Source organism: Chenopodium quinoa, unplaced genomic scaffold (assembly GCF_001683475.1).
Source record: "Chenopodium quinoa cultivar QQ74 unplaced genomic scaffold, ASM168347v1, whole genome shotgun sequence".
NCBI classification, from domain to species: Eukaryota; Viridiplantae; Streptophyta; class Magnoliopsida; order Caryophyllales; family Amaranthaceae; genus Chenopodium; species Chenopodium quinoa.
Window position 1 is genome coordinate 4,793,263 of NW_018744301.1, and position 72,089 is coordinate 4,865,351.

Here is a 72,089-nt window from a genome sequence, read left to right on the forward strand (position 1 = left end):
GTCAAACAAACGATTAAGGGAAACGCATATATAAAATATGCACAATAAATAATGCAAAAGTAGTCATATAGTCACAATATGATGCAATGAGTTTGCATTCTAACCATGGCTCTAGTTCTCTAAAGATTCAGGATTTGGGATAGTCAAAGAGGGTCCATGGTTATGAGTCCAAATGCACCGCGCGAAAGCCTTACCTTTGGAAGGGTTGGCGCAAGTGGATGGGACCCAGCTAGTTAAACTCGCTTCCATGGTTTGGTGAATTCAACAAACTCGGATGTACCCTTTGTTTCCAAGAGCGTTCGATTGGGTAGATGGAGCGTGAATTCCCAGAGGGTTATGGCAAAATGTAAAGCACATATGGGTTTCAAAAAAAGGGAAAAAACTCAATCAGGAATGTAGACACCCATTTCTGTCTCCCCAAAACCAAACCTAGTGATAAATACCTTTTTGCGTCGAATCATAATCGAATGAAGTGAAAGTGTGAAAATTCTAGTGTTGCGGTTAGTTTGTATAAATAAATCTTTCTTTCTGTTTTTGGAAACCTGCTCTATTTTATGAAAATAGCCCTTCCAGTTCAGTTTGGTCCAAGACATGGGTCCAATAATGGTGTAGTTGGATGGGGCTCTAAAAGAGCTTTCCAACGATATATTATAAGCCCAATTCCGAGGAATAATGAGGAAGTTATGACCAAAATACTAACCTCGGCCTAGTTTGGTTCTTATATGCGGCCCAATGATCTTGAGGAGGGCCTATTATTAATTATTATTCCTAAAGCTAACAGGATTGATTATAGTATTCTAGAATTGTCTAGAAGGTTCTTTTTTATCCTAATAGGATTAGGATTGATAATTATGTATCTGAGTTTTAGTTGGAATAAAATAAGTGTTTTATAAGAAAATACGATTTTAGCCTTCGTACGGATTTTACGACTCAATTTTATCGAGAAGTGGATTCCGTGTGGAAAACGCATTGAAAATCACTACACCGCCTGACAATAAGTTCGTCGCCTGGCGACGAGCTTTGTCATCGTCGCCAGGCGACAGGAACTTGTTTTATTCCTTTTCGAACTCTAACTCTTTTCTATCTATTCCACACTATTTTCTTAAAAATAGGGTCTTTGGACCTCCGTTTTTCAATAACCAGAATTCTCTAATTCTTCTCTCTCTAAAAGCTTAAGCTTATTCTATCTCCCTCTTTCTAACCTAATCTTTTACAAACACAATTCCACACTCATTAGCACTAGACACACCTATCCAAGTTCGAAGTTGCCTTCGCCCTAGACGTGAAAGGTTTCATATTTCTGTGGGTTTGGTCCCAAATCTCAATTTCAATTATTTAAATTAATTCTTTGATTTATTATATTATTGAAGTTTACTTACGTGTGTATTTTGTTATTAGAAAGAGGTACGAGGCATCGAAGTAAGTACTTTAATTGCTTTATTGATATAGAAATCATGCTTTGATTGTTTTATTGATTCCTAGTATGATGTTAGGATTTTTTATTTCTTCCTAGTATCATGTTTAGGGTAATAATTAAGTTTCTAATATCAATTATGATTTCTATGATGCTTCCTATTTCTTTCCTAATATCATGTTAGTATCATGTTAGAGTTAAAGCTCTGAATCTTTAATGTTTAATGACATGCTAGTTTTTGTTATTAATCTTGTTAGTATCATGCCTAGGATCTTGCTATTAATATTATGATTTAACATGATTATTTTAAATATGATTGTTATTTTTATAATTGTTATAATTATTGTTATAATTATGATTATTATATTGCTTGATGTTTATATATTATTGTTATTTCTTGATCACGCCTTTTATGCATGTTTAAAGGGAATTTGTAGTTGTAATCACGCTTAATAAGATAATTAATAATCTTGTTTAGGATATTTTGATTATAATTCAAGTACTCGCCAATAATATTTTTATTTGTGCATTAATATTCAACCAATATAGATTAAACAGGTTAAGGGTTAACCTAATGATTGCATGAGAGTCAGAAAGCGCACATAATACGAGAAGAATAAAGTAGAGGCCTGTTTTACAGGGCGAGTTCTTTCTATTTTAGACTGGATTTATACCCTCATCCCCAAACACCAGTCATAGTTCCGGACTTATTGGATTTGATGATCTCCTGGATCGTTAAGGGGTGTAACCTTCTTCCTGTGAACGGTTTACAAGTTCCTAAAACTTATTAGAAACTCTGTTGCTCTAGCTTCCTTCCCTTTGAACGCCACCATGCTTAAGTGTATGATCATAGTGGGGTTCAAGTTTGGGGTAATGCTTGAAATATTCCCTACAGCTTTTGGCGACTCAACTGGGGAGGATTTCTATTTTAATTCGTAAAATTTATTTTGGCAATGATTTAGAATAAGTGGATGAGACTCGAAAAGTTCTAAGTATTTCATGTACGTAATTTTGATTGACATTATCGGCAAAATCATAAAAAAGGTTCTCATTAGAAAGACCATCCGTAATAAGTAAAAAACATAGGATTTTTACACATAGGAAATTTGAGAAATATCTTTCACAACTAGAATTGAAAAAATGCTGCGAAAACTAGAAAATTCTAAGAACACAGAAAGCTGATGAGGCATGTAGGAACTAGCGCTGAGAATACATAGTTCGATGCCTGATAAATAGCCTCAAGGCCTGACGACAACCTTGTTGTCTGGCAACGGAGTTATTTTCAGGCGACATACTCTGTTGTCTCGCGTCGTGTTCTTCCAATACCGAGCCAAAACTCTGCCTTCTTGTTTTGACTGGTTCTAGAACTGTTGGCTCGATTCTACTTCCTAATTGAGTTTTTCTCTCTTTTTTGAAACCTATATGTGTTGTACATATGAACGTAACCCTCTAGTAATTCATGCTCCAGCTACCCAATCGAACGCTCCTGGCAACGAAGGGTACATCCGAGATTGTTGAATTCACCAAACCATTGAAGAAAGTTTAACTCGTGGGGTCTTATCCACACGCGCCAACCCTTCCAAAGGTAAGGCTTCCACGCGGTGCATCCGGACTCATAACCATAGACTGACAGGGTAAAGTCGTATCCCCTAATCAAAAGTAAATACCTAAGTCCTCTAAGTAAAGTAGATAGGGAAGTAGGGTCGAACTCCACAAGGAAACTGGTCTTTCTATTCCTAATTAATCAATTATAATCTAAATTATCTAAGTAACCAATATTTTTGGGAATAAATTCTATACTACGAAGAATAATTTTAGGGAGAAAAACAATAATAAGAAGGCCTAGGGTCACAGGTTCACCAATAATTAATATTCCGGGATAAAACATAATAATTAATAATTAACATTGCACAAATAACATGATTAACAGGCTCTCGCAATTTATTAATCAACATAGATCTAATAGGCTCTCGCAATTTACTAGATCTAATGATATGAAATAACCAAGGAAAGACAAGTAAAAGGGAGGAGAAAACAAGTAACAACAAGTTCAAACCAACAAACCAAGATAACCTATCTCAAATTCACAAAGATAGATGAAATAGGGGTCTTAATCAAAGCTAACACCAAGTAAAGCTAAGATTAAAGTGTAACCACAAAGATTACAAGAGATGCAATCACAAAGAAAGCAAGATAATCACAAAGATTATGGTAGAGAGTGAAAGTCTCTTGATTACAAAGTTCAACAAAAATTAATATGCAAAAACGTCTTAAAACAACTTAAATAGTTCGCACAAACTGGCAGAAAAACGGGAAAAGGTTCGGCCAAACTCTGGGTAAGTTCGGTCGAACTTGCGGGTAGGTTCGGTCGAACTTTTTGAGTTCGGCCACTCCTACAAAGATGCAAAAATCAGCTCTGAAACTGCCTGAGAGTTCGGGCGAACCACAGTGTAGGTTCGGTCGAACTCTCCTGCTCCTGGACAGCCCAACTTCAAACGTTCATAACTTCTTTGTTTCTCGTTCAAATTTGGCATGTCACCATTCGTTGGAAAGCTCTTGAAATCTACTTTCACCTCCAACTTGAATCACCTAAAAATTTCTTTTTAACGAAGGAGATATGGCTGAATGAAGTAGCTGCATCATATATTGATAAGCTTCTTTTCTTCAAGTGTGATGATGGTTAGCCCCGAAAGGTGACCTCCAAGGAGCTTGGCCCTACTTCGTGTCATGACACGTGGCATGTCTTCCACTTCTTCCACTAAGTTCCATGCACCCGCGCCAAACCCCTCCTCTTCAAAAGGAATTTCCCTCAATTCCGGATCATCATCACCAATATCATCGCCAAAGAGAAAAGGAGCAAGATCACCAACATTAAAGGTAGCATGAACACCAAAGTCTCCCGGTAGTTTGAGCTTATAAGCATTAGGTCCAACTCTTTCCACAACTTCAAAGGGGCCTTCGGATCTTGGCATGAGCTTATTCTTTCTCTTAGCCGGGAATCTTTCCTTCCGAAGATGGAGCCACACAAGATCACCTACATTGAATTCCCTTGGCTTTTTGAATTTGTTTGCCCTTGCCTTGTAACTCTCATTTGTCTTCTCAATTCTCTTCTTGACATCTTCATGAAGCCTTTTCACTGTTTCAACTCTATCTTTTTCCTTAAAGCTCAACTCCTCTTGAGGGATACTAGGCAACAAGTCAAGTGGTAGGCGGGGATTCAAACCATACACTACTTCAAATGGTGTTTTCCCGGTAGCTATGCAATGAGAGCGGTTGTAAGCAAATTCAACTTGAGGTAGATTAAGATCCCAATCTTTCATGTGTTTGCTAATGATAGCTCGGAGAACGATGGACATGGTACGATTAGTCACCTCGGTTTAGCCATCGGTTTGAGGGTGACTAGAGGTACTAAACAAGAGCTTGGTTCCCACTAACTTCCACAAAGTCTTCCAAAAGTAGCTCAAGAACTTAGGATCACGGTCCGACACAATACTTTTTGGAATGCCGTGAAGCTTCACCACTTCTCTAAAGAACAAGGTAGCCACATGAGAAGCGTCATCGGTCTTATGGAAAGGAATGAAGTGAGCCATCTTGCTAAAACGATCAACCACAACAAACACGGAATCATTTTGCCTTTGAGTGCGAGGGAGAGCAACCACAAAATCCATTCTAAGATCATCCCAAGGGTGACTAGGGACCGGAAGAGGAGAGTAGAGTCCTTCACGGAATTGACTCTTAGCCTTGTGACAAGCCCCACAACGAGCTATCACATCTTGCAAATCACCAAACATCTTGTGCCAATAAAAATGCTCTCGAAGAATGTCATATGTTTTCACAACCCCAAAGTGTCCGGCTAGCCCACCTTGATGAGCTTCTTTAACAAGAAACCGTCGATGAGAGCATTTCGGAACACAAAGCTTGTTTCCCTTGTAAAGGAAACCCTCTTGCACCACGAAAGAGCCATCGACCCCTTCGTCACACTTCTTCATCAACCCACCAAAATCCTCATCATCGTGATACAACTCTTTAAGCAACTCAAACCCTAAAAACTTCGCATCAAGAATAGTGATCATACAATGTCTCCTAGAAAGAGCATCGGCAACAACATTTCTCTTCCCTTCCTTGTACTTAGAAGAGAAATGGAATGATTGGAGGAATTCAACCCATTTGGCATGCCTTGCATTGAGTTTATGAGAACCATTGATGTACTTGAGAGATTCATGATCGGAGTGTAGTATAAATGGTCTAGGCCTCAAGTAATGTGACCAATGATCAAGAGCCCTTACAATAGCATAGAACTCCTTGTCATAGGTACTATATCTCATTCTTGATCCACCAAGCTTCTCACTAAAATAGGAAACCGGCCTCCCTCCTTGCACAAGAACCGCTCCAACTCCAACCCCACTAGCATCACATTCAACTTCAAAGGGTTGATCAAAATTCGGAAGATCTAAGATTGGAGCCTCACACAACTTCTTCTTGAGGTTCTCAAAAGCCCTTTGAGCCGATGGTGTCCACTCAAAAGTACCCTTCTTCATGCATTCGGTCACCGGGGCCAAAATAGTGCTAAAATTCTTCACAAACCTTCGATAGAAGGAAGCTAGACCATGGAAACTCCTAACTTGAGTGAGAGTAGTAGGAGTAGGCCAAGATTGAATGGCCTCCACTTTACTAGGGTCCATTGAGATCCCTACATTTGAAATCACATAACCAAGAAAAACAATACTATCCACCATAAAAGTACATTTTTCCAACTTGGCAAAAAGCCGCCTACTTCTCAATGTTTCAAATACTTGCCTCAAATGTTTAGCATGATCAAGTTCACATTTGTTATAAACAAGTATGTCATCAAAATAAACAACAACAAATTTACCAATGAATGGGCGAAGTACCTCATTCATGAGCCTCATGAAAGTGCTAGGAGCATTAAAGAGCCCAAATGGCATAACTAGCCACTCATACAAGCCTTGATTTGTCTTGAAAGCGGTCTTCCACTCATCTCCTTCACGCATACGAATTTGATGGTACCCCATCCTCAAGTCAATCTTCGAAAACACCTTGGAACCATGTAACTCATCAAGCATATCATCAAGTCGGGGAATAGGGAAGCGATACTTGATGGTGATGTTATTGATGGCCCTACTATCCACACACATCCTCCATGTACCATCCTTTTTCGGAACCAAAAGAGCCGGAACCGAACAAGGGCTAAGGGATTCCCTTACAAATCCTCTTTCAATCAACTCACCAACTTGTCTTTGAAGCTCTCTTGCTTCATCGGGGGTACACCTATAAGCCGGTCTATTAGGGAGTTGTGATCCGGGAATAAGACCTATTTGATGTTCAATTCCCCTAATAGGTGGCAAACTGGGTGGGAGATCATCGGGGAAAACGTCATGGTACTCAACCAATACTTCCTTGACAAGGGGGTGGATTGGGTTCTCTCGCTCACTCTCTTGTGTTTCCCTAAGAAGACAAATAAAGACAATGTGTCCTTGATTTATCTCCTTTCCCATCTCATTTTCCCCAATGAGAAGGTTCTCTTTGATTGTGTTTCCCGTACCCAAGGGTTCTTTGTGTTTGATGGTGGGGGACAAGGGGTTGAGTACAATCTTTTTCTTATCCATCATGAATGAATAAGTGTTCTTTCTTCCATCATGCATCACATCTCTATCAAATTTCCAAGGTCTACCAAGCAATACATGACAAGCTTCCATAGGCAATACATCACAAAGCACCTCATCCTTATATAACTTGCCAATTGAGAAAGAAAGAAGAGTTTGTTTCGTTACCTTCACCTCATTGTGATTGTTAAGCCATTGAAGCTTGTAGGGAGTAGGATGATCGGTAGTTTCAAGATTGAGCTTGCTCACCAATGTTGTTGAAGCCACATTAGTGCAAGAGCCACTATCGATGATAAGATTGCAAACCCGATCCTTGATGGTGCATCGAGTTTGGAAGATGTTTTCCCTTTGCTCTTCCGCTAAAGGGGTGGAAATGGAGTGAAGTGCTCTCCTCACTACAAGGATTTGACCCTCATCAGCGTCAACTACAATTTCATCCTCCTCATCATATATAGGGTCACCAAAATCCCTCTTCTCATCTTCGTACTCATCATCATCCATTTCACGAATCATCATAGCTCTACTATTTGGACACTCATTAGCAAAATGTCCATAGCCTCTACACTTGTAGCAAGTCTTTCTATTTCCCATCTTGTAGTGATCATCTTTGTTAGGAAAATGCATGGGAGCCTTGCCTTTGTCATCTTTGACAATGGGCTTGCTTGTCTCACCCTTTGGAGCAAAAGAATTCTTAAAGGTAGGCTTGGGATACCCACTAGCACTACTCACCTTGTCATACTTCTCAAACTTTAAAGCCACTTGCACCACTTGATCAAAACTTCCATGGGCATGCACATCAACCTTTTGCCCAAGCTTTCTTTCAAGACCACCAATATACCTAGAAATCTTATGCTCCGGTGCTTCCTCAACTCCACTCATGATAGAAAGTTTTTCAAACTCCCTAGTATACTTCTCTACCGACATAGTTCCTTGCTTAAGAGAGTTCAATTTAAGATAAGCATCTTGCAAATAATCTCTAGGCACAAAAGCCTTGTTCATATGTTTCTTCAATTTCTCCCAAGAAGTGATTTTTTATTTTTCATCTTTCTTCCTACGATTCTTAAGGTTCTCATACTACAAAGAAGCATGTTTTTTGAGTTTAAGGATGGCCAATTTGAAACGTTTTTCATCATTATAACCCTTATATTCAAACACATTCTCCATAATTCTAACCCAATCAAGAAATTCATTGGGATCAAGATTACCTTCAAAGTCCGGAAATTCCAACTTGATGTCTCGGTCACTGTTGTCCTCATGGTGTCGTTGGCGGTGTTCCCTTCTCCGGTGAGGAGAGTGAGAGTCATCTTCTTCACTAGGGCTCCTCCTCCTTCTAGGACTTCTTCTATTCTCCAAGACCTCAAGAAGTCTATCAAACTTCCTTTCTAGAGCATCCAATCTAGAGTTTTCATTGTAACCTTCATCATCTTCATAATAGTATCTATCACCCATGTTTGAAGATAGAAAGCTTGTATTTTGAGGGAAATTTCAAATTTTTGTGGGAAAATATGAGATCTTTTGAGAGGGGGAAAGAGAAAATAAAAAAGGTAGGATCTTTCTAGGCTAATAACCTAGACTCTTGATACCAAATGATATGAAATAAACAAGGAAAGACAAGTAAAAGGGAGGAGAAAACAAGTAACAACAAGTTCAAACTAACAAACCAAGATAACCTATCTCAAATTCACAAAGATAGATGAAATAGGGGTCTTAATCAAAGCCAACACCAAGTAAAGCTAAGATTAAGGTGTAACCACAAAGATTACAAGAGATGCAATCACAAAGAAATCAAGATAATCACAAAGATTATGGTAGAGAGTGAAAGTCTCTTGATTACAAAGTTCAACAAAAATTAATATGCAAAAACGTCTTAAAACAACTTAAATAGTTCGCACAAACTGGCAGAAAAACGGGAAAAGGTTTGGCCGAACACTGGGTAAGTTCGGTCGAACTTGTGGGTAGGTTCGGTCGTACTTTTTGAGTTAGGCCACTCCTGCAAAGGTGCAAAAATCAGCTCTGAAACTGCCTGAGAGTTCGGGCGAACCACAAGGTAGGTTCGGTCGAACTCCCCTACTCCTGGACAGCTCAACTTCAAACGTTCATAACTTCTTCGTTTCTCGCTCAAATTTGGCATGTGACCAGTCGTTGGAAAGCTCTTGAACTCTAATTTCACCTCCAACTTGAATCACCTAAACATTCCTTGTAACGAAGGAGATATGGCTGAATGAAGTAGCTGCATCATATATTGATAAGCTTCTTTTCTTCAAGTGTGATGATGGTTAGCCCCGAAAGGTGACCTCCAAGGAGCTTGGCCCTACTTTGTGTCATGACACGTGGCATGTCTTCCACTTCTTCCACTAAGTTCCATGCACCCGCGTCATCTAAGTTCCTATTAAAAAAAATAGCCGTTAATATTAAATTAACATCTGCTCGATTCATCAATTCAATATTGCTAAACGTTCACAATCAAATTACATCAGCTCGATTCATAATCTAATTACAAAGAATTAAAATAATTCAATAAGAAATTATCATGCAATACCAATAATCAATAATAACAAATTATCCCTTCATATTAATTATGGATCCCCATAAACCCTAGAATTAAACTACTCAGACATAATCATAACTAAACTAATCAAATAAATACAACAAAACATAATCAAAGAAGTAAATGAAATAGCTGAAATTAAAAGAGAAGAAATTGTTACCAAAAGAAATCTAGATTAATGAAAGTAATTAAGAACAAAAGTTGAGAGAGAATTTAAGAGAGAGAAATATCCTAAGTAGAGAGAGAAAATCTAAAAAAGAAGGTAATCCAAAATTTCGTACATAATTCGTACTTAAACATTTCTCAAAACAAAAATTAAAACTAATCTAATCAGCTCTGAGAAAAACACGCGCCCGATCGGGCGTGCCTTTTTCCTCGCGCCTCTTCTCAGCAGCAACGCCCGATCGAGATAAATGCTCGCACGATCGGGCACGCCTTAGGCCACGCACCAGCACTAAAGTTGCACGCCGCGCCCGGTCGAGCTAATGCTTGCCCGATCGGGCCCTTGCTTCTCTTCGGGGCTTGGACTTTGATTGGGCTTGATTCCTCGGCCCAATCCGGATTTCCTCTTCGGGTCTTGAATACTCAGTCCAAATACCTTGGTATCCCGATTACCGAGCCCTTAATCACTGGCTCGATGACTCTAACCGGCCTTGGGCTTCAAAGTTGGTCGTGCTCTTCTAATTTCCGTAGTCGCTCCATGAAAAACCCGAGAAAATGCTCCAAAGGTGCAATTTCCTACAAAACTCAACAAACATTATGAAAACATCAATTAGTAATAAAAGTGGCTCGAAAGAGCCAAAAACACTACTAATTATGACCAAGGGACGGGGGTAAATTACTATATAAAATGGACATATCAAAATTCCCCAAGCCAAACCTTTGCTTGTCCCTAAGCAAAGAGCTCATCAATGAACATATAAAACATGCCTCACCCCAATAATCAAATCAAGCACAAACGATTCAAGGAAAATCTAATGAACATGCTTCAACATCAATCAATCTTATTCATCCAATCACCCTTCCTCCCCAACAATTGTCAAATAGAGCAAACCACAAGAGCATATAGAATTCAAGACTAGTGCTCACACACTCAACTCTCATTCATGTGGCGAGTAAAAGAAGTACTCGATCGCTCTCCAACCCAACCCCTTTAATGTGAACAATGCCCTCCCAAACTCACACACTCGTGTGTTTAAAAAGACATACACTCAACCTAATAGTCAACTCGGAATATGTCAAGTCATAACATGCATTGATAAACAACACTTTCACATTTACACAACTCTATGCACAAAGGTCGGAAGGTCTTTAAAGCTTGTAATGTAAGGCTAGGGTAAAGAGTAAGATAAATTTGGGAACATGTGAGAGAAAAGCTATGCATTAAGGGAGCCAAATCCTAATAAACCCATGATCAAAATAAATGATGATCATACATCTCCATCAACATAACTAACTCCAACAAGAATCCACCAAATACAACTCCAAACAATATAAACAATCCCAACACTTACAAATTTCACTCTTAAAAATATGATAATGTAGAACTTGAGTGAAATACAAACTTTGAACTCATTCTTTTTTTTTTCTTTCTTTTCAAACTTGAATTTTTTTTCTTTTTCTTTTGAATTTTTTTTCTTTTTTTTTCTTCTTGAACAACCTTCAAATAGAACATTTGAACATTAAATTTTTTTCCTTTTGCTCTTTTTTTTTTCTTTTTAACTCATATTAGAAATTTCAACTTTGTAACACAACATATCAATATTTTCCAATCATAAAATCAAAGAACAATCACTCTTCTTTTATTCCCACGTTGTGCAAATAATGTGCACACCACAACTCCCTCACCACACCATCTAATAGCTCCCCCAAGCCAAGCTTGGGACTAGTAACCAATGGGGCTCATATAGGCTTGTAATGTGGCTAAATAAACAATAAAAGGGCACAAGCAACAACATGGGTAACAAGAAGGGAACAAATGTATCTAATATCGTCTGAAGGCTTCCTAAGAGAACAAATGCCTTCGTCCTCCTCAATGTGCATAATATTGAGCTATATAAACATTACTAATAGTTGCAAACCAATACTCAAATTCATTGACATACCAGGAACTATGGAACTATCACACATTCCTAACCAAATTAACTAGTCAAGCACTATATTCACAAATAATTGGCAAAATTAACGCATGTTTAGGAATCCAAACAATTAAACTTCTAATCATGACCAACAAATCCACAATGCTCATTATCAATAACCAAGAATCAAAACAAATAAAAATGAATAAAAAGGTTTGGGCCAAAATAAAAATTGAAAATTAAACTATGCTTTAACCAAACATTAAGATTGATCTGTTGACTATTTTATGAACTGAATTTAATTAAATATAAAATTTAAGCACTCTCGGGATTAAATACTGAATCGAACAATCATGACGGTGAAAGGTTGTTCGTCATCGGGTTTAGTTTTGTGGAGAAATTTTTAGGTGTCTACCGAAGCCCCCACTTTGCCTGAGTTTGTTGAAACGTCAGTTTTGAAAACGATAGTCAAAGTAGTCGATAAGGACGGAGAATGACTTAAGACGTTCTGCGATCCTAAATCACTCTTTATATGCCGATACCTACAGAAAAATGTTAGTGCCACAAATAAAAGAGTAAAGGAATACAATGTGTATATGACACCAGTGCATCGGTGACAAATAAGTTTGGTAGCTTCCAATGCTTGAAGGAATCCAACGAATGACGTTTCGCTGAGATACTTTCCATGCTTAAGGAAAGTCGACTGATGAGTTTGGTAGCTTTATAAGCCTGAAGAAATCTACCGGATGATACTTTCCATGCTTGAGGAAAGTCGAAATATGAATTTGGCGTTTTTCTATGCTTGAAGAAACCCACCGATAATACTTTTCATGCTTGAAGAAAGTAGACAGATGAACTTGGTAGCTTTCTATACTTGAAGAAACCCACCGGTAATACTTTCCATGCTTGAAGAAAGTCGACAGATGAATTTGGCGATTTTCTATACTTGAAGAAATCCACCGATAATACTTTCCATGCTTGAGGAAAGCCGACAGATGAACATGGCGGTTTTATATACTTGAAGAAATCCACCAATAATACTTTCCATGCTTGAAGAAAGCCGACAACTGATATAATCGCTGACTTCTTTTCTTCAAGAGGTGACAACGACCGACAATTTTCCATGCTTGAGGAAAAAACTTGTATAATGAGATTTGCAGGTATATGTGTATTGAGAACCTTGTGCCATGAAATGATGACGGTTCAATTATCCCCGAACGTGGGCCGTAGATGATTTACCCTCAAGTCGTCTATCCGACCATGTTAGGTGTCTAAGATGTCAAAAATGTGACTTTGACACTTGTTAGAGATAAAATGGTACTTTTGGTACCCTTTGAATACCAATTAGAATTTTCCGCGTAATTCCGGTGAGAAAATAATTGTCCAAAAGCTGCGCAAAATCGTTCAAACTTAGTCAAAGATGCCCGGAATATTTTCCAAGAGTTTTCAAGAGCGTGTAGGACACGCGGCTGTGCACCGCGTCAAGTGGCATTATGCCGCGACACGGTGTAAAGTCCCGTCAGACGGTAAAGAATCCCGTGACACGGGATTCATTCTTTAATGAACTGGTCGACGCACTTCGATATAAGCATCGTGCCACGTCAGTTACGTCGTTATACGGTAACGGTCATCTTGGCACGGGAAACAAGGGTTCTTTTTGCTTTAAATTCGAGCTCTGTCATGCCTGATTTTTATTTCATTTTGTTGTTGCTTTTCGCCATTTTTGCCTTCTTACAATTCTTCTTCTCTCTTCTATTTTTATTTTCACAAAATACCACGTCACGGCTGAATTTCTTCGTCGCACGTACGTCTTCATCGTGACGCGGCGTCAGACATCGTGAAACGCGCGATTTTGTTTTTCCGTTTTTGTTTTGGTTCCGTTGTTGTTGTTGTTCGAGTTCTCGGCGTTGTCATCGTTTTCCGTATGTGTTGCGTGGAGGTTCACCGTGACACGGCCTTAGGTACTGTGTTACAGCGTGAGGCGCCATGTCGTTGGTGCTGCTGCGTTCAACCTCCCTAATGCAATTATTTGAGCTTTTCTCGCTCAATTCTTCACCAAATTCACTCATATTTCTTGCTATCTTTCATGTAAGTTTCCTTTTCTTATGTCTCAAATCATGTTTTAAATGCCATATTTGATAGAAGCCCTAAAAAAAATCAAATATGGGGTTTTTGATTTTGGGTTTTTGATTTTGAGATTTTATGTCAAAATTCTTGCCATTAATTAGCTTGTATATGAATGTATGTTTGTTTGTGAGCAATTTGAGACCAAGTTTGTATGAATCGGTGAAGAAATGAGTAAATCACCATTTTTTGGTACTTCTTGTGTGAAATGGTGTTCTTGTTGTTCATGTTATTTCTTTGCACTTGAAATGATGATATATATGTTGTAGATATTGTAAAATATGCCATGATGTGCCGATCTATTGTTTTTGTGCAATTTCGAAACATGCTCTGTTTTGTGTATGTACTATATTGTCATGGAGAACGTAGTATCATGCAATTAGGAGAATTGTAGTATTAGTTCGTCATGGAGAAACTAAATACTAGAAATAATTCTATTATTTTGCTAATTTTTAGCCTTGAGGTAAAAATTTTGCGTATAACAGAAAATGCAACTTGAGGTAGTCGTTATGCTGTTTTAAATAAATAACTAAATAACTTAAGAAATGATGCTAAGTATTTAGATTTTTATTCTTGTTTAAAAATTAAAGCATGCCTAGACAATGGGATCGCGACATTTCTACTCATGGCCAGCGTTAGGCTTTTCGAGAAAACACTCCCATAGTTCTCAAGGGCATAGATGACGATGCCTTGGAGACTGAGCCTCGCCCTTCTACGGGTAGGGGTAGGTGGACTCCACCTCCGTGGACACCAGACGAGTTGGTTTTCTGTCGTGAGAATCATATTTCTCACCGTCCCCTTACCAGTGTAGTCGATGACGTGCTTCACCATCATGGATCCGAAGCTGGAGATTTGATTCCCCGGCTATACAGGATTATCACAGGGGATCATCTCAGTAACTCCTTTGTGGGATTCTGCCGGTTTAGGAGATTTCTATTCAGCGGTCGTAGGATTTCGCAGCCCCCGAGTTTATGGTTCGACAGTTGTTCAAGCATTATTGGAGTATTTTTTGGATACTACAAACACTTTCCACTTTGCTTGGGGGGAGATGATAGTGACCACTCTGGATTTCATCATAATCAGCGGATTACGCTTCACCGAGCGGGCTGTACGGCAGATTCCAAACCTCACTTGGGGTGCGGTTGAGGTAGCAGAGTTTTTAGGTCTTGTCGTTCAACATATCAAGACTTGACTGGTGCCTGGAGTTGTTCCTAGGAGTGGGAGATCAGAGTTGGCTTCTATTCTTGCCCATGGCTTTGACATAGCTGAGACAACACCTAAGCAGTGAGTACAGATCTTTATCTTGATTCTCATTTTTGAGACTCTTTCTCATGATATGATTTCACGTTTGCTCGTTTGCTACCTACCGACTCTGGTCAGGATCGGCGAGATAGTATCCTATAGTTGGGCTAGTATTGGATATGATGATCTACTCTCTTCGCTGAGTCATGGCTGCAGGCAGCTGAATGACAAAGCCCCTGTTGTTGTCTTTGGTTTATGGACAGTCGTAGAAGTGACGGTCTTTCTTCTTTTGTCTTGTTTTAACCGGTTTAACTCATGTGCTTGGAGATTACTCTTGTTCCAGTTGTGGTTGTATGAGTACTTTCCGGGATTGGCCCCTCGACGACGTTGCAGAGCGGTCCATGATTTCCCTGTTGGAGCCAACTAGCATGACCGAGGCGAGTTACGAGTGGAGTCCATCTCTAGGATGCGCAAGCTGCTACGTCGAGGCACCTCTTTTGTTGGTGTAAGGAACAATTTCACAGCATGTTATTCTCTACTTTGATGTTATTTTTCGACATTCATTGCAACGTTTTACAGTTTTCAAGTTGCTGTCGAGATCCAGTATTGGCCTTGGGATGGGATGACCGATGTTCCGGAGGCTCTAGAGCTTTCGGCGTGCTGTACTGTTTTCTTTGGTACAGCACGCTTTGTTTGGTATCTTGGAGAGCGCGTTATTTTTCAGCACAACGCTGACCGCTTTGTGGTGCCTTTGCCTCCACCGGAGTCGAAGTTGGACTCACGTTTGATGGGGGAGTTGATGGGCAGGGGGGAGCACTATACATTTCCTTGGCAAGAGCTTGTGGGTGTGTAGAGAGATTATTCATAGGACTTGATTCCTTCCTTTGCTCCTCCGCCCCGTCTTCTCGAGGTTTAAACCGTCGAATAACCTGATTATTGGATCATGTTTTCAGACGACTGCTCGTCGTAGGGGGAAGGTTGAGATCCCGCCTTAGTCTGCCCGTTACCCTAGGCCGATCAGTATTTTTGAGGATCATATTACTCATGCACCGGAGGGCTTTAGATAGGCGCAGGAGTCTCTACCTGATGAGTTAGAGCCGGTAAGCTTTTTGACACATCATTCATCCTTTTTAATACTGCTTGTTACTGATTTTTTTGTTTACAGGTCACGCATTGGGACATGATGGGCTTTATGAGGTTGATTGATGCTTTAAAGTATTGTGTCATCAAGCTCCGACGTGGTGCGAGTTGTCACAGTGGTTCTTGTGATGTTCACGAGGTATATTCACTTGTTTTTCCATATTTACCATTTGTTCAATCTTGCATTATTGATATCTTTTCATTTTGTATATTTCAGGAGCGACGAAGGCAACAGAGGTCTCGCTTGTGCTCGAGGCATAGAGGCTCGGACGAGAGGGAGCCTAGTCACCGCAGACGATCTCCTGAGGTTCGTCGACATTCTCAGTCTCAATGGCAACAACCTCCGACGTCTTAGCCATTTCAGGGGTTTCAGACCCAGCGGCAGCAGCCTTAACCTTCTCAGCCGTTTCAGGAGGCTCAATGGCAGCAGCCTTAGTCTTCTCAGCCATTCTAGCACTTTTAGGCTCAGTGGCAGCGCCCTTCATCTTCCCAGCCATTCCAGCCTTCACAGTTTGAGCTTAGGCCATTCATTATCCCCGTGGATAAGGGTTTATTCTCATTTCCATTGTTTGAGACGCTGCCTCCTCCAGCGCAGGGCTTATTTTCAGTTCCATTGTCTGGGACGATGCTTCCTCCGACGCTTCCTACATCTTGAAGTTAGCCTACGCAGTTTACCAGTTGGACAAGTCCTGCTTTGAGTATGTCTTCTACTGGAGGCTTGGGGACTAGTAGAGATACTACTCCTCGTACCCGGATGATGGAGGGACTCTTTGGTTTGCCGTTCCCGTATTTGTAGACTCGTGATGGCACTAATCCTAGCTCTTCTGGATCTGAAGAGTTTTGACCGAGGGTTTTTATTATGTACTTTGATTGATGACACTTGACACTATTTATGTATCATGACTCACTTTGTATTTTTTATTCACACTCTATGCATTTCACATTATTAGTGTGCGTATTAGTGTGTGCTTGTGACTCATTGTGTGTGATTGTGTATTTATTAATGACGCAAAAAAAAATCGTTATTTTTCGTAAGTGGAGGGTATCGACCTTCCCCAAAAGAAAAAGAAAACTAAAAAAATGGGACTAGTTTTACAACTTCCACAAAATAAAATAAAGATAAAAATGGGACAAGTTTTACAATTTCCCAAAAGAAAAGAAAATTAAAATTAAATGGGACAAGTTTTACAACTTCCCCACAATAAAAATAAAAATGAAATAAAGATAAAAATGAAACAAGTTTTACAACTTCCCCATAATAAAAAGAAAATAATAATAAAAATGGGACAAATTTTACAACTCCCCCAAAAGAAAAAGAAAATATAAATAAAAATAAAGATAAAAATAAAGATAAAAAATAAAAATAAAACTAAAAATGAAATTAAAGGGAGAATTTTATTAGGAATAAAACTTTCAGAAAATGAGATTGGAAGATACACGGTGAAGGAAAAACAATAAAAATCCGGATAAAAATAGGTCAAGGATAGAAATATAAAAATGCATGAGCGCCGTGACACGGCAGGATATAATGTGTCACAGCAAAAGTTGTCGTGTCACGACACTTTGTCCTGTGACACGTTGGGATTTCCCGTATCACGGTGCGCATATACTGCAACTGGATAGATTTTTTCGTGTTTCTAAGCGTTTTTGGCTATAAATTACGACGAGTTTATTCGTGATATGCATACTTACGAAACATAAAATAGTAAAGATTTCATATTTCAATAACAATGTCTTAGAATTTTGATAATACATCACGTGACAAGTCATATTCTTTGACTAATGCATACAAAAAAGTGCTAGAATTGTTTAATGTCAGAGGCTTATTAGCATTAAGGCATGTAGCCATTGAACATGATTTTCTGAGGGCAGCCTTAGATTATTTGAGTCCAGAAACTCATTGTTTCAAGTTTTATTATGATGAAATATGTCCTCTGCCGAAGGAATTTAGTGATATCTTTGGCTTTCCTACTAGAAATCTCATGCAATGCCTACCCTGCGTAAATATTATTTGATAAGTGACTTTTATGTCACTTTTAAGGTATTTTTTGGCTTATTTTCAAGTTTAATTTCTAATAATTTCCCTAGTTTTACGCTTTATTTCTCTCTTTTTCTTATTTTCCTTATTTGATCTTTATTTTATGTATTTCAGTAGTTTTTAATAGTTTTTTCTTAATTTATTTACATTCTCTTATTTTCTATGTTTATATTTTAAGTTTTTAGTTCTTGTTATATAATACTAAAACAAAATATGATGAGTGACATTATGTCACTCTTAGGAAGTAGTTTTAGAGTCATTTTCGTGTTTATTTTATCTTATTTTCCCTTTCTTTCTCTTGTTTTCTCTTTAATAACATTTCTTGTTTATTTGGTAATTTTTTCGTGTTTTAGTTTTTTTCGTATTTTTATTAGAATTAGTTTATTTTCCGATTTTATTTGCTTTTTATTTGTTATATTTCGTTCTTTATTTTTCCTTGAAAGTATTCTAATTTACTTTTATAGTTTTAAGTTTATTTCATAGTTTTATTCGCTTGTATAGTTTTTGTTTAATTTTTATTAGTTTTAGTTTTATTTATCTTATTTTTATTATAGTTTATTTATTTCTATTTTATTTATTTTATTTTATTCTTTATCCAAATTCTTATCTTGATTTTGTGTGTAGGTGTTCGGGTTTTATGTCAAGTGAGTTTGAAGCGCGGGGACGAGTCAAAGTGTACACATTTCTTTGCTAGCTGCTGACTGCTGCCACCTCTTATCCTACACCACTCTCTCCCCTCTAATCTTTCTTACCCTTCACCACACCAAAACAACAACACTGGTGCAGCCACCAGCTATTTCCCCTTCACCAATTCGCACTAGCAGCCGACCAATAACCCCAAATCTGCAACCAATTCACCTTCAGCCACCCAAACCAAACCATAGCAACCACATCAGCCACGCACCTGAACCACCATCACCCACCAATTCCACTCACCCTCACAACACCACCCAATTCGCAATTAACCGCACTTGACCACAAGCTCACCACCCGCATCTTCGCGCAACCACCAGCCCACACCAATCAGCCACCTGCTACTTACTCTTCGCCGCTCTTGATTCGTTCTCTCCTATCCCTTGTGGTGATGTGAGACCTCAAGGAGTGCTAGTTCTCAAGTTTGGGGGCATCTATGATTAAATCCTCAAGTTGATGAGGGTGATGTTCTTTGATCCACCTTGAATGAGTTGAAGGGTCAAGCTAGAGACCATAAACAAGCGCTTCCCGGGAGGCAACCTAGAGGATTCTTAACCCTTTTTATTCCCCTCCTTTCTTTTTCATTTTTTTGTCTTTCTTTGTTATCTTTTAATGTTTTCTTTTGTGTCTTGTCTTTCCTTGTAGGTTTCTATTTGAAAACATGGAGCGGATTAACATTTGGTAAATTCTATTTTATACTACTTTATTCTTTTAAGCTAACCTCCCGGTGAGACCTTTCTTATTTTACTCTTTTACTTCTTCTTTGAGTGCTTAGTTTAGGACTAGTTTAGCAAGAAGTTGGATGGTTCGAGGATGTTTGCTTTTGGTTTTATGAAACCTGGGATCGTTGATGTTGTTATCAAACGATCACTTGTATGACGATTGGGATTTACTTGGATTATATGCCTCGTTTTTGAACCTTTTTTATTTCTTCCTCTTTCTTTTGTTTTGTTTTCCCTTTTGTGTGACAAACATGACTATGACAAGTTGAATTGATTTTGATTTGGAATTTTCTCTTTCATTTGGATTTGTGTGCTTTTCATGATATGTCACTGAATGCTTGTCTTCCTAGTTGATGAGGGATTACACGGTTTGAGAGTGCTTAGGGTTGAGTTAGGAAAATTTTAAGCTAAGGTATAGCACGGTTTAGAACTTTTGAGGACGTTTGAACCCCTAGTTCATGGGAAAGTGGTAAGATGGTGTTGCTCTCTATAGTGGATAGGATTTCCTTTAGTTGGTATTTCCTTACTTCCCATCACTTGTGAGGTCTAATATTGTTCAAGCCTTCATCAATCTTGTTAAGCGGCATTTAGGATCCTTTACTATGCGTATCTTAATCCTTGTGTTGTCCTCTAGCTCCCGAGATCGTTACCAAGCAACTCTAGGGGAAGAAAATGGCACCTTTTTCTCATTTTTCTTTATCTTCTTTTTGTTTTGTTATATATTTTGTTTTTATTTTGCATTTTCTCCTCTTGCTAACCCTTTGAGCCTATTCCCTTTCTCGATTATGAGCCACATTACAAGCCTTATGATCTTTCGTTTCCCTAACCCTTAGTTTTGTGAAGCATTTTTGTTTGAGAGGTTGTTTTGTGTTGTAATGAAGATGAGAAATTCTTAAGCTCTTTGGACCAAGCAAGAAAGTAAATTGTATATATTGTGTGTAATAAAGCAGTCGCATCCAAGAAAAAGCCGTCCATAGTTAAAAAAAGGCAAGGACAACAAATAAGAGATAAAAAAAAGTTTGGTTTCGTTTTCTTCCCTAGTTTAACCATTGAGGACAATGCTTCGTTCAAACTTGGGGACAGTGTTACTTCGTTTTTGTTATATTGAGTGTTGGTGTTGAGTAAGCTTGGGGGAGATGGCATATTGGTATTTTTGTTTGATGTTTGGTGACTTCTTAAGTTTGTTTTTTAGAGAGGGCCCCTCTTTTGCTTCACTTAAGAAATATCACCAAAATTTTCAAATTTTTGCCCCGCCTTGACCCTTAGCCTTACGTTACAACCTTAATAAAGACCCTTTGACTTTAGAGGGGTGAGGTGAAAGACCGGTGGAGGGAGATAAATTTCAACCCTATGGAGAGAGTATGCATAGTTGAGATGTCGGGATGACCTTATGATTCCACATAAAAATTTCTTTTTCCGGTTCCCTCGAGTTATCTTGAGGAGCTAACTAAGGGATGATTTGAAGATAGTGGAGAGAACGTGGACCGTCTTGGTTGGGGCTAGGGTGGACAATGAATTCTCTAGTTCTCTATGCTTAGCTTAGGGTTGTCTGTTTCAACCATGAGCATCTTAGAACGTGTTTTCCCTCATTGAATTGAGAAAGGTGAGAATTTTTTGGTGCATGTCTCTTCTTTTTGAGTCCAAATGGAGTATTTTCCGACCTTGAGCTTGATTGGTTTTTCTAAACCTTGCCATGTTATGTTGGTCATGATTGTGTTTGCATTTTGTGTTTGCTTTTCTTTTTCTTTTTGTGTTTGTTTTGTTTTTTTTCTAGAGTTGTGGGTTAAGCTTTTAGGAAACTACCACGAGAGCACACTCGTCCTCTAGGGCGATCTTGGGGTTTAAAGGGCTTGTCTTTGGTTGCTAAAATTGACTGTGATTCCTACGAAAGTGAGTTAGTGTACATTCTTATCTCCTTTAGTGTCTTATCTTTGCTTGAATAATCCACTTTCCTTCTCTCGTGTTTCATTTTAATTTGCTCGAGGACGAGCAAGAGTATAGCTTTGGGGAGTTTGATAAGTGACTTTTATGTCACTTTTAGTGTATTTTTATGCTTATTTTCCGGTTTAGTTAGTTTCTAATAATTTCCCTAGTTTTACGCTTTATTTCTCTCATTTTTCTTATTTTCCTTATTTGATCTTTATTTTATGTATTTCAGTAGTTTTTAGTAGTTTTTAGCTTATTTTCTTAATTTATTTAAATTCTCTTATTTTCTATGTTTATATTTTAAGTTTTTAGTTCGTGTTATATAATAGTAAAACAAAATATGACGAGTGAGATGTATGTCACTCTTAGGAAGTAGTTTTAGAGTCATTTTCGTGTTTATTTTATCTTATTTTCCCTTTCATTCTCTTGTTTTCTCTTTAATAACATTTCTTGTTTATTTGGTAATTTTGTCGTGTTTTAGTTCTTTTCGTAGTTTTTATTAGAATTAGTTTATTTTCGTATTTTATTTGCTTTTGATTTGTTATATTTCCTTCTTTATTTTTCCTTGAAAATATTCTAATTTACTTTTATTTATTTTAATTAGTTTTGAGTCTATTTTATAGTTTTATTCGCTTGTATAGTTTTTGTTTAATTTTTGTTAGTTTTAGTTTTATTTATCTTATTTTTATTATAGTTTATTTATTTCTATTTTATTTATTTTATTTATTCTTTGTCCCAATTCTTATCTCGGTTTTGTGTGTAGGTGTTTGGGTTTCATGTCAAGTGAGTTCAGAGCGCGGGGACGAGTCAAAGTGTACACATTTCTTTGCTAGCTGCTGACTGCTGCCACCTCCTATCCTACACCACTCTCTCCCCCTCTAATCTTTCTTATCCTTCACCACACCAAAACAGCAACAATGCTGCAGCCACCAGCAAATTCCCCTTCACCAATTCGCACTAGCAGCCCACCAATAACCCCATATCAGCCACCAATTCACCTTCAGCCACCTAAACCAAACCATAGCAACCATTGCAGCTACGCACCTAAACTACCATCACCCACTAATTCCACTCACCCTCACAACACCACCCAATCCGCAATTAACCGCACCTGACCACCAACTCACCACCCGCATCTTCGCGTAACCACCAGCCCACACCAATCATCCACCTGCTGCTCACCCTTCGCCAATTCCCAATCTTTCCCCTGCTCCCTCTTCACGCAACAACAACAACCACTATCACCCACCAAGTCATGCACCCAACAACCAGAACCCCTTGCTGCCACCAGTCCACCGCAATTACTCACCCCGATTCCGCTATTTCTGCCAAAAAATCAGAGCAAATGGCAAATTAATCGAGTTCGGGCAATCGTTGAAGAGTTCGGTCGAAGTAAAAGTGCAAATTCAATCAGAAACTTTTGAACTTTTCTTATTTGATTAGGTGTGGTCAAACACACCCATGGATCGACCAAACCAACCCCGTAGGTCGGTCGAACACACCATTGGTTCGATTGAACCACCTCACGAGCTTCTCACGTGGTTGTTTTGAAGATCGAACGGTCTTGATTGATGTTTAATGAAAGGCGATGGTGATGAACGCTGTTGATTTAATGATGATGATTGATGATTGAATATGGTGAGATGGGAAATAGAAGATTAAAACCTCATCAAAGCAGCCACCGAAAATAGAAGAGGAAATGGGGGGGGGGGGGGGGGGGGGGGGGGGGTGGGGGGTCTGATGTTTTTTTTAATGGGTTTTTGTTTTTGTTTTTGTTTTTGTTTTTGTTTTCCTTTTCGTTTTATTTTAATTACTCTTTTTCCTTTATCTTTTACTTTCTTTCTATAATTCTTTATTGTTTCCTCTTTTTATTTATTTATTTATCTTTATTTTAATTTTTTTTATTAGCTTAGTATAAGTACTCATTTTTTAGGGTAATTAGAGGACAAAATCTATTATGCTTTTTTCTTAATTAGTTTTAGGGGAGTTTATCTCTGTTAGAGTTAGATTAGATAATTTTTAGAGAGAGAAAGTAGATTATTGCTCAATTTTCTTCATTGTATTCAACTTTTGGTCAAGTTTAATTTAATCTTCAATCAAGCAATATTTTCAAGTTTTCATCTTTAATCAAGTTCATCTTTAGTAATCTATAATCCCTTCTTTTAGCTTTATATTTGATTATTTTAATTCATCTATTTAGTTTATCTAGTTGTTATTGTTTTCATTGTTATTAATCACTACCACAAAAAGCGTGTTTTTTGGACGCGTTTTAGGTCTTTTTTCGACGTTAAAAAGCGTCAAAAAAAATTTCTCGCCGCTACTAAAAAGCGTCGAAAATCCGTGAGTCGAGAATTTTTAGGGACACAGAAAAGCGTCGAGAATTTCGACGCTTTTTTGTGTCTAAACTAATATACGAAGTGTCGGAAAATACTAATTTCGCACATTTTCCGAACTTTGTTTAGTTTTTTAGCGACGCTTTTACATGTCCACATACTCAAATTTAGCGACGCTTTTTTGTCTTGCGTTTATTCGTGTCAACCTATGGTATGGCGGGAACTTTTGAAATGTGAAAATATGCAAAATATGTAGACATCAAAAAGCGTCTAGAATTTTTTTAAGCTTTTTTTATTATTTTTTTTTCCTTTTATTAAGTTATTACCATCATACAGACATTATAGTTATTTAAATTTATCACAAATTAAATTAATAACATTTAAATTAAAGTAAACAAATATTCTTATAACTAGATCAGATAAAAAACAATCAATAATTAATCAACAATAATAAGAGTACGTAGTTGATTAAATTACCAAATTTTAAACGAAAATATCAACACAATTAATTATTTTTTTTAAAAAGTCATATTATAGTAGCTTGTCCCTAAATTAATACATCACTAATATAATTAAGACTAATAACCAAAATAGATAGATGATGGCGTTATAGATGATGTAGTTGCTTGTTTTGATGCTCAAGTGTCCCGGTCTATTCTGTTGTTGCACCTACATTGCCTTTTCCAATCTTAAAAAAAAAATACAAAGTATAAATTAGTACATTACACAATATAGGCTTATACACACACACATACACACACACACAAGCTTATAATTCCATCTTTCCATTACTAGCAATCACCACATATGAAGACAACTCAGCAATCGAACGAGGAGCACAACAACCAAATACCAGGGTACCACCAACAGGCTGTCCATGATTATCCACTACAATGCCGCATTATCAACTAGTAGAAGCACCTTCTTATCTTTTGACAACAATTTGAGACAAGGAATAGCAGCCGTGTCAGGCAGAACAACATGAATTGTAAATACCAGAATTACCAGATGGGTTTTTGTATCTGGTTGATCTGCAATCAAATACCAGAATTACCAAATACCAGGGTACCACCAACTCAGCAATTAATCTTCATGGATCTGCAATTGTTACAGCCTGTAAAAATATCAAATCAACATGTCCTGTAATACAGGACATCAAACTATAAGCATTATCAGTCCCTAAAATCAATTAATCATCAAGCCAAGCCATACTCTTCACACCATCAATACACGACATTTCCTTCAAAACCACGAACAACCCACGTTTCCCATCGACCTCTCGATCATGCTTACTACTGCCTGAATTCAGCTCAATGAACACCACTTTCTTCCCCATTGCCACCACAAAAAGGTAGGCACCATCATTATCCACTCCCCTAGAACTGAATTCAATTCCTTAACCCTCGCCCCATTCGATCTAACCCCGCCACCTATATTTTTCATAAGCCTCCCACCTACACTACTACCACTACTACTAACTCCCTATTAATTGATCCAATTAGAATTTTCAGATTCAGTACTACAAACCCTTCTAGCAACAACATTAACACCCTTCTAGCAACAACATTAACACCCTTTAGAATCCCTAACTTTTTCACGGGCTGTAACAATTGCAGATCAACTAGATTCAAAAACCCATCAGATAGAACCAAAATTTTACCAATTTGATTAACAACATGAATTGAATTAATACCGGAATGATTGATACTAACACATCAGATATAATTTGTGTGCATTCAGATGCATTTGAAGCACAATAATCCTATCAGATTATTAACAACTTAAAATAGTCATTTCATTCACAAATTGTAAATAAGCTTTAAGCATACAAGAACTCAAGAGTGAACTTGATTGTATGAAAAACCAAACACATATTGAAATCAGATTAGTCTGCTAAGCAACGACTTAAGTATAAATATATCAAATCTGATTTTCAGACCTGAAATTCAGTCCTGAACTTCAGATTTGAAATTCAGCTCTGAATTCAGATCTGAATTCAGCTCTGGAATTCAGCTCTTAAATTCAGCTCTGAATTCAGCTCTGAATTCATCTCTGAAATTCAGCTCTGAATTCATCTCTGAAATTCAGCTCCGAAATTCAGCTCTGAATTCAGCTCTGAAATTCAGCTCCGAATTCAGCTCTGAAATTCAGCTCCGAATTCAGTTCTAAAATTCATAGTTGGATTCAGTTCTGGATTTTAGCTTAGTATTCAGTTTAAGGGTAACGTAGATAATGAGCCGAGGCAAGCATGGGTTCCTCTGCTTACCTCAGTCCAAATCTTAGAAACTAAAGGCACTGCACTCGGCTTAAGCTATGGCAACAAGATGGAGCCAATATTAATTTAATTATAAACCCCCTAAAAAATTCATAAGCCATAAGCCTTTTGGTCCAAGATAACATTAATAATAGGTGAATACGCAGAGCTAAAATAAAAAAGAGAGGATGGTAAAGTACCTTTTTCTTCTTGACTATTCACGTTTCACGTCTAGTCGTCGAAAGCCACAATTATGGTTTCTTAATCTGCTTCCAAGAGGGAGAAAAACAAAAAAGTTCAAATTTTGACAAAATGCTCAGACGTGCAAACCAAAGAGGAAAAAAAAGCCATTAACTTTTTAGACTTTAGAGAATATATACCTATAGCAGTATACCACTATACAGAAACCTCTCTCTTCCTCCTTAAGCTCACATTTTGTAGCCAAAGCCTCCAAATCCCTGCATAGCATTAAAAACAATCAAATCTTTTTAAGAAAATTGTCTGTTATACCAGCCGACCAACGATAGAATGCGGCTAACAACTTGTTCTTTGACCTTAAAAAAATTTTGCTCCATTTGATCCAAGGAAAAAGTAGGGTCCAAAGCTCCTCAATAAAGAGAATTAAGCATTGTTGGAAAACAATTAAGCACACAATGGAAACAAGTAATTAAATGCCAACAGCTAGTTACCTATTTAAATTGCTTTAATAAGAAAAAAAAAGGTTGGCATTTACCTGAGTGATAGACTTGTTTGCAACAAGTTCATCTGTGTTACAAATATTAACTTGGACAGCATTTGACAATAGATCAGCTGTAATCTTTTGGACCTCTTTAGGCCATGTTGCATTATACATCAGTGTTTGGCGACGAGTGGGAACCTCCTTCACAATTTTTCTATTTTTTGGCTCAAAACCCATGACAAGCATCCGATCTGCCTCATCAAGCACCAAATAGGAGACCTGATTCAAGCTAATTCTCTATCTCTAGTATATCATTCAAACGACCAGGTGTAGCTACCACAATATCTACTCCTCTATCTAACTCCTTCAATTGTGGGACTTTGGGTGCCCCTCCATACAAACACTGTAGGAATAAATAAGGGAATAACTTTATGAGATGAAAAAATTCCATATATACTCGATTACAGCAGCATAAATAAGCAAGCACAAGGTATATGTATGGGAGTGAGATTGATATGGTTACCAGTTAGTACTTCTAAAAAGATACTCATGAAAAATTAACAATATAAAATGGCATACGACTCCAGCCAAAATTTACCACAACAATGACCCAGACCATTCTATCAAATTCATCCCAGAAATTTTACTCGAAATAGTAGTAATTCATCACTGGCATAAAACTTCATTATGTCTCACTTAGTATATCACAAACAGTCATCCCTAACTATAGAAAATCTTCCATATTAACCATTATGGAAACCACTAGAAGGAGATGTTTTAAGAAAATCATCTAGTCATAGTTTCAAACTTTCAATAGCATCTTTTGTAACTTAGAAAGATAGATCAATGGGGATTGGGGAAGCACTTGATTGCAAAGCTTCTAAAGCCTGGTCTGTTTAGTAGCCATAGAATGGTAGAAAGGAGAGACACAAACAAATAGAGGAAATCAGAAAGCAAAATAATGGTCAAGCATTAAGCTTGTCCTGGTGAAAGCAAAATGATGGTCAAGCATTAGGCATACAGGAGTTTGTAGAGGGGAAATAGAGGAAAACAATAAAAGAGGTATATAAAACAGTTAACATAATGAAGTAATAGGACAAACTACAGTCATAGGGGCACTTTTCCTACAGCCATGTCACTCTTTCCTACGAATGAAAGATCAATTTCGCTACCACATTCTATTATTTCAATAAAATTATTTGTGGATGCAAATTCTAGTCCACAAGTTTTATCAAGAGGCACCATATATCACACTAAATCATGTTTAAATGACCTAATCAGTCATTCAAGTACACTAGCACATTTATAGAGATGCAATGTAGCAAGCAATCAAGCAATATGGATAGTCTAAATATATAACAAATTGTCTAAGTATCTAACAAAATTAATCATTCCTTTCACAATAAAATTCCCAACCAGGTATAGCAGAGTATGGTTTTCTAAATGTAAATGCAGCAGACTTCATTGATGATGAATTTCTTTAGAGAGGATAATTAGTACTATTTTAGACTCAGCAAGCTTGTCTGTTCAATCCCGGGGTCTTCTTACTCTCTATTTAAGACTAAATTTCTTCTTCATCATAGGGGCCACTTCTGCTACAGTGTCATTTTGACTTCTTATTTTACTGAGCTCGTAAGATTAAACCTTAAGGTAATAAAGCTCAAGTGTGCCTAGCCATCTCAACTACACAATAAAATCAAGCAATTCATCACCTTGCTAAAATAGGAATGCTTACACATCTTTTATGAGAATTTTTAGATATTTAGCTTAGTATCTTAACTAATTTCGATGAAAATTGAAACTAACTTATAATTATTGTATGTGTATTTTAACCAAAGTAATACGATCAAAGCTGGTTCAGAATTCAGATAACAATGATAATAACTTAATGCAAACTTATAAAGCTTTGAAAGCTCATCGTTTTTTTTCTTCTGCAACATCAAATGATTGATTAGTCCAAGTTAATAATAAATAAATAAAATTGTGATAAAAGCTGGAATGGTGAAATGTATGCAACTTCTTTGTTTTCTCAGATATCTAAAACCAATTACTCACCACTTTAATACTCCATTTGTTCTATTATATACGGTATATCTCTAAATGTAAACAATCATGTAAAATTGTATTGTATTTTTATTCTACCCAATTGGTGAAATCCTATGAATTTGAAACCCAATTAACGCAACTTCTGAGTTCATAGCGTGACGCCCAACCCAGAAAATGAAAAAGGTATATTTGAGTAGTAAAACAAACCGAATGAAATTCTGCAACAACTGAGATTCTTAGTTAGACCAAAACCTGAAATAATTGAAGCGTAAGTAAGCTAAAACGCTCACTAAATCCCCTACACCCAACACGCCATACAGTCAAACCCTAGATTTAAATACAATGGCTTTCTACCACACAATAACTAAAAATTCAATGTAATTTCACAACAACTCAATATAACTTCTTTGTTTTCTAATCATGCATTCACAACAACAGGTTCAATAACATGCATAATCAAGATTTATGTTAATCATTCACGATATATCAAACGAAACTAACCGTGCATACAAGCCAATATTTTTGGTGGGAGTGACCAAAAACACGGTTACCTTCTCCGGATTAGACTACACGAAATCAATCAATAACATCAAAACCCATCAAGTAATATCCACAATTAACTACCAAATTCATAGAAAAAAAATTTAAAAAATTTTAAAAAAAAAATCACCATTGATAACAAATTCAACCCCCAAATTGTAAATTAGGGTTTAAAAGAAGTGAAGAGAGAGAAAGAAAACCTGAGTTTTAGCGCCGTAGATGAGATTAACAACATCAGAATGAGCTGGAGGGCGAGGAATCACTATTACGAATCCACTCCGAATTGACGATGCAGATTATAGTTGCCTGAAAATTCCAATAAAAAAGGGGAATAATAGAATGTCAGTAAAAATTGAAAACCCTAATTTTGAAATCGAAACCTCGAGCACCATGAGAAGAGGAGAGAAAATCCAGAAATTGAGGGATCGAAGAAGAGGATTTCGGTGACGAAGGAGTTTGTGTTGAGGTGCTGAGATGTAAGAGTTAGAGAGAGAGAGAGAGAGAGAGAGAGAGAGTACTTAGGGTATATTCGTGGGTATAAGCCGGTTTTTTACATTTGTTTTTTTTATTTTCTTTTTAATTTTCCTTGGGTTGCCTTGAGTCACGTGCAAATCATACAAATTTGTCGACGCTTTTTCTTGTCAATAACTGATTCGACACATAAAAGCGTCGAAAATAAGCGGGAATTTATTTTTACGTGGACACTCCATACACAGCGTCGAACCAATAGTGTCCAAAAACCAATGGATTTGTAGTATCTTCTCTAGGGTAATTTATTAGCTAGGGGATGGAGGTGGAAAATATTTGTTGATATTGGATGAATGATGATGGTTGGATTGAACTCATGCTAGAAATTGATGAAAGACATGATTTTTGATAGCATGAGATTATTGTGGCACTTTATTTGATGTTTTCAAGTTTAAATGCATGAAAGTGATTTGAACTAGATTAAGATCATCTCTATTTTAATGATTGCATGAGAATGAGTTATCAAAGTGGAGTTTTTATGGATTGCGCTTCTTTATTCTTTTGATTTGATTATAGCTAATAGGATGCATGAGAATGATTCTAATTAGTATAGACCTTTTTCATTGAGTTGCCTAGACTATTGCATGAGAATGAATTATTTAGGTAGAATCTTGTGTTCTTTTGCATGTTCATCATGATAACCATTATTGTTCCCCTCTTTCTAATCATGATTGACACCCTGTACCCCTAGCGTCGTTCTCTCTAGATTGTAATCATCTTTATCTTCGCTTGTTTGTAGTTTTAGTGCTTTTTATCCAAAAACCAACAATAACATTCCCCTTTTTACTCTTGCATTAGTGATATTGATGTTGGACAAGTGAGCTTCCTTAGTGGTTCGACCCTTTACATACCCCTATACTTGTATTAGGGTAGTTTAGGAACATAAATGATTAATTTGATTAGGGTAGTAGTTTAACGACCTATCTAACCCTCGATCATTATTACCAAGATTTTGAACGCAATCTCAATCAGACAGATCAAGATTTAAATAAAATTGTGTGTGGTAAAGAAGTATATCTAGAAAAGCTTGTAAATTTATATTTTAATCGTCCTGTCTATGAGTCATATCATGTATACCATAGAAAGGCTTATATTTTTTGCATGTTTAGCAAGCTTTTATTTGCAAACGGTAGAGTAGGGCATGCTTGTTTAGCGTCTGTGCTTGAACATGTTTAATCTGGAAGATCTCCCATGCCTACTTGCCTTGGAGAAACTTTGCGTGGTCTCGACGAAGCAAAATGTGACCAGAAAGCCATAAGGAAGGGCTCTCTAGTACTGTTGCAGGTAAAAACGCAATCGATTTCACTGCCATGACACGTGGGCTGGCATCGTGTCACTCTAATGTTTGCCGCGACACAGTACTGGCTGCCATGTAACAGTGCTCCTGTGCGCTTTTTTTTTGTTTTTTGTTTTTTTTTTTTGGTTGATGGAGCATTTGGAACTTTTCGAAGCCCCCAATGATATTGAAAAATATGGTCCCAATGATCTAGTCCTTAAGAAGATAAATTACTCTACAAACATGTCATATGACGATTGGAAGGTGTTCTTTGCAAAGAGAGAATTTTCCATTCGGTAGGTGGTTTCTTGGTAGAGGCTTACTAGGATGGTTGGGACAAATGATACTCCGTATTGTCGCGTTCCTAGTATTTCAAAGTTGACTTTTTATTGCCCTTCCCGATTGATACAACAATATGGACTTGAACAAGTAGTTCCACGCTATAATGATGGTCCTCGTGAAGTATCATTGCATGAAAGTAATGTTCACAAGTTTGATGTGAAGGGATCGAGTAACCAAGCTCCTCCTCCCTTTTCTAGTGCATACAAGGCATGGTTGAATCCTTGAAGTAAAAGGGATCGAGTCGGCTCGCGCAACTTTGATGTGAAGGGACGTCTTGGAAGTAAGAAGACACCTTCTAAAGATCGTCTAGGTCAGAGAACATAAGGAATTGAATTTAAGACACCTATAAGGCCTAAGAAGAAAAATTATATAAAAGGAAAGGGTAAATAAAAAATGGTTTATAGGGAGAGGCAACCCAAGAACTATAAGAAAGGTGAAAGGGGTGAGAGTTCAACTAGAGATGTGACAGTTCAGGCTACAAAAGACACACTTATGGTGAAAGCCGACCTAGTAGAGAAGAAGAATGAAGTTTCAAAAGTGAAGAAGGATTAGACCAATATTGCTTTGCTTATATGATTTAAATTTTAATTTTTAAATAAGGCGCATGATGCCAGTAATTGTAGTCACACTTATTTTAATAATAATAACATATTTACTTTTGCCTTAAATTAAAATTACAATGACTTTTTTTTTTAATCCGAGTCAAGAAGTCCGATGCAATGGAAGAATCGAACAAAAAAATTTAAAGAAAAATAAAAAATCCTGGAAAAATGTCGTGTTACTGAAAAATTCGCTGTGTCGAGGCAATTTCTGCCTTCACGCGGCATTTCTTGCCGTATCACGGCATAAGCTGCCGTGGCGCATTGGAGACTAGAGTGGCGCGACATTATTTTTGCTGCAATAATCTACCGTGCCACGGTGAAACATGGCATGTCGCGGTGGATGTTGACATGGTGCGGTGGCTGATGACGTGGCACGGTGGCCGCTACTGTTTGATTTTCTTGGTCGACTTCATCTAGTTGACTTTCCAACGGGATTCGTAGAGAAGGTATTTCGAGCTCTATTGGTTGTACAACTTCAAATCCATAGACCAAAGAGAAAGGGGTAGCCCCCGAGGATGTATGGATAGAAGTTCAATAACCCCAGAGAGAAAAATGTAGCTTGCTCGGCCAATCTTTGTAATTTTCCATCATCTTTTTTATGATAGTTTTAACATTCTTATTGGCCGATTCAACCGCACCATTTGTTTGTGGTCTATAGGGTGACGATCTATGATGTTTGTTATGGTATTTTTGTAATAATTTTGCGCACTCGGCTTGGAAATGCGTCCCATTATCACTGATAATTTTGTGCGGTACACCATAGCGGCATATGATGTTTTTTTCGATGAATTGAGCTACATGTTTTTATGCAAGTTTTGCATATGAAGCTGCATCGACCCATTTGGTTAAGTAGTCGATTGCTACAAGGATGAAATCATGTCCTCCTTGTCCTGGTGGTGTTATCTTCCAAATGATGTCAATTCTCCAAGTAGAGAAAGGTCGTGGAGAAGTATAAGTGTACAGAAGTGAAGGTGGAACGTGTTGCAAATTTGCGTAGACTTGACACTTCATACAACTTTTTACATATTCGTGACAGTCTCTCTCCATGGAAGTCCAATAATAACCTTGTCGTTGAATCTTTTGGACTAACATTTTAGCATTCATATGCATTCCGCATATTCCGGTGTGAAGGTTTTCCATGGTTCTGTTTGCTTCGGTCTTCACTATGCATAAGATATTTCTCCCTTGAGCGGTCCTTTTGTGGATTTCTCCCCTGATGAGCACATATTGTGAGGCCAAGAGCCTCAAAGCATAGCATGCCCTTTTATCAGTGTTGGGAGGGTATTCTCCCTACGTTACATAATTAAGGATATATGATACCATGGCTCTTCATCTTCTTCTTTTGATTCTAGTTCATCATTAGGTGCATGAACATAAGCCGACTCATATCTTATTTCTATAGTCAAGGGCATTCTAATTTTGTATGTTGAAATTCGCACCATTGATGGTAATTTAGCCAGCGCATCGGCAAACTAATTTTATTCTCTAGCCAACTACGTATATTCCACTTCATCTAGTTGCTCCGTGAGAGTTTTCAGATGAGCTTGATATGTAGTGAGACTTTCACTTCTAACTTTCCATCTTTTGGAGATCTGGTTGATGATCAGTGACGAGTCGTCGTAGATTCTGAGCTTCTTAATTCCAAGGGCCACAATTGTTTCTAATCCTAAGATGCATGCTTCATATTCTGCAGCATTGTTGGTGACATCAAAGTCGAGCTTCATGGAAATCGGGATGTGTTCTTTGTTGGGTGATACGAGCAAGACTCCTACACCACAACCCTTTTTGTTCTAAGCTCCATCGAAATAGAGCGTCCAGCTATCATCTTTGGTCATGAATAGATCTTTATCAGGGAAATCATACTCTTCTTCTTCTTTCTCAACTTCTTCTAGTGGGAAATCACCTAGGAATTCAGAAACCGCAGAACCTTTGATAGCCTTTTATGGTACAAATTTTAAGTTAAACTGAGCAAGGTTGACTATCCACCTCAATAATCTGCCATTGAGTGTTGCTTTTTCGAACAAATATTTGAGAGGATCTATCTTGGATACAACATGCACTGTATGAGTGAGCATGTAATGTCTTAATTTCTGTGCGGCCCACACGAGTGCGAGACACAACTTTTCTAGTGGCGTACAACTGGTTTAATAACCCTGATGCTTTTTATTCAAATAGTAGATTTTATTCTCCTTACTTTTGATATCATGTGCTAGTATTGGCCCCATCATTTCTCTTGTGACCGTATGGTAGAGTCGAAGAGGAAAGTCATGCATTGGTTGCGCTAGCACAGGTGGGTTTGCCAGGAATTCCTTGATCTTGTCGAAAGCGTTTTGGCAGTCATCATCCCATGTAAATGGAACGTTCTTCTTGAGCTTCTTGAATATAGGTTCACATATCGCGGTTAGCTTTTATATGAACCTACTTATGTACTGCAATCATCCGATAAAACCTCATATTTCTTTCTCGGTCTTGGGTGGTGGCATGGCCACGATTGCTTTGACTTTTGTGGGATCTATTTCGATTCCTCAAGAACTGATCACATAGCCAAGTAGAATGCCTGATGTAACTCTGAATGCATATTTTGCTGGGTTCAACCTCATGTTATACTTGCGGATTCTTTCAAAGAATTTGCAAAGTGCAATGATGTGGCCTAGCCGATCTTTTGATTTGACAACCATATCTTCAACATACACCTCAACCTCTTTTTGCATCATATCATGTAATAATTTTTTGGCAGCTCTTTGGTAGGTGGCACTCATGTTTTTCAACCCGAATGGAATTACCGTATAGCAATATGTACCCCATTGTGTGATGAATGTGGTTTTTTCCATGTTTTCCTTGGCCATCAGTACTTGATTATATCTAGCATATCCGTCCATGAATGATAGGAGTGCATGGTTTGTTGTGTTGTCGACTAGAATGTCAATGTAAGGTAGAGGGAACCCATCTTTTACGCTTGCTTTATTGAGATCCCTGTCGTCAACACACATTCTGACCCTTCCATCTTTTTCCGGAACTAAAACCACATTAGCTATCCATTCCGGATACTTGGATACTTTGATGAAACCTCTAGCCAATTGCTTTCTGATTTCTTCCTTGATTTTGAGAGCCACATCTGGTTTCATAGGGCGCAACTTTTGCTTGACAGGCTTCATACCTGGAATGAGTGGTATCGTATGCTGAGATATATCCCTGTCAATCCCTAACATATCTTGGTATGACCAAGTAAATACATCAACAAATTCACTAAGCAAGTTAATTAGCTCTCTGCGTTCGTCTTGACTTAGTGTTAATCAAATTTTAACTTCTTTGATAGTCGTATCATTGGAAATATTAACTGTTTTCTGTATCTTCGATGATTGCTATTTTATTTTCGTGTTCTTCCATTGCTTTTACTATTTCTTTGTCATTTTTATCATTAGCAAAGCAATATTGATCTGAGTTAGGGGAATGACACGCATCGTAAGCAAAGGTACTCATTTTATTGAATTTATTGGTCATTACATCAAAGAGGGCAAGGTGAGATGCGACCTCACTGGAATTATTTGGGATAAAGGGAGGAGACTAAACACTAAGAGGAACTATATTAGACTCAATAGCAGAAAGGGGGTTGGCCTCAGATCCTAAATACTCATCTACAGACTCAGACTCGAACTCGGACCCAAACAATTCAGATTCATCAAATATTAGGCCTTTTCCAGTGGTCACTTCCAGCTTTCCTCCACTTGGTGTAGTGATCTTCACCGTCTTGCGCCATCCCTTTAAAACACCATTAGCCGGGACTCAGAGGGGTCAAAATCTTTGCTTAATATGACATGTTGAATGAGCTTAAAATCGTCATTGCGGATAGGCTTGGATTCATTCTTTTCTTTACCAAAGATAAGATTAATGTTTATATCATTAGAGCTTGGACTAGCTGGTTTTTCATCTGTGGAGAACTCATCGCTTTCGTCGATGAAGTCACAATCGAGGAGCATCTCGAAACCTGGCTCACGCTTCCCATCATGGATGAAAGGCTCAGGGATTTCATAACATGGAAAGTTTTCCCCTTCTTTGATGTACTAGCCGTTGAGAGTGAAGGGATATGGATCCATGACCATTTCCGACTTCATAGTTCGAGCATTTTTGCGAGACTTCATCTTCAGGAGAGCCTGTTTCATATCTTCTGTTGTTGGCTTGAATTCCAAGCCAAAGGTATCTTTCTTAGGTGCACCAGGATGGCCCCAAAGTTCAACTATTTTCTTTTTGAGTCCAAGGGTCATTCTAGGGAAATGCCCGTGCTTCTTCACAATTGCATCAAAGTCGAGGTGACAATTCTCCTCTTCTTCGATCATGAGAACATCATCTAGCGAGAACTGACGAGTGGAAAAACTAAGTCGTTATCTAATTTTCCCTCGGTCAAACTAAATTAATAAACACTTAACAAACCTTATACAAGAATAGAAGAAAATCAAGGGTCGAACCCAAAGGAATGGTAATGTTCAAGCACTTTCAATTATGCGCCTAAGATAGGTCGAAGACGAAGGTAAGAGAGAATACTAACAACGAACGAAACAAGTAACCAAGGAAATAAAAAACTAGGAACAGGGTTCAACAAGTAATCATGTAGATTTCAACAACTTGGGAAGATCATGCCAATCAAAGTTTGTGAGGACTAATGATAAGAGCATTCAATTGGAACCAAAGAGCTACCTCCTAATTGTTAAGCTAGGGGTCACTATGAATAACAAACTAAGAGAATCACAATCAAAACCAATCGATAATTGCAATTCCTAAATCAATTGTTCGTGTCATTAGCAATTACAATGCAATCTAGCACAATTCTCAAGGCCTAATCGAATTACACACGTGCAAACCTTCACTAATCACTTTAATCTCAACAATCAATCAACACAATTATTAAATTAATCACAATTAATCAATCATACAAGTTTCACCCAATTCATAGCCAAACAACTACTCAAATATCATCATCTATCAACAATCACGTAAAGAAATCAAGAATCAACAATATAACAAGAATAACTATACTAATCAAGCATCAAACATCAAAATCAAACAAAAAAATGATATTTAACAAAGTAATAAGGTGAGATAGAGTTAAGAATGCTCATTGATAATAGAGAAGATCTTCAACACAATTGTCACCCTTGTATCTTCAACCTCTCAATCACCATCTACTCCTAATCTAGAGAGAGGAACTCCTAATCTAAGCTAATCCTCCTTAAAGGAGAGAGAAAACTATTTTAAACAAAAGTATTTCATGTATTCAGAATAAAGAAGGTCGTACAATATATATACAAAAGGAGGAAATAAATGAAATTGCAAGTAAAACCTAGAAACCTGCGCCCGCAGAGAAATCGGCCGCTGTAATTCCCCATATTTTAAAATATATTATAAATGAAATTATATATTATTTATAATATTTACTTGTATTTTTCCGGAATTTAATTTCAAAAGTTTCAAATTATTTTTGGGGTTGATAAACGATTTTATTACAAAGAACTTTTTATGAACCTTCCTTCTATAATTTATGTCCAACAAACAAACCAAACCCAGTTTACTTTCTTAATTGACCCATTAATTAAATGAGGCCCAATATCCCTACTTACCCTACTACCCTCTCTCCTATAAATACCCCATACATCCCCAAAAATTTCCCCACACAAAGGTTAGTCTTATTTTCTTTCTCCTTTGTTTTATTAATTTGTGTAATTATAATTATTGATTATGGGTTTTGATTTTATTGTTTGAAATTAATTTAATTAGTATCAAATTGTATTTTGATGATTAAACTTTATAATTTCAGATTTCATAAATGTTATAATTTTCAGATTTTGTAAATTTAATAACCTAGGGTTTTTAATCATTGAAAATCATGATTTTAGGGTTTTTATGAACAATCGATTTAGGGCTTTTATAGTAATGATGTTTTGAAATTTTGGTGATTATACTACTAATTAGTTTAACTTAATTTCAGATTATTTTGAACACGTAAATTCGTGTTTTAATGTTTAGATTTTGGTTCGTTAATATTAATCTCGTTTTAATCCCGATCAGGTTCTGAACTCATCCGATTTTGACAAAAAAGTAGTGTTTTCCATGTGGAAACAATGTTTTAAGAAAGACTCACTACATTTGATAGTGAGCACCACCCTCTAGTGGCCAAATTCAGCCTCTAAATATGATTTTCGGGCAGTTTTTGATTTTTAACGAAGTTTTTTCATGCTTAATGTTTATAATTAGTTTTGGGTTTTGATTTTATAGTATAAAGTTTATATTTTTAGTATCAAAATCATGTTTTTATGTTTTAAACTAATAATTTCAGATTATAATTGTTGTTATAATTTTCAGATTTTATAAGTTTAAAAACCTAGGGTTTCAATGTATTTAAATTGGGATTTTAGGGTTCTTATGACTAATTAAATTGGGGCTTTTGTTCCTATTGTATTTCTAATGCATAATTAACCATAAAAGCATGTTTTTAATGAATTTTTAAGGAGTTTTAATCTAAATTATATTGCTGGAAATTTGGTTAAGTATTAATTTATTATTGTTGCTTGTTTTCTAGGAAGTGATTATTTCTTAGGAGACTTTTAAGTGATTAAAAGTGGCACAAAGTATTGTTTATACGAGGTACGTACATGTCTACTTCGTTGTAAGTAGTATCATGTTTAGGTACCAAAGAAAAGAACTTAGTTTCATGATTAGAGAACACTTGGATGAAAATTGTTTGGTTATACATTTAATTAATTCATGTGCTTATGTTTATGAGACATGTTTTGGTGAATTGATTATGTTTGTATGGAATTATGGATGCAAACATGTTGAATTATATTGGATTAATTGTTTGTACGGAATGTTGATACATGCATATTTTTATTGGATCAGTTTGTTAACCACATTTGGATTATTAAAGGATTGAAATTGAATGGTTTAAGTGGAGTGAATTTATTAATTATTCCACAAGGTTGTTATTTATTTTATTTTATTACTCAATCATGAATTGTTAGTATGTTGAGTAAAGGTGGATTAAGCCGAAATGGCTAGGTGAGTTGACTATGTTCAACAATTTGGATAATTTGGAAGTTTAATGGAATTAAAGGTCAATTTGTGATGTGATCACCATTTTCCTAAATAAGATTAAAAGTGAATTGATGTATGATTGTTATGTATGGTCTTCTTGAATGAGTCGGCTATTAATTAAAATTGTAATCACGTAAAGTGAAACATGGATGAGCAATAAAACTCTGGAAAGCGTGCACTTCTAGAGTATTGACAATTATGGGTTGGGGTACACGGTGGTAGCCCGTGGCTTTTCGAGGCTTGTTTGATCAACATGTCCTCTTTTCTTTTGGTATTTACATTTTTATTTTATAATGAAAGTTAGATGGGATCCTAGACTAACTTTGTGAGAATGGAGTCGCGCCCATTCTTGCATCGTGCTAAACTTTTATTTTAAATGGTCATTTAGATCCAAAATGATTTGGTGGATTGGACAACCTCGTCTATTGCTTACTCCAACTAAATTAATTAAATTAAATATAAAGAGTCAAGTGTTTGGAATTGATTAGCAAGTATGTTGAGTCGATTGAATTGTTTAAGTGTGGAGTCTTGATTAATGAATTTGTGTTGTATGTTTATTTACTTTAATTAGTTGAGCATGCTAGGCTTGGTACGTCGTAGCTTGTATGTACTCAGCTTTCCTGATTGCGTGCTTTTGTGTGTTTTCTTTTGGTCATGGCCTTCGCCTTTCAATGACCCTGTGATGATCCAATTATTACACTTGTATTATTGGGGAGCAGTATTGCGCAGGTTATCTTGATGATGTGAAGTTCGGGGATTTGACATACGCATTGTCAAGGGATTGGTGTGATTGAGAGTATTCGTTCTTTGTGTTGAACTTATTTATGTTTTACTATTTTAATTATGTTTTGGGACTTTGATTATTGGTTTGGTTTTAAATAAGGGCCTTTATGGTTCCAATTGTTAAGCCTTGACTTATTGGTTTTCTAAATTATATTATTTTAATATTTAAGTTGGATTTCCGCTGCAATACTTTGATAAAGCCTTAACGTTTTAACACGTGGCAGTAACATGCCAATGGTTCTCCTCTATTTTTATTTAAAGTAAGTGGTTTGGAAAAGGGAGAATTATTGGGGTGTTACAGCCGCGCCCGCGGAGGAGAAGACCCCCAAGCCCGCGCCCTCGGGGTGCCCGCGACCAGCCCTCGGGAAGTTCCTACCTCGAATAGGGCAGTTTTGGATTGCAGCAACCCGCGCCCGCGGCAGCAGGGTCCGTTCCTGCGGCCAGCCCGTTGCTAGCCTGCGGATGTCCTATTGAGCGATTGAGTTGTAGGGTGCGTGGCTGTTCGTGCTGCGCAAGAAAGCTCGGGCTACTGCGGCTAGGAGCTCGGATATGCTTCCTTGATGCTCGGGATCGCCACCTTGGAACTCGTGCTTGAGCTTGCTTGGATTAGCTTGACTCGCGTGCTTGGATTCCCTAACTTGGCTTCGTTAAATTCCTTGAATGCACTTGAGCTTCTTCCTTGATTCCGGGGAACTCGACATACCTAAATAACAAGACAAAGAAACGGAGAAGCGAGAGAAATAGCCGAGAAATGAATAAAATAATAACCTAACCATTAAAAGCACGCATTTCTCTAAACTAACACACAAACACGCAAATCGAACAATATTCCCTAAAACACGACATAAATGATTAAATACGAGCATAAAAATATAAAGGAAACATAGCCTAAAGGTGCCATACATGGCACGGATCAAATTCCCCCAAGCTAAACTTTTGCTCGTCCTCGAGCAAAACAAAATCCAACCCAAGGGAAAATTGAAGACATTATTCAAGCAAAGAAAGAAACAAGAAAACTAGATAATATGGGAATATACACTAACTCACTTCTATAGGAATCACGATTAATTTTACCAACTAAAGACAAGCCATTTAAACCCTTAGATCACCCTAGAGGACGAGTGATGCTCTCGTAAAGGTTTCCTAAGAGATTAACCTATAACTCTCATAATTATACAAACAAGGCAAAGCATGAGAAGGAAATCAAAAGAAAAGAAAAGCAAACACATGTTCATGAAAGGAAATTTCCAAATGTACAAGCACAAATGAATGCAAATCTTTCTAAATAAGTAAGGGAGTGCACTTTCCAAGATACCCAAGGTTAATTGAAATATAAATATGCTAAGCATAGGAACTAGAGAAACGAAATCCACTTTCGTCCCAAAAGGTCTTACCACGTTCTTCCTACTAGTCTCATATCATACCGTAGTTAGCAGCTCAAAAGTTCCATAAAGGAACCGGAAAAAGAGATAATTTTGGGCTACTCGACGTCTTAGGGTTGTTAACGAGCCGATCCTGCTCGTGAACTGTTCGATGCTCGGCTCAGTCAAAGCTCGGCTCGAGCAGGCTTGACTCGAGTTCGAGTTTGGCTCGACATCTTAACAAGCCAAGCCTGAGCCACCCATGGCTCGACTCTAAAGCTCGTGAACAAGCTCGAATATTTTTTTTTATATTAACATTTTATTATATATATTAAAAAAATAACAAAAAAATAATAATAAAAAAAACTATTTAGACTTTTTATTGCATACGTATTTCCCAATTCTTATATTGGGCCTCATTTTCATTTATAGATTTACCCTCCATTATACACGTTTCAATATACTACCAACAAGCTTCAAACCTAGACGTTATTGTCTGATTGCCTCCCTTAGTTCTTCACTCCAATGTTTGCCTCACTCCTCTAATCAAATTAAGCAATCCTCTAACGGGTGAGTAGTCTTCCGATTAAACTCCGATTTCACCTGTTTGCCTTGCACTTTTGGTCCATTAGTCCTCCAAAGCTCCGACAAAAAAATGGCAGGTGATTTTCGTTCAATTGTCTCATGAAATTATTTAAGTTAGTTATGAGTGATATATTGATTATGTAATTAAGCAAGATTTGATTTCATAGTTTGGTTATGAACAACAAAATCAAATTCATTTATCTATTTTTAATATCTTGTACGAGTTTCTTCAGACTAATTAAAGCTTTTAATGCTCACATCCTAAATTCGAGCTCAAGCCGAGCCTTGAGTTGGGCTCTAGCTCGAACCTAGCCCAAGCCGAGCTCGAGCTCGATCCAAACCCTTGTATTAGTGTTTCGAGCTCGAGCCGAGCTCAATATCTCAGGCTCGACGAGCTTCGAGCTCGAGCTGAGCCAAGCCTAAGTTCAACATTGTCGAGCTCGAGCCGAGCCTAGAGATGTTCGGCCTTGGCTCGGCTCGTTAACACCCCTAGTCTTGGCAATGCATCCCCTCTCCTTAGACTTTAACTCATAATTCCCTCCCCCGATAAGTGACTCAACCTCTAGGTCAAAAGGACTTTCCCAAAGGTTGTAATGCAAGGACAAAAGGTTGAGGGTAGGATTAAAATTTAGAATTTGGCGGTATTCCTAATTAGTCAAGCAAAGGGTGATTAATCCTCAACACTATAATCTAGCAATCGCCAAACAAAATAACTACCCCAAGCTTATTCAAAGCTATAACCACAAGCATATATACAAAAAGCGTAGACGCTTCACCCCCAAGATTAAAGGAAGCATGGTCCTCAATGCTTGAAAAGGGGAAAAGAATCACATCAAAATATTTTTCAATTTTCTCATTTTCACCTTTTTTTTTAAAAAAAATTTAAAGCAAAATGTCATCGTCTCTTATAACTTTGGACGACTTTTTCAATTTTGCATTTATTATGTCCTTGCCTCTTTTCGCTTTGGATGTTTTTTTCCATAATTCATTTTCCATTATTCATACAAAAGTCACAACACAAACTTGCTTTCAAGGGAACCAAATATCCAAACTCCTCCACCACAAACTCCAACAATAATGATCAATTGCTTCACAAAAACAAAGAATGGAAACGAAAATGAAACAAAAGGCTCAAGATCTAAGGATGTGGCTTGAAAAGAAGGGAAAAGGCTCAAATAGTTAGTAAGCAGGCAAATGTAAACCCAATGAACTAAAAAGAAACAAAATTAACTTAGAAAAGAAAAATTACCACCCCGAAAAGATGCCTTTGTCCTCCCTAAATGGTTCGGTCTCGATTTGAGAATTATGAGTCAAGATTCTAGATTAGGTTTGCGATAGCCAAGGATCTATGCCGCTTATGCAAATATATGTTGAAGGCTTTAAAATAATGAACCTCACATGGATGTAATAAAAACTCACTATTGGTGTCAAATCAACTATAAGAAGAAACAACCAACATGCCACAAACAAGTAGAATCCGGTTTCATGATCCCACTAGTTATAACAACCTACCTTAGCATGCTTTATCCTAGAATCAATCGAGCATACTCTCAAGCCGTGCACACCGTTACCATTTAAGAAGAAAAGCATTCAGCTATACAAGTCCAAAAGTATTATGTCCAAAGGAAAAACAAAACAAAACACAATGCAATTTTGCCTTGGTATTAAAAAAAAATCTTTTTGGGATTTTTCAAAATAAAGAGCATGGAAATGCATATACTAAAGTGCATGGCATATATGGATCAAAATTCTACCAAACATGATAAAATAGCCCCCCCCCCCCCCCAAGCTTGAATGAGACAACATGCTCAAATATAATTCAAATATTCCACGGGAGGGGAAAATAAAGAGATTAATCCAACAATACCAACACATGTCCAACAAGGAATCAACCATTAGAGAGAGAGCAAAGAAATATATTACCGGATTTAAGTGGGTGTAAAACCCGCAAATGACCCAATTAAACTTTTCAAAACCAATTTCATTTATAATTAAATCTTGCTTTCCATATGCTAGCGAAATAGGAGTCAATCTTCCTTGATTCTTGATTTAAACTAATGCACCAAAGTATATCATCAAGTCATGTACCTATCAAAAGGCACACAAACATTTCCATGAGAGAAAATCTATTCTAAAAAGAAAAGAAAATGAAAGCTATAAAGAACGGGTTACTTCCCGAGAAAGGCTTGCTTAAGGTCCAAGCTTGACCGCTCTAGAAAATAATAATTCAACGCACGTAAGAGCTTGTCAAATGCACTACTACACATTTCATAAGATAAACGGTAGGCAAATGACGAGATAAGAACATGCAACAAGATTGTTGCACGGAAGTGAGAAGGGAGATGCCAAAAAGAAAGAAAAAGAGGGATCAAAAGGAAAAAGAAGAAAATAAGAAGAAGAAGAAGAAGAAGAAGAAGAAGAAGAAGAAGAAGAAGAAGAAGAAGAAGAAGAAGAAGAAGAAGAAGAAGAAGAAGAAGAAGAAGGGGGAATAAAAGAATGGAAAGAAAAAGAAAAAGGCAAATCATCCTCACTAAAATATCTTTGGGTTGCAACATCACCCTTTTCCTCAACAATAGACGAATGAGGGACATTAAGATCATCATAGACAAGGGGTTCCCCAAAAGGCTCATCAATAAAGGAAGGGAGGGATATAGGAGGGTAAGGGATATGGTCAAACCTCCTTGAAAAAGGGATATGAGAAAAGAGAAAAAGGGCTATGGTCTCACAAATGAATTCTTCCTCACCACCATGCCTCAAATCACCAATAAGAGCATGAAAATAAATCATAGAATCCTCAAAAGAAGAACACTCATGATCATCATCTCCCTCAAACATCCAACTTCCAAGAGAAACTACATAATCCCCTTCACTACAATCATGAACAACAACTCCCTCAATTTCCTTAAAGCCTAAAGTCTTAAAGCCATGCATGAATGGATGCAAATTCATTTCATACTCATCTCTCTCCCATGGAGCATTCTTAATGAACTCACTAAAAAGGCTATGGGTTTTCATTTGACACTCTAAGAACACAACCTCAATCGAGTCAAAATTCTCATGGATAGAAGAATCACAATCATGCATAAGAGATTCATCAAGATGGGAAGTAAGGCTGAGGTTATCAAAATCAACAATCCCTCCATTCTCAACTCCTTCACCATCACTCAAATGCTCACCAATAGGATCCTCACACTCTCTTAGTTGCTCAAAATCATCATTATCATCCTTAACAGACTCATTAAATTGAGATTTTTCACAAACAAGCATCAAGGATGACAATTGGCTTTCTAACTCTTCTTTTCTTCTCATTCCTTCCTCAAGACGCTCCTCATTTTTTTTCATTATCTCTAATTGACCTCTCATAGATTGAAGAATCATCTCCTTACTAGGACCAAGGTCGTTCTTAAGCTCAATGCGCCTAATTTGAGACTCAAATATATCAACAAGAGATTCAAAAGATGTCAAAGGTTGAGGCTCAACAAGAGAATAAGAAGTACAACCAAGATTGGAAGAATTAACATTAAGATCATGAGCATATACATCACATTAGGGAGTGGGGGCACAATCAAACACATGAGATTCATCATTAAGGGAACAAAGCACATCACAAGAAGGCACAGTAAATAATGAAGAATATTGAATTAAACCATTATCATCAACTTGAAAGCATGTACTTCGTCATCATGATCAAAAGGGGAAATAGAGTTGAAATCATTTTTTGTAGGTTCACTTAAAGGATCATGTAACAAATCATGGGAACTCATGCTAATATTAGAAGATTCAACACATTGCACATCAACATTAGAAACATGATTACCACTATTATAGACATCCCTAGCAAACCAAACATAAAAATCCCAAGCATCATCAATTGACAATGCTCTAAACTCACCATTATGCATGCGTTCAACTTTATTTCGAGTTTGCTCATTCAAATCAAAATAAAAAATCTCAAGGGCCTCCCAAAGATTACAACAATTATAATCCAAATTCTCAAATTAAAGTAATTCTCAAATCAAGGGTTCATGTCATTGAAATTTGCAATGCAGTCTAGATTAATCTTATAGGTTGATCACTCGTAGTCTAATTAATAACATGCATAACTATGTCAACGAATTTAATTGCAACAATTCAATCAATCAAAGATCATCAACTAGTAAAAATCATCAATCAGGCATGCTTCCCCTTCTTTCTAGCAACTAATCTACTCACTAATCATTGTGAAATTCAAAGACAAAACCAATTCAATCACAAACATATTCATTTGAAGCTAAATAAAAAGGAAAATCAATCAATCAACAAATTCTTAAACCTCAATCAAAATCCAAATCAAACATTCAAACATTAAAGAAAATTGCAATTAAATAAAATTCAAAGGAAAGAAATCTCACTAACTTTCATTGATATGAAGAAGAAATCCAAACTTGATTGAAGCAATGTTGTAATACAAATCAAATCCAAGAATTACAATCTCTACTTTCTTTCTCTCTATTTTCTCTCTCTAAAAACTAAGCAAGTAAAATATTATCTAAAAGTTAGCCTTCAAAAGAATTTACAAGAGTATTTTTAGACAAAGATGAAAAACTGATCGGTCGCGCCCTCTCCAAGAATATCTCAGCGGGTGTAGAGAAATGGGTACGAAACCCATAACTAACTCTGCGAGCAATCTAGGAAAGACCCGCGCCCGCGGCTAAGGGCGCGGCAGATGTCCTGTTCTAAGTGAAGACAGGGGGGTCGCGGTCTCTCAAACTGGAGCGGTCTCTCTAAATTCTCTGTGCCTGCGGCTAGACCGTGGCTAGGGCGCGGAGAGTTCCTGCCAAAAATCATCAACTTAATACACTTTATCCGCGCTCGCGACAATGAATAGATGCCATGCGCCCTCTCTGAGCCCTCTCAAAGCCCTCTCCAACAGGCTTGAATCTCCTTTGATTAGACCTTTTTGCTCTTCTTGATTTCTTTTCAAAGCTAACTCCTTTAGCACCTACAAAAGTATTCAAAGAGAGAAAATTGAAGAGAAAAAGAGCAATATAAAAGGAAAACACGAAGAAAACCACAAAATGGAAAGTAAAACACGAAGAAAGAAGAAATAGAGAAACTAAAGGATAAAAGACCAAAATGATAAAAGAAAACCATGAAAAATAGGGTGATAACATCCTAAAAGACTACCCTATGAGTGCCATAAATGACACTCATCAAATTCCCCCAAGCTAGACTTTTGATCGTCCCGAGCAAAATAAAAACTGAAAAGGAATAAGGAGGGCTTATTTAGAAAAGAGAAAGAGAGAAAAATAATATACACTAAGACTCACTAACGTAGGAGTCACGGTTATTTTTAGCTACAACAAGCCCTTTAAACTCCAAAGTCGCGTATGAGGACGAGTGAGGTCTTGTAAGGGTTTCCTAAGAGCTTAACCCACAACTCTTTGAAATAAATAAGGCAAAATCATTTAAAAGAAAAGAAGGTAAAACAAAAATTCAAACAAATAGCTCTTGATAAGGATTTTCACAAATGGTCAAATGCAAATGAATATACACTTTTCTATATGAAATGGGTATGCATGCTTCCAGATATTCACGTTTTATTGAAACATAAGTTATGCTAAGCGTAGAGAACTAGTGAGGCACAAACCACTTTCATCCCAACCAATCATACAAGTTTAAAAACATAGACACCGTTCCCCGGCAACGACGCCATTTTAATGAGTGGAAAAACTAAGTCATTATCTAATCTTTCTTCGGTTAAGCTAAATTTATAAACACTTAACAAACCTTATACAAGTATAGAGGAAATTCAAGGGTCAAACCCAAAGGAACGATAATGTTTAAGCACTTTCAATTATGGGCCTAAGCTAGGTCGAAGAGGAAGGTAAGAGAGAATACTAACTACTAACGGAACAAGTAACCAAGGAAATAAAACACTAGGAACGGGGATAAACAAGTAATCATGTTAATTGCAACAACTTGGGAAGATCATGCCAATCAAAGGTTGTGAGGACAAATGATAAGAGCAATCAATTGGAATCAAAGAGCTACCTCCTAATTGCTAAGTTAGGGTTCACTATGAATAACAAAAAAGAGAATCACAATCAAAACTATAATTGCAATTCCTAAATCAATTATTCGTGTCATTAGCAATTACAATGCAATCTAGCACAATTCTCAAGGCTAAATTGAATTATACACATGTAAACCTTCACTAATCACTTTAATCTCAACAATCAATCAACACAATTCCCAAATTAATCACAATTAATCAATCGTACAAGTTTTACCAACTTCCTAGCTAAACATCTACTCAAATATCATCATTTATCAACAATCAAGTAAAGAAATCAAGAAAAAAAAATATAATAAGAACAACTATACTAATCAGGCATCAAACATTAAAATCAAACTAAACAAGCATTTAATTAAACAAAGCAATAAGGTGAGATAGAGTTAAGAATTCTCATTGATTATAGAGAAGATCTTCAACACAATTATCACCCTTGTATCTTCAACCTCTGTCAATCACCATTAAAATTCCTTACTTTTCCTCTCTAAAATCTACTCCTAATCTAGAGAGAGGAACTCCTAATCTAAGTTAATCCTCCTTAGAGGAGAGAGAAAACTATTCTAAACTAAAGTATTTCATGTATCCAGAATAAAGAAGGCCGTACATTATATATACAAAATGAGGAAATAAATGAAATTGAAAGTAAAACCTAGAAACCCGCGCTCGCAGAGAAATCGGCCACGTGACAAGGGTTAAATCGGTCGCTACAATCTAACTCTCAATCAAACAATACTTATACGAACACCCTATACCCAAGTATAATGGCAAATAAAGGTTCGGTCCACGAGGAACGAGAGTAATTGCAAATCAATCTTAAACCTAAGCTAGTTCGAAATCAATGGAAAATGGTGTTCTAAAATACTACTAATAAGATGGAATAAATCAATAAACTAAGACACTAGGAAGAACGGGAATCCGCCTAACCATTGGTAACTAAGCAACAAGGAATCACAGAGACAAACGGGATATGCAAAGACTATAAGTCTGATCAATATCATGTGATAGGAAGACAACGGGCAATACTAAGCTTGGATTTCTCATGCACTTAACATTACTCGATACATAATCAAACCACATTCAATAATGAAATACTCAATTCACAATCTCTTGTTCAAATCAAGAATATCATGCAATCAAATTCAAGATTCTAGGTTAGCTACTCCTATTATAATGAATTAACATGCAATCGCATATAATCAATTTAATCACAATCCGTTTATCAAAATCAACCCTCAATTACATAGACTACCTAGGCCGGGTTTCATCCCGAAACCCTAGCTTGGAGACTACTCACACATATTCATAATCAAAGCAATAATGAATTCCAAAAGCATAATAGATATAAACATGAATTCTGATTAAGGAATAATAAAGCTTGATTAATAAACAAGAATGAATAATACCAATTGTATTGATGCGAATCAATGGAAAAGTTCAGAACTTTGATATCCGTCGTCAATGAATAATACAAAGAATCTTCGCAAATCTTGCTTCAAATCAATTCAAGAAAACTAAAATCTCTAGAAATATCTCTAAGAAAACTAATGAATCTCTAATACTAAGAACGTTCTCCAATAACTCTCTACAAAGGCTCTCAAAACTATCTCTAAAACTGTCTGAGGAATCCTCTTAAAGTTGGGCCTTATATACGTCTTCTAATGCGGAGAAGTCAAGCGCGCAGTTAACCCTGGATCAGCACGGCCGTGCTGTATTTGGCACGGCCATGCTAGCTTGTCAGTAAGTAAACCGGATTTCTTCTTCAAATTTGCACGACCGTGCTATATATGGCACGGCCGTGCAGCTTCCTGGCACGGCCGTGCTAAAAATGACACGGCCGTGCTGAATATGCTCTAGCACGGGGCTCATACTGAAGCTGACACGGGCACGGGCAAATTTGGCACGGCCGTGCTAATGGCCTGCACGGCCGTGCTGGTGCGTGGATACTGACACGGCCGTGCTATTGGCTTGCACGGCCGTGCTGCCTTACCTGGGGTTGCTTGCTTATAGGCCAGCACGGGTGTGCCTATGGTAACACGGCCGTGCTGCCTGTGCTATGTAATCAATGCACGACACTTGAACTTCCTTAACTCCTCGGACTTCGGTCAAGGCTAGCTCGGTTACGCATCAAGGGCTTAGGATCCGATTAAACTCGGTTGATATTACCTGAAAACACATAAAAAACAAACCGAAAACCCGTGAAGCACGTAATATGGGGAACGTAAGCATAACAAGGTAATAATCGGCCAAAACGGCCCCAAATACATCCAAAATCATCCTAAAATATGCTCTAAAGCGCGCCCTAAAGTGCGCTTGTCAAAACCCCCCAAGCTACACTTTTGCTAGTCCTCGAGCAAAAACCAAGGGAAACACACACAAGATCAAATAAACTATGCCATTGCGAACAAATCAAATTAAGCACGGAATGAAATCAATGGATCCTACTTAGAACAACCATGCACGGAATGAAAACTCACTCAAACAAGCAACGAGACACACAATCCAAGATATCGTTGATCAAATGCGAACAAGACCTAAACCAAGCATAGAGAACAAAGAAATCATGCTTCCCTCTAAACCCAACCAAACCGGCCACGTCCTCCCCTTTTGCTTCAAATCACCACCCTAATTGGCCCCTCGTGATTCCTCGAAGGAACCGGAAAAAGTGATATTTTGAGGAAATAACAAAGGTATCCCGACATCTCGATTACGCATAATCTTTCCATAGGGTTGAAAGGTATCTCCCTCCACCGTTTGAGAACCGAACACCTCTAAAGTCTAAGGGTCTTAAAGGGTTGTAATGTATTGGCAATGGGTAAGGTAGGTGAAAACAATTTAAAAAAATGGGGTTAATTCCTAAATGAAGCGCAAGAATCACAATTCTCAAAAACAATAGTTCAAAAGATGCAATTCACATTCCACAATAAACATTGATCACACTTTTACACATCCCAAACTCTCTATGTTATACACACTCAAATCACCTTTTTCAAACTTCAAAGCTTTTATTCATATGTCCTCGCCTTTTTCACAATTCAGACGACTTTTCTCCTTTTTTTTTTATTTTCTTTTTTTTTTCTTTTTTTCTTTTTTTTTTAATCAATGACAAATTTTCATATTACATCTTTACAATTAAGCTCACTTTCAAACTTGCTCAAACCAACTATCGATCATTATTCTTGATTTATACACAATAAGCTCAAACAAACCTTGCGAGGTAAACGCTTCACAACTAAGGGTTGGTAAAACATCGGCCATCGGGTTTGTAACATGGGTAACCAAGAATGGAATTAAAGGCTCAACATGGTTAGCAAGTAAGATGATGTAAAAAGAAAATTAATTTGTAACAAAACAAAAGGAACAAGATTAAGAAAAATGAAAAAGGTGCCCTCTTCCTCCCTTAAAAGTGTCAAGTCGGTCTTGGGAGCTACAAGTCAACACAAAGATCGAAACATGCGTAATCAAGGATCCAAATATGCCACTCAAGAAGAATGATGAAGGCTAGAACAATAAAACCTCACGGGATTCAAAAACAAAGCAACTACCAATTAAGGGGATCAAATCCACAAATGGGAAGCGACTCCATCTTACCACAGCCCAAAGGCATAGAGTTTCACATGACAAAAGTGTTCTATTTCTACCCTTCGCCTAGACTCGTCTACATTGATCAACAATAGACTCGAACTGTGTATTCATCACTGGCTTAAGTGGAAATAGACATTCCATACACATTCATTCACATTTCGAATCCAACATGAACAATATTCCAAAATTTTGCAATTAGACAAGTTTATTATGATCCAAAAACATAGGAAAAGACTACGAGGCATATCATATAAGCTAAACCACACATCCTCATAGCAGAAGCTTTTCCTATCTAACACAAACATATGTACAACTAAGCCAACTGAATAAGTTGAAAGGCACATAACGAGGCATAAAAATCACATAAAATCCCAATCAACAAACAAGTGATCGAATGATATCAACATCAACGATCCCAGGTTCCTTAGAACCGATCAAACATCCTCGAACCATTCAACTTCTTCCTAAACTAAACTATCCTAAGCACACAAAAAAAAAGGAAAAGATCTCACCAAATTTGCTTCCCGGGAGCTCCAATTAACGGCCATAGCATCGTTCTTCAAACTCATGCCGTGTCTCGAATGTTCCCAATCTGCAAAAAGGAAAGACATACTAGCAAACAAGTTAAGGTTAGTCCAGGAAAGCAGTAAATCTTTTTTTTTTTTTTTTTTAGAATGAATACAAGTAAGACCCCCCCAAGCTAGAATCAAACATTGTCCCAATGTTTATACATCAAGGACTTACAATAGTAAGGAGAGGGAGGTAACTAAAGGGAAAGGGAAAGGGATCACGAGCTAGGCCCGCCCGGGCCATAAGGGAAACAGGAGGCCATATCATCAACACTCCTCTTCAGGTCTCTGAAGGCGGAGGTCATATCCTCGTTCGACCGGCGCAAATCCGCTACCTCGAGCTTCAAATCTTCCATTCCTTGGCGGAGCCAGGCGAAGTCTTGCGCCGGGATCTGCTGGGCCGCATCCGGGCCACCCTCCTCGTCATCATCATCATCATCAGCATCGTCACCTCCTTGGCCCTCGTGGGCCTGCTCATCCCCCTGGTGAGGATGGGGATTGCGGTTTACATACGCCGTGCCTCCGTCCTCGTGCCAGGCGAAGTCGGGGTCGAAGATCCAGTTGTCTTTGTTGTAAACCACCGTCCTCTCCGGATCGAGCAAGTAGGCGTATGGCTTGCCGGCTACGAGCCACAAATATCAATCCGGCTGGGATGTCCCTTCAAGCCACTGCATGGCTCTCAAGGTGCGCATATCAAGCCTCGTAGTGCCTGGGATAGCCTGCAATTCAGAAAAATCAATCCCATTATATTGCGCAAGAATGGTGATCATGCCACCGATAGTAATATCACCCCTACCCCGGGCTACACCGTCGAGGTGGTCTAGTAACCACGCTCCCATGTCTAGACGCCCGTCCCCACGGGTGAGGTGCCAAATAAACTGTAACTCCCTAATGGAGACTACACCCGAACTATCTCCTCTAGCAAAGATAGTAGAGGAGAAGGTCCTGTGGGACAACCGAAAGGCGGGATTGACGATGGAAGTCGCCTTATCCCTACGGGGATCTCTATCTATTTTCCCCGTGATTTGCCGCCAAAACAACCCGGAGTTGTAGTGTTTTGAGTGGCCATCCTTAGGACCATATTTCAGGTCGGATGTCCACCCAAAGGCAGCATTAACTTGGGCCACCGACATTTGAATGGTGCCCGAGTTCATTAGTTGAAAGGACAAGTACCGGGGTGAGTTATTCTCATCCCGATGCACGTACAAAGAAGACAAAAATTCGAGGGTAAGCCTCTTGTAAGTGAGAGCATGCATGGTAAGGAAAGAATCAAAGTTGGTAAATGAAAATAGTTGAACCATGTCGCTTTCGATCCCTAGAGCCCTAGCGGCTAAAGGGTGGTAGAACTTGGTAGGCCGGATCGGTCGGTGGGATAATCCTACAAATTTGTCCAAAAAGGACGGGTTATTAAAAACAATACCCATGGTGTCCACCGTGGGTAGAACCATGGATGAGGATGCATCGTCCCGACCCGGTCTCCTAGTCGATGTCTTTGTTCTAGGCATGTTTGATTTAAGAAATTAAGCACAATATACCAATTAACAAGCAAGAAACTATCCTAGTATGCAATGTACTACGCTAACACTACTAGTTCACCCAAACTTGCAACAATAAAGCACAATTCAACAACAAATATTCAATAAAACTAATGAAATTGGACAAAAATTGCAAAAATCAATGAGTTTAAGAACGAATTCACCGAGGACTCCACGAAGTGGAGTTGTGGCGAGCTCAAAGAGGGCCAAATTTTGCGTCCAATCACTTGAAAAATGCTCCAATGCAAGGAGGGTGCCGAGATCTTGAAAGAAGAATATGGGGAATTAGGGTTTGATTTGGGGAATTGGGGGAGGAGGTTGGGGGTTTGGGTTAGTTTAGAGAGAAAAAGGGTAGGAAAGAGTGTTAGAGAGTTGGGGAATAATGAGAGAGTTTGAGTGAAATCGTGTTTAAAAAACACGAAAAAACTATCCGGAACCCGCGCTGCACGGCCGTGCTATAACTGGCACGGCCGTGCTGAGGTTTGGCACGGCCGTGCCGAATTTGGCACGGCCGTGTTGGCTTGGCAGGCTTTTTTCGAAATTGAATTTCAGATGGCACGGCCGTGCTATTACTTGACACGGCCGTGCTGAAAATGGCACGACCGTGCTAGAATGTCAGTGGGCTTTTGAGGTTTGGCACGGCCGTGCAGATTGTGGCACGGCCGTGCTGGATTCTGGCACGGCCGTGCTGTCTGACGGCACGGCCGTGCTGTCTGCTGCAGTCTGCAGGTTTTCTTTTCCTTCAAGGCACGCATCACTCTCTTCATTCCGACTTCTAACCAATCTTCTACCTGCACAAAAACACACAAGAGCACACAAAACTCACACAAATTAGGAGCTAAACCAACTACAAAACAAAAGAAACTACTCTAGTAAAAGCAAGAAAATCGGGTTGCCTCCCGGAAGCGCTAAGTTTAACGTCGATAGCTTGACGTGGTCACATTCAACTCTTGTGACCGCATTCGAACACATCTATCACACCAACATGGGCTCCCTCATAGTATGTCTTCAACCTTTGCCCATTAACCACGAAGGATTGCAACCCACTAGAATCATAAAGCTCAACCGCACCGGAAGGGAAAACATCTTTGACAGTGAATGGACCCCTCCATCTTGACATCAACTTACCGGGGAAGAGCTTCATCCTAGAGTTATATAAGAGGACTTTGTCACCAACATTGAACACCTTCCGCTCTATCTTCCGGTCATGGAACTCCTTAGATCGGGACTTGTATAGGTTCGCACTGTCATATGCGTCCATCCGAAGCTCCTCCAATTCATGAAGGTCCAACATCCGTTGCTCTCCCGCGCTTGCTAGATCAAAATTTATCTTCTTGATAGCCCGTTGAGCGCGGTGCTCTAGTTCGACCGGGAGGTGACATGCTTTCCCGTAGACCAAGCGGTATGGGGTGGTGCCTATTGGGGTCTTGAAAGCAGTCCGGTATGCCCAAAGTGCATCATCAAGCTTATCGGACCAATCTTTCCTATTCTTCGCCACTGTCTTCTCAAGGATGGACTTTATCTGTCGATTGGAGACTTCCGCTTGCCCACTAGATTGAGGGTGATAGGTTGTCCCGAACCTTTGATGTACTCCATTCTTTCAAAGCATCCTTTGAAAGGCCCCATGCACAAAGTGTGACCCGTTGTCACTTATAACCGCCCTAGGAACCCCGAACCTTGGAAATATAATCTTCTTGAAGAGTTTCACCACCACCTTGTGATCATTTGTAGGGGAGGCAATTGCTTCCACCCACTTAGACACGTAATCCACAGCCACAAGTATGTATTGGTTCCCACGGGAGGAAGGGAAGGGTCCCATAAAGTCAATGCCCCACACATCAAAGATCTCAAGTTCAAGTATGGGTTTTTGAGGCATTTCATTCTTCTTGGAAATGTTTCCACTCCGTTGGCAAGCATCGCAAGTCTTCACAAATGCCCACGCGTCCCTAAAGATATGGGGCCACCATAGCCCACATTGCAAAACCTTTTGGGCTGTCTTATTAGCCCCCATGTGACCTCCGCAAGGGTCGGAGTGGCACATTTTCAGCACACTATGAACTTCTTCCTCCGGAACGCACCTTCTTAGGAGACCATCTACACCTCTCTTGAACAAAATTGGATCATCCCATATGTAATGCCTTGCATCTCTCCTAATCTTCTTCCGTTGGTTCTTGGAGTAATCGGGGGGAAACTCCTCACAAGCCAAGTAGTTTACCAAATCCGCAAACCATGGTAGAATCTTCTCCTTGAGGAGGTATAAAACATCATCCTTCAACTCATCACAAATGGGCAGCCCATCATCTTCTTGTTGCTCCCTCTCCATGCGCGAAAGGTGATCCGCAACCACATTCTCGGCTCCCTTCTTGTCCCGGATCTCCACATGAAATTGTTGTAAAGAGAGGACCCATCGGAGGAGGCGTGGTTTCGATTCCTTCTTCGAAATTAGGTACTTGATGGCAGCATGGTCGGTATAAACAATCGTTTTGGAACCAATGAGGTAGTCCCAAAATTTCTCAAATGCATGAACAATGGCTAGGAACTCTTTCTCTGTAGTGGTGTAGTTCCTTTATGCTTCATTTAAGGTCTTGGACATGTAATAGATCACGTGAACCCTCTTCTCAACTCGTTGCCCAAGAACACCTCCAATAGCTGTATCACTAGCATCGCACATCAACTCAAAAGGTAGATCCCACCGTGGTCCTTGCACAATCGGTGCCAAAATCAAAGCTTTCTTAAGTGTGTTAAAAGCTTGTAGGCACTCTTTGTCGAACTTGAAGTCGACTTCCTTTTGCAATAAGGCAGTCAAAGGCTTGGCTATAAGAGAGAAATCTTTTATGAATCGCCGGTAGAACCCCGCATGCCCTAGGAATTGTCTTACCCCTTTTGCATTGACCGGTGGTGGTAGCTTTGCTATAACTTCAACCTTTGCTTTGTCCACCTCTATGCCTGCATTTGAGATCTTGTGACCGAGGACAATACCTTCTTCAACCATGAAGTGACACTTCTCCCAGTTCAGGACTAAATTCACTCTCTCACACCGTTGTAGGCACTTCCCCAAGTTCACTAGGCAATCATCAAAGGAGGCTCCCCCAACAGAAAAATCGTCCATGAAAACCTCCATCTCGGCCTCCAACATGTCCCCAAAAATGCTCATCATACACCGTTGAAAGGTGCCCGGTGCATTGCAAAGTCCAAAAGGCATTCTCCTGTAGGAAAAAGTACCATATGGACAAGTAAAAGTCGTCTTCTCTTGGTCATCCGGGTTTATAGGTATTTGGAAAAACCCTGAATAACCGTCAAGAAAGCAATAATACTTGTGCCTAGTTAGTCTTTCGAGCATTTGATCAATAAAAGGGAGGGGAAAATGGTCCTTTTTGGTAGATGCGTTTAGACGTCTATAGTCTATGCACATCCGCCAGCCGGTCACTGTTCTAGTTGAGATGAGCTCACCATTCTCATTCTCAACTACAGTCATTCCCCCCTTCTTAGGGACAACATGCACAGGGGAAACCCATCTAGAGCTTGAAATGAGGAAGATGATACCTGCATCAAGAAGTTTGGTGATCTCTTTCTTCACCACCTCCCCCATTTGAGGATTGAGTTTCCTCTGCCTCTCAATAGAAGGCCTCGCACCATCCTCGAGAGTTATGTGATGCATACATATAGCGGGGCTAATACCCTTGAGGTTATCAATGGTATAGCCTATGGCACTTTGATGCTCTCTCAATACATCACACAACTTCCGAGTTTGATCCGCATCTAAAGAAGAATTCACAATAACAGGATAAGTTGAATCAGGGCCAAGAAATTCGTACCTTAGATGTGATGGTAGAGGTTTCAATTCTACCTTAGGGGCCTCGTTTACCTCTTTTGTGGTGGCCTTAGCAAGTGCATACATGGGTGTAATTTCCTTGAAACCGTTATCACCATCATCTTCCTTTAGAATTTGCTCCTCTATGTACCTGCTCTCATCGGTATCACTTGGCTCAAGATCATGGTTAGTAGAAAGCAATAGTGTATGCATACTAGAGACAATCGAATCAATAGTGTCAATCATCATGCAGTTTTCGGAAGTAGACAAAGGATATTGCATGCTTTTGTTCAGATCAAATTCAAGGACCTCCTCTCCTACCTTTAAAGAAATCTTGGCACTCTTCACATCAATGAGAGCACCAGAGGTAGCTAGGAAAGGTCGCCCAAGAATAATAGGTATATGATTATCTTAATCCATTTCCAAAACTACAAAATCCACAGGTATCACAAATTTCCCAACTCGTAGGGGAACATCTTCTACCTTACCCTTAGGAAATTTGATCGAACGATCAGCTAACTGTAGGGTAATGTTGGTAGGAAGAAGTTCTCCTACCCCTAATCTTTGATATACAGAATATGGCATAAGACTAACACTAGCCCCAAGATCACATAATGCATTATCAATTTTCATTTTATTAATAGCACAAGGGATTGAGAAATTACCTGGGTCTCCCAATTTGGGAGGCATCTTGTTCATGATGATTACACTACAATTCGCGGTGAGGTTAACAGTTTCCACCCCATCACAATTCCTCTTGCCACTCAAAATATCTTTCAAAAACCTAGCATAGTTAGGCATTTGTTTTATAGCGTCGGTGAATGGTATGGAAAGGTGAATTTGCTTCAAAGTATCTAAAAACTTACCGAATTGAACATCCAACTTATGTCTCACAAACTTATGGGGGTAAGGAAGATTTTGCAATAGATTGGGTTCTTTGACTTGTGTTACTTCCTTTTCATTTAGGACCTCTACAGTTTTATCATTCTCTCCGGTCCTCTCCTCCTCACTCTCTATAACAGTATCAGTGGTAGGTGTAGTCACAGATTGACTCCTAGGGGGTACTACTTCATCGCTCCCCCTCAATGTCTTTCCACTCCTAGTGGTGATAGCATTTACAGAGTTTTTAGGGTCAATACCTTGAGGTGGGAGTTTTGACACTCCAACCCCATCCTTTATAGCACTAGCCAACTGAGAAATCTGGGTTTCAAGCATTTTATTATGTGTCATCACTTCATTAAACTTTTTGTCACTGGTGGCCATGAAAGTGTTGAACATTTTGGTATGTGCTTCCATCATCTCCTCCAAACTAGTCCTTTGCGATGGTCCTTGAGCATTGTAGTTGTCATTAGAGGCTCGGGAGCCACGCGCATTAGACTGTTGGGGATTTTGATTTTGGAAGTTTTTCCTGTTACCATTGTTATTCCAATTTCCCCTGTTATTGGCATCCATGTTCTGATTGTATTGCCCTTGATTACCTGCATTTTGTTGGTAATTATTCTGATTACCAAAATTACCATGTTGATTATAAGACCCTTGGGGATTTTGGTCCCTTTGGTTCCTGTTTCCCCACTGGTTTTGCTGTTGGTAGTCAGAATTATTACCCTGTTGATTATAATTGTTCCCTCTTTGATTAGGTGGTAAATATCTGTTATTGTCATTCCTAGGTCTATTATCATAAGACAAGGCATTGACTTGTTCATTATCACACTCATTACCATCATTATAGTTGGATTGAAATTGGGAATCTACGTTACAAGCAGAGGTATCATGGTCATAAGACCCACAGTTTTCACAGAATATACATCCAGCAGGCATATTATTAGAGTTAGAGTGCATACCTGCTCCCTTAGAATAGGATGGAAGATTTTGTGCGGTGGAGCATTGAGCTTCTCCTTGATAATTGACATTTCCTTACCTAGATTTACAATTTGCGATGTCAAATTCCCGATTGCATTAAGATGGTCTACCGAATAGACCGCTCCTCCACTCTTGCTCGTGGCCTCTTGCTCTCCATCTTGCCAATCCATGTGGTGTCGTACCACATCTTCTATGATATCAATGACTTCTTCTTCGTTTTTGTTCATAATGGGGCCACCTGCTCCCGCATCCAAACTGGTCTTCCCTTGAGGACTCAATCCTCCATAGAAAATCTGTAAAACTTGATATGTTGGGATTCCGTGGTGTGGGCACTCTCTTTGATACTCCTTGTACCTTTCCCATGCTTCGTAGATTGACTCCCCACTCCTTTTCCGAAATCCCTGGATCAAAGCTCTAGCATCGGCCGTCTTCTTTTGGGAATAAAATCTTCCCAAGAATGCTGCCGTGACATCATCCCAAGTGTGTAGAGAGTTCGGCTTCACCTCCTTCTCTAACCATTCGAGAGCTCTCCCAATAAGTGAAAAGGAGAAAAGCTTCAATCTCATGAACTCTTGATTAACCCCATTAACCTTGATGGTATTGCAGTACTTCTCAAATTTGTTCAAATGAGCCAAAGGGCTCTCATGCTTGGCACCACTAAACTGCCTTCTCTCGATGAGGGTGATCATAGCCGCCCGGATCTCGAAATCATTGGCCTCAGTAGTGGGTGGAGCAATCCCACTTGAAGCTCTATACGCCCAAGGAGTTCCCAACTCCTTAAGGGGTCGTGGTGCTGGCCGATTGGGTTGGCGCGGTATGTCTGCCATTGGAACCTGTTGTGTGTTGTGTTCCTTTCCTTGAGAGTTTGATGACGTCAATCGAGATTTACGATTGCTCTTCAAAGTTCTTTCGATTTCTAGATCGAAGGGTATTAATTCTCTCTGTTTAGACCTGCGCATACACACTAACCAAACCAATTAAATAGCAGGGCTACAAGTGTAGCCAAAAGGGAAAAATCTTTTTGTGCTTTTTTATGATGAACTAGACTCAAGAAATCAAAAAGCAATTAACAAACACCGTTCCCCGGCAACGGCGCCATTTTGACAAGGGTTAAATCGGTCGCTACAATCTAACTCTCAATCAAACAATACTTATACGAACACCCTATAACCAAGTACAATGGCAAATAAAGGTTCGGTCCACGAGGAACGAGAGTAATTACAAATCAATCTTAAACCTAAGCTAGTTCGAAATCAATGGAAAATGGTGTTCTAAAATACTACTAATAAGATGGAATAAATCAATAAACTAAGACACTAGGGAGAACGGGAATCCGCCTAACCATTGGTAACTAAGCAACAAGGAATCACAGAGACAAACGGGATATGCAAAGACTATAAGTCTGATCAATATCATGTGATAGGAAGACAACGGGCAATACTAAGCTTGGATTTCTCATGCACTTAACATTACTCGATACATAATCAAACCACATTCAATAATGAAATACTTAATTCACAATCTCTTGTTCAAATCAAGAATATCATGCAATCAAATTCAAGATTCTAGGTTAGCTACTCCTATTATAATGAATTAAAATGCAATCGCATATAATCAATTTAATCACAATCCGTTTATCAAAATCAACCCTCAATTACATAGACTACCTAGGCCGGGTTTCATCCCGAAACCCTAGCTAGGAGACTACTCACACATATTCATAATCAAAGCAATAATGAATTCCAAAAGCATAATAGATATAAACATGAATTCTGATTAAGGAATAATAAAGCTTGATTAATAAACAAGAATGAATAATACCAATTGTATTGATGCGAATCAATGGAAAAGTTCAGATTTTTGATATCCGTTGTCAATGAATAATACAAAGAATCTTCGCAAATCTTGCTTCAAATCAATTCAAGAAAACTAAAATCTCTAGAAATATCTCTAAGAAAACTAATGAATCTCTAATACTAAGAACGTTCTCCAATAACTCTCTACAAAGGCTCTCAAAACTATCTCTAAAACTGTCTGAGGAATCCTCTTAAAGTTGGGCCTTATATACGTCTTCTAATGCGGAGAAGTCAAGCGCGCAGTTAACCCTGGATCAGCACGGCCGAGCTGTATTTGGCACGGCCGTGCTAGCTTGTCAGTAAGTAAACCGGATTTCTTCTTCAAATTTAGCCGTGCAGCTTCCTGGCACGGCCGTGCTAAAAATGACACGGCCGTGCTGAATATGCTCTAGCACGGGGCTCATACTGAAGCTAACACGGGCACGGGAAACATTTGGCACGGCCGTGCTAATGGCCTGCACGGCCGTGCTGGTGCGTGGATACTGACACGGCCGTGCTATTGGCTTGCACGGCCGTGCTGCCTTGCCTGGGGTTGCTTGCTTATAGGCCAGCACGGGTGTGCCTATGGTAACACGGCCGTGCTGCCTGTGCTATGTAATCAATGCACGACACTTGAACTTCCTTAACTCCTCGGACTTCGGTCAAGGCTAGCTCGGTTACGCATCAAGGGCTTAGGATCCGATTAAACTCGGTTAATATTACCTGAAAACACATAAAAAACAAACCGAAAACCCGTGAAGCACGTAATATGGGGAACGTAAGCATAACAAGGTAATAATCGGCCAAAACGGCCCCAAATACATCCAAAATCATCCTAAAATATGCTCTAAAGCGCGCCCTAAAGTGCGCTTGTCACCACGCCCGCGGAGGAGAAGACCCCCAAGCCCGTGCCCTCGGCTGGAACCTGCTCCTGCGGGCTTAGGCCCGCACCCTAGGGTTTCCCGCGGCCAGCCCTCGGGAAGTTCCTGCCTAAAATTGGGCAGTTTTAGACTGAGGCAACCCACGCCTCTGGTGGCTGACCCCGCGCCTACGACAGCAGGGCCCGCGCCCGCGGCCAGCCCGCGGATGTGCTGCTGCGCGGTTGGGTGCACGGCTGAACTAAGGGTGCGTGGCTGCTTGTGTTGCGCGCAAGAACGCTCGGGCTACTGCGACTAGGAGCTTGGTTTTGGTTCCTTTTATGCTCGAGATCACCACCTTGGAACTTGTTTTTGCGAAGCTTGCTTGGATTAGCTTGACTTACGTGCTTGGCTTCCCTAACTTGGCTCCGTTAAATTCCTTGAATGCACTTGAGCTCCCTCCTTAATTCCAGGGAACTCGACGTACCTATACGACAAAGAAACGGAGAAGCGAGAGAAATAGCCAAGGAATGAATAAAATAATAACAAAACCTTTAAAAGAACGCATTTCTCTAAAGTAATACGCAAACACACAAATCGAGCATTATTCCCTAAAAACACGACATGAATGACTAAAAACGAACATAAAAATATAAAGTAAACATAGCCTAAAGGTGCCATAAATGGCATGGATCAAGAACCCCCCAGAGATCCTCATCTTCCTCGTCATGTTCCACATGGACAATGGGAGTATCATTAACTTGAATGCGCATGGGGGAGGTATCAATGGTAATTGGAATCCCTCCAAGTAAAGCTTTCACCTTTTGGTGCAATGACGACAGAATAGCCTTTAGCTCACACTACTAGAAAACATGCAAATAGCGACGGAATGGTTCCGACGAACATAAAATTCCGTCGCAAAAGTCGAAATTTCCGACGTATTTTTATTTTGTCGGATATATCCGACGAATTCTAAAATTCCGTTGGAAATTTTCGACGGGATATAAATCCGTCGAAAATTTCGACTTTTTCGATGGAATTTTCCGTCGTACAGTACCATTTCCGACGGATTTTAATTCTGTCGGAAATTAATTTAAAAAAAAAAATTTAAAAAATTCCCTTAAAGAAAACCAAAAATACGGAGTATGACAGTTCTACTCTCTTTCCTCCTCTCCTTTTCTCCTCCTTCTCCCTAAACCATAATGCGCCGCTCTCCTCTACTTCTCTCTACTTCCTCTTTTTAGCTCCTCTTCTTCTCTCTCTGCTTCCTCTCCTTCTCGTTTTCCTCTCTCCTCTTCTTTTCTCTCCTTCCTCTTATCTTTTTCCCCATTGTTGGCCTCTCCTCTTCTCTTTCTCTCTTTTGTTCTTGTGTAGGTGGTGTTCATGATGCCGACGAGTTTTGTTAGTGGTGTTCAAGACGCCAGTGAGTTTGGTTGGTGGTGTTCAAGTTGAATTCTCGCCAATTTCTAGAAATTAATGGTTTTTCATGTCAAATTCGACCATGAAAACTCTAGATCTAGAGTTTTCATGGTCGAATTTGACCTTTAAAACCCAAATTCGAGCCAATTTTGGGGTTTTTTTGGGTGAAATTCAAGGTATGTACCCATTTTCTTACTTATTTTTGTTTTTTGAGTCTTTTTTTTTAAATTTTATAATGAATTGCGGTGGACTTGTCGGTGGCGGTGGACTTGTCAGTGGCGTGGTTGTGTAGATCTAGGTCAGGGTTTGGGTTTAGGTTTGGGTGGTGGGGTTTTGGTTAGTTTTGGTCAGGGTTCGGCCGTTGGAGTTAGGTGGATTTGGTGTGGGTGTATGGTGTGTCAGGTCGGTTTTAGGTGGGTGGGTGAAGGTTGGTTTTAGGTGTTGGTGGGTGGATCTGGGTTAGTTTTGGTTTAGGTGGTTTGTGGTGGTTCGCTTAGGGTGGCCGGTGGTGGTTGTGGGGAATATTTGAGGAGTTTTGTATTTAATTTGTTACGGTGGAGGTGGCGGTTTAGCGGTGGGGGCTGATGGTGGTGGGGGTGGTGCGGGCTTTTTATTTTTTTGTTTTTTTAAAAGGATTTTCCGACGAACTTTTCAGTACCTTGAAAACTTCTTCCGATGCTAAAATCCGTCGGAATTTCCGTCGAAAACACGATTTCCGACGAACACTATTACGACGACACGTTCCGACGGAAACACGATTTCCAACGGAAAACAGGGTGTTTCCGACGGAATTTTTCCATCGTAATTAAGCTGTTTTCTTGTAGTGTCATGAAGCCAAGGAAGACCTAACAATAGATTGAAAGAAGCCTTAATGTCCACCATCTGAAACTTGGTGCGACGTTTAATGGCTCCAGTAGTTATGTTTAGCATGATAGTACCAACGGCTTGGCGGCGAGTATTATCGTATGCATGAATCCCTTGAGTAGAGGGAATCAATTCTTCATTTTTTATGCCCAACTTCTTTGCAGTGCGCAATGGGCATACGTTGATTGCCGAGCCATTATCAACTAGGCTCATGGGGAAATTTATCTTCCTACACACCACAGTGAGGTGTAAGGCCTTATTACGTTGGTCCCCTTCCGGGGCAAATCCTTATCAGATAAGGAAATCAGATTATTGGTACTTGGCAACTAAGTAGTGAGAAAGCTGACCAACCCTTGAGGAGTCATATCACTATCAACTCCTATTTTCACCAGAGCATTCATCACAACCTTTCAATGCTCGTGGCAGGTGGCCAAAATCTTCCATACATTCAAATCTACCTTAGTCTTCTGTAATTTTTTTATCACATCGTTGTTTACATGGTCGATGGAATCAACTATTGGTTGTGTTTGTTGTGGAGGTGGAGGTAGAGCTGGACTGGGCTGTTGCAACCGTCCATTTCTGGCAAGAACCTTGAACTCATGGTCTTCCCAAACATCTTCACTAGTGTAAAGAGATGAACATGCTATATCTTTGAGATAGATGTCTTCATCGTCACTATCCCAAATTCCATTCACTTCTTCACAGCTTGAAACAAAGACAACTTCCGGTAGAGGTTCATTCACATGTTGAATGAGTAGTGACGGATAAAAGGACACTTCGTCTCCGGTGATAGCCAAAGCATCAGACAGAGAACCTGTTTGAATATTGGGCTTTTTGCCCACTAAAGGGACAGGAAGCTTATTAGCATTAATAAGGTCTTTGGATCACGTCCTTCAACCTCCAACATTTCTCAGTAGTATGACCTTTTCCTTGATGAAACTTGCAATGAGCGTTGTGGTCATAGCTAGCAGTTTTGTTCTCTAGTCAAGTTTCTGGAAAGGATCAAATTGGCATGATTAATCCTTGACTTTGCAAGCAATAAAAATCAACGTCATAACTCTTTCCCAAAGGCATGTAAACCCTTATTTGCCTTTGGAATCTCTGAGTGGGAGCATTTAGAGCTAATATCATTGACGTTGATGTTATTGGTAGAATTATTAGGCTTTGAAGACAAAGAAGGAGTGTCGTTCTTCTTATTTTCCGAAGTGTTGTTGTTGATGTTGTTGTTGTTACTACTAGCAGTCTTCATCAATTCATCCTCGATATTGATCCCAATATTGTACACAGCTTCAAAGGTGTTCAAAGGCAGAAACTCTAAGTGCTGCTTGTACTTATGAGTCAAATTTGCAATAAAGAGGCGAACCATCTACTTCTCCTTAGAAGGATCCGCCAAGAGTGCAACTGTTTCCTTCCACCTGCTTAGATAAGAAGTGAAGCATTCATTCTCATTTTGTGTGAGAATGGAGAGTTCATGTTCAGAAGTCTTAGCTTGGATGTCATATTTGTAACGGTTCATGAAGCTTTCATTGACATCCTCCTAAGTTGCAACATGCTTGGATTTCAGAGAGTAGAACCATTGTTGAAAGGCATTCTCCAAGGAAAGAGGGAACACAGTAAGGAAGAGTGTCACATCTAATCACTTAAGAGCCATGGTCGCAGATAAAGCCTTTAAGTGGAACATCGGATTATCAGTTGGCTTGAACTTGGGAATGTCAGTAGTGGAAAACTTCTTAGTAAGTTTGTCCCTTATGGACGAAAAGGTGACAGGTTGTTCCACATAGGTGAATTCTTCAGAGATCTTACTCATTTTCTCTTTGATCTTGTCTAGTGCAGCCACAGTGACATTGCTTTGATTATCTTACTCTACTGTGTTGACTCTGGTAGTGAGCACTTGCATCATGGTAGACAATCTCTCGATGGACCTGTTAATGTTCTCAATATCCTCCTTAGAAGCCATTGGTTGGAAATAAAATGGAGATGGATTTTGTGGAGATGATTGTGGTGGTTTTCTTGAACGCCTATATGGTATAATAGGTTTTTGAGGTAGTGACTCGAATCGAAACAATCAACCCCTGCTTCTTGACCAAGTGTTGTGACATTGAAACAAAAACACCTTTAATGACTAGACTTAACCTTGACCTATTCGGAAAAGAAAAGGAAGGAAAACTTTTTTATTCAAATTTTTTTTTTAGATAAAAGTATGTATGGGAGGATACCATCCGACTTACTCCGAAAAAAGGCAAACCAAAAAACGACACAAGTGAAAGTCATGGTGTCCTTCGAACAAGTGTATTATTATGATAATGGGTTCAGAATTATTATAAAGCTAATATATTCATTAAGGTCAAGTGATCGGAATGTCTAGGTGGAGGCCGCTTCTAATCAGTTTTATTAATGCATAATTAATATTACAGCTTAATCTTGACTGAACCCTTTAGGTCAAACCCAAGCAATGAACGAACCGACACGACAAATTAATTCAGAAGAAATTAATGAGTCGCCCGAGTAATAAATATTTAGACGTCAGAAATTCGAGCTTAGAGCGTCGAAACCGAGCGTTGAAAGTCGAGTCAAAAATAATAAAAGACGAGACGACAATATCGTAATAAATCAACAATGACAAAATTAACCCTAGCATCGGAACCCCGAATGCTAGGGGGTTAGCCAATCTAGCAGCCCGCACCAAGTGCGAGGCTTGCTAGCAAGCTGCTGCCAATAGTCCACACTTAGTGCGTAGCGTGCTTGTGCACTGCAGCTAGCAGCCCGCACTAGGTGCGTGGGGCGCTAGCATCAGCCCTCGACACCAGTAGCCCGCACGCATGTGCGTGGGCGTGCTGGCCGAGAGAGCTAGCAGCAACATCCCACACTTTAGAGTGGGGCTAGTTAGGGCCGTGAGCAATGAGGAAGCATGTGAGGGGCTTTAAGTGTGAGGGACATGTGGCACAAGGAGAGGAAGTGAGTGGGGAGCGAGTTTGGCCCCCCCTCCAAGTGGTCCTCACTTCCTTTCACATGTATTGATGACACTTGTTGATTTATTACTAGTTTGCTTATTTATTTTATTTTAGTTTTAAAATAAAATGTGGAATTTTCATAGTCCCACATTGATGGGAGAGATTTTCATACTCTCATCATTCCCTACAAATATCCAAGTTGGGATTTTGGGAATGATGCTTGAGTAGGAGTTTAATAGGGCATTGCCATTGCAAAAAACCCTTGACCTCACATAATACTCGGGGTTTGGTCGAGCCTCGCTAACCCCGAGGCAAAGGACCTTAAAGTCGGTAGTCGTTTTGCGGGTGGATCTCCGTTGGAGGCCTTCATGTTTTCGGAGCTAGCTTTCAAGTAAGAGCCCAATCGATCGGGCGAAGCACGCGACAAAGGTATATTTCCTATTTTTCCCTTTGTGATAATTTTATGCATTAGTTATATTAAATATTGCGAGCGTGATCCGTGGCTCGGGTTTTTTCAGCGGTGAGTCAGATTCACCAAACCCAAAAAGCGGTATCGGAGCCCCGCTCATTTATTTTTAAAATCATAATATTTTTTAAGGTATTTTGATGGCTTAATTTTTCTGGTTATAAGTTGCTAATTAGATTAGTAGCTCGTTTTTTCCATTTAACCTCGTATTAGAGCTGACTTCAGCTCCCAAACCCAGATTTTGACCCAAAAATAGTGAATTTTTGGGTGGAAAAGGCATTTTTGAAATGGTTTTACCCTTTTAGAACTATGTTTTTGAGGCTTCTTAAGTGCTAAAGATTCAATCTTTAATTATGTTAAGTGATTGAAACATTAAAAGCTACTAAATTCCATTATTTTTATGTTGAATTTTGTTGTTTTAATAATTTTGATTGATTAGGAACATAAAGTTTCAAACTTTGTGACAGGAATTTGTTTATCTTCATATTGGAAGATATAATTTTTCAAGGTTTCACAAGTGTTAGTAGTTGGATTTTTCATTTGAACATTAAAGTTCAGATTTTTCCAACTCCCTCTTACTTTGTCAAAATCCCAAGAGTAATTTAATTTGATTAAATTAATAGTGAGAACTTGCCTTATTTATGTTGTTGCACCAAGTTAAACCAAATTAATTTAAGAATGGTTCATGGAAATTATTTTGGTTTAATGTACTTTAATAAATTTTATTTAAGTTAGACTTGTTTAAATTTTTCAATTTTTTGCTCATTGAATTAGTTCTAAAATTAATTTAGAATTAATAATTTGTCATGCAAAATTGGGATTGAAATCCCGAGGCTATAGCGCGCAAAATGAGGCAAAAACCTCACTTGGCTAGCCGGGTTGCATAGCAGTCCACATGTGGTTGCCAAGGAGGCTGCCCCTATTTGCACGCAAGCCATGTGCGTGGCTGCTGCTTGCTTCCAGCAGCATGGCGCGCCAGCAAGTAACAACCAGTAGCACGACGCACCAGCAACATGGTGTTGTGCGCGCTGTGCGTGTTGCCATGCTAGGTTGGTCGCGGCTGGTGCAAGCACGAGCATTTTGGTGCGTGGCTTGGTTCTTAGTGCGATGAGGCAAGCAACCTTAGTGCATGTGCCTCGCACCAGGCAAACCATGGCAACACTACTAGGTGTATGCCTAACTAGTGCTACGGAGGGTGGTCGAGGCACATGCACCAAGCCGCATTGTCCGAGTTACTAGGCAACTTTGGTTTTCATATGGCATGCGCCTATTGCGTGAGCCACTTGAGTGCAGTTGGCTTTGTGTTTTCTTGTTAGCCGGTTTTTTTTTTATTTTAATTAAATTTTTGAGGCTAGGCCTCGGTTTTGAGCAGCATTGGAAAAATTTTATTTTGGCAAATTTTAGGTTCTACCGGCTTGATTAATTGGATTAATTAAGATGGATGTGGAATTTAGTGGGAGCTTCAATTATTAATTACGTCAATTACATAATCTGTTAAACAACCTTGACTAGTTTTAATTAGGCGTATTAATTGAATTAACCACCTAGATTAGTTTCTAGTGCGCGCGTGTAATTTATGTATTGTTAAATGTTTATTGTTGTAAAATGCATGGGCCATTAACAAATAGTGAATGGATGAATGGAATGTATATTCTCTCACAGGTTTTATGAAATGGCAACTAGTGGGACCCGATAAGAATAGAAAATACGGACTACGTGCCGTGATGTATTTTTATAAATCTAAATAGGGTCTACGTACCGTTGAGTATTTTTGTACCTTAATATTTAGATTAATCCTAATCGTAGATACTAGTAGTTGCATAATCTTGGTTAAGTCTTTTAGGCGGAGTTTCTTGGAAGATAAAGCCATGAAGTCGCAAGAGAAGACCATTTGAAGACTTGAAGAATTCAAGGGGTCATGCTAGTTGCCAATATGCATCTTATACTTATGCTTTATATATTTATGCTTGTGCTTATATATGAATGATATGTTAGATGCATGTTTAGGTTTTTCAAAATGTTGTGATGATTAGTTAAGTTCACTTAAATCACCAACATAGAAATACTAGGTCCCTAATAATAATATTGAATAAAACTTGCTTTTCCATAACAACACTTACCAACCGAAAGAGGGTGATGGTGGCTACGCCAAAGCGAGGTACCATCACTACTCCAAGGAACGTAAGGCACACCGGGTGTGCATGTTGGTTTTGGTTGAACTAATTGGTATGAGTAAGGAGTCCTCACATACCGTGGTAAAAGTGAATAAATTGTTGAGTGAGCATTAGATACGACGATTTATTCAACCAAGAGTTGCTTAAATCCATTAGCAAAGTGTTGCATACCTTAGGAGATCGAGTGTTGAGACAAGCCAAAGCATGCTTAACCACTCTTTGTTCCTTTGGATCTTGGAATCGACTTATTCTCGCCAAATGGGGATAAATTTAATGTGTGGATAAGACGTTTAATAAGATTGAAAAATTTGCATGAATACCTTTTAATTTTCAAACTTATTATGTTATTTACTTGATAAATGGTTATACCTTGCACTTATATTTGTAGAATTCAAAATCAAACTGTATTGTTTTCCATGGTTGGTAAATGAAATCTTTGAGAATGGTTCTCAAAGAAAAGTAAAGCATTTCTAAATTACAATTCTCATAAATGACTTTTAAGGACAGTTGGACATCATGTATTCAAAATACTAGGTAGTTTTGATAAAACATAAAGTATTGAGTTGCAAACTCAAATTGTCAATATTGACAACCAACAAATCTTTTCGCTTAATACATAGATGAGTAGGACTCATTAACGTAGTAATTCGAGCGTAAATTAAAGGAAAAGATGAAACTTTGTTTTACGGCGCATTAGATGCTTAATTATGCATAACAAATTATAAAAGTCAAAGACTCTTACAGAAATGGTTCTTAAAGATTATGAGATAAAGTATAATAAGAAATATTAGAAACGAGGAACAAAGAAAAGGAATGAGATTCCATTTTACTAAAGAATTCATGTTATTGAAGTTAACTTAGAAACTCATTATCATCACAAAGTATCAGATAGTGCTTGAGTGTTCCACTTTGAAAGTGACCTCAAACTATTGAAGATAATCTAAATTGTCGACTTACAAGCTTAGAATGAAGCAAGTGGGGCTACATTAGTTGTAAGGTCGTATGCTTTGTTTAAAGACCTTTAAGCTAAGGGTGGAACAAATAAATGGTTATTGTGTTCCATAATCAGCAATTGATCCGTTTACACACGAAAAGACTCACATTCACAGGAATGAGCAACAATTGCAAATTTATTTGAATGGCATGGTTGTCTAAACCATGAGTTAAGAATGCTTAATTATAGACAAACATTTTCTTAACATGATAAACTGGCAAAAGCTCAAAGTCATGGGCATGATTTGCGTTCAGAACATCTTTAGCAATGTCACATTGATAAGAACATACTCAAGGCTCTATTTGATAGGCTCTTGATAGTTGATTAATTCGAAATCGTTCTAAGACAAGCAAGTCGTACTTGTTGAAACCGACAAAGTAAAGAGCTATTGTTCTTGGTATAGACAATTGACTCCAAAAGCTAAAGCGGATTCATTTAATTTAACGTTTCATAAATAATTTGAAAGAATATTCCTATATTCATAAAATGTGAAAAAACTTGACCTTGAATAGTTCAAGAGTTCAGTGAAGTACATAATCGACTTGGCAAGATATCAAAACGTCTAGATTAGATAGAGCGATATTTTCTAGAGCCAAGCGTGACCATCACAAAGTTATGAAATTGAAATTTTCATTAACTCCACAAAAAACATAGTGCGTATTCATGGAGACCTCGATGCCATTTAAAAATAACTCGAACTATGATGGATCACATCCCTTCCTATAAAGTTCTTAAGATTTGCACTAAGGACCAATGTTACACTAAATAAAATGTCAAAGCTAAGAAAGGACGCAATATTCAATTATGGATAGAATTATCTTCTAAATGTATTTTCAAGTATATCTCTAAAACTCTTAGCCACAGTGGGAGTTCACTAGCTCAGTGGGAGCTAAGTGACTCAGTGGGAGCTCACCAGCTAAGCAAGAGCTAGGTGGTTGAGTGGGATCTTAATGGCTCATTAAAGGCTAAGATAACTCAAGTGGGAGATAATTGTTTGTTTTACAACGAACTTTTACCCAAAGACAATATACATGTCTCTTTGTAAGCATTTAAGTGACACCACGGGCATTACGTCCACAACCTAATTGAGAACATAGTGTTTGTTGCTCTAAGTGGTGTCTTTCTGGAAAGTAACACATTTCCAAAACGACAA

General features: G+C 38.5%; 1 long non-coding RNA gene across 5 annotated transcripts; it reads right to left on the bottom strand.

Moving 5' to 3' along the window:
* Positions 1 to 24,346: 24,346 nt before the first annotated feature.
* On the bottom strand, positions 24,347 to 30,077 carry LOC110695534. Of its 5 annotated transcripts, XR_002506103.1 has the most exons (6): positions 29,602 to 30,077; positions 29,363 to 29,427; positions 26,870 to 27,218; positions 26,517 to 26,594; positions 26,337 to 26,402; positions 24,347 to 24,570 (listed from the first exon to the last, which is right to left on the bottom strand). It is a non-coding gene; the product is annotated as an uncharacterized LOC110695534 (long non-coding RNA). The 5 variants fall into 5 exon arrangements; XR_002506105.1 differs by lacking the exon at positions 29,363 to 29,427 and having other exon boundaries at positions 24,347 to 24,913; positions 29,602 to 30,073; XR_002506104.1 differs by lacking the exon at positions 29,363 to 29,427 and having other exon boundaries at positions 24,347 to 24,980; positions 29,602 to 30,073.
* Between the last annotated feature and the right edge of the window lie 42,012 nt (positions 30,078 to 72,089).